A 72,089-nucleotide genomic window follows, 5' to 3' on the forward strand; every position below is an offset into this window, starting at 1 on the left:
CGACACCTCAGGTATGAGGTAGAGCGTAAGAAAATAATATAATAATACGTTATAAGAATTTAAATAGGGGATGTGAGCACTCCCACCCTAAAACAAAATTTTGAGATCTCTCTCTGGTCGAAACACAGTGAACTTCTCTCTCGAACCGAAATTTTTTTATCGGAAGCTCCCTCTCAAATAATTGTGGGTAAGTGACATCGTCTTTCTAAAAAATAGTCTATTTTTAATAAATAGTGATAGTTCCGTCTAGGATCTTTATTTTATCAATTTTGTGTGTAAGTGACCTAATTGTCTCGAAAAATAATCCATTCTTTTTAAAAATAAAATGAAATAATTATTTCTGCTTATTATCATGAATTTTAGGCGCGATAAATTTTATGCGCACGTGACCTCATTATCTTGAAAAATAACCTTTTTAATAAAAATTGTGATATTTTATCTATGTTAGAAATTTTGAATGCTGAAAATTAGAAAAATAAATTTATTTATTTTTCTTGTCTATTGTTAGAAATAAATATGATATTTCTGCTTTTAGTAAAATTGTGATATTTCTTTCTACTGTTTTGAATATTTAGACATTGTAAAATTCATGTGCAATTGACTGCCGTATTATTTAAAAATTGACATTTTTGCAATTGATTATAGTATTGTTGTAAAATGTTTATTTGTGAATTGATATTCCATAAATTGTGATAATTCCGTATTCTTGAATTTTTATAAGAGTTTTTCTATCCACATTAAATTGGCAATTATGCTAGAATGCCTTTACAAACTGCTACCTTTCTAAATTTGAGCCCAAAATATTTGATTGGCTATTTTTGAAATGTTATAGAGAGTGATTGTTATTAATGGTTTAAGTGAAATTCATATTAATGGTTTCATTGATATGTTGAGTACATGATATTGCTGCTTTCGAATGTTTAAAGAGATTTAGAAATAATTTAAGTATGCAAGTGGACTCATCCGGTTCGCCGGTGAGGTATAAGTGGACCTATCTGGGACGCCGGTAGGGTTTAAGTGGACTCATCCGGTACGCCGGTGAGGTATAAGTGGACCTGCAGGGATTAAGTGGACCTGTCTGGGACGCCGATAGGGATTAAGTGGACCCATCAGGACGCTGATGGGGTATATAGGTGACCTACTTGGGACGCCAGTAGGGTATTTTGTGAAATCCTTTGAATTATGTACTGCCGTTAAAAGTGTTATAAGCATTTCAATTACTCGGATTAGACTTAATTATGCATTTATTGAAAGTGAAACTATTGATGCATTTCTGTTAATAGATCTTATTTTGGAAAATATTGATATCTTTCAATCATGATTATTTTTAGGATTATGATGATCACTTACTGAGTAGCCAAACTCATCAAACTATGGTAAACATTTTTTCAGGATAACTGCGGATTCATTTTGAGTGATAGTCAAGATCAACCTTGGAAGATACTGTTGTTGTACTAGCTTTCTTTATTTATTCTGTAAGACCTCGCCACTGTAAATTTGTCCTATCAATAGATGTATATATGTTTTGTCTGTCACATCTCAGGAATAACAGTACTGTAAATTCTTGGGGTGTGACACAGAACCTCCAAGAAAATCCATTACTGCTTATAATCGAATTCCTCCTATAATAAATCCAATTAAAGATTTATTCCTCCTATAATAAATCGAATTCCTCAACTCTCGGACCAACTTTCTTTAATGGATTAATTTGGAGAAGATTACAGCATGTAAGAGTCTATCGAGTACATCTTTTTTATTTGGAATGGGGTATCTGATCCATTGTAAGACTTTATTGAGGGGTTTATAATTAATGACCAATCGTGGAACTCCTCGTTCTTGCTGAGCATTTTTATTGACATAGAAAGCAGAGCAGCTCCAAGGGGATGAACTAGGACGTATAAGTTTCTTTTGGAATAAATCTTGTATTTCATGATGATATGTTTGTAATAATTCTGTATTCATTTGGATAGGTCTAGCTTTTGTAGGTATTTTTGTTTCATTAAAATTTGGTTCATATGGTAGTTCAACAATATGTTGTTTTCTATGCCAAAAGGCGTTTGGTAATTCATTACATATTTTGCTTATAATAAAATTTTTGAGTTGTTGTAGCTTTTGTATCATATCATTAGTTTGGAGTTTTTCACTGATAATTTTATGTTTGATTTCAAGTTGTAATGATCCAATAAAATTTTCTTTTTGTTTTATATTTTGTTTGACAGTATTGATTTCATTAATTTTGGGTTTATCAAGAAATTCAAATTTTATAGGGGTACCATGAGTATTTGTTTCAATGCCTGTATGGGAAATAGTAACTGGATATAATAATATGAGGAAAGGTACGCCAAGGATTACAGCTTGGCTGAGTCCTTTAACCATGATAAATGGAGTAAGAAAATAATGTCCTTCAGTGCAAATTTTGGCATTAGATAACTTGTATTTTATGAATAGTCTACTACCATCGACAGTATTAAGGATTTGGGTAGTCATATCAAAATATTTTGTGGGGACTAATCCTTCATTGAGGCAATTCAGATCAGCACCTGAATCTACTAAGGCTAGAGATTGGAATTCATATTCATCATTTATGACAATGGTTATTAGCACAAACCATTTTTGTGTGATTACTCGGTTTAAAACATTTACTGAATGTCTGGTGGATGATTCGCATTTAGTTAGATAATCATTGGGATGATATGATTTTATGACATCTGTATCAGTATCTATTTCAGAGGTATTGTCATGGAGTTCAAGGATTTGAATTCTATTTTTTAATTGGGATAATTCTACCTTAACTATATTGACTTCGGCTTTGAGTTCAGCAATAGTAGGTTCTTTTTGGGTGGCTCCATGCTGACTGATATGTTTCATGATATTAGAAAAATTATAATTATCAGGAGGTTTAACTAATGGCATATGTTTTGTTTTTGTTTTCGCTAAATTGATAAACTTAGTAATTATTTCTCTTTTTTCATCCGGATCAGATATTTTTTCTATTAAATCTAAAATAAGATTGTCTTCTTTTGTTAATGTATGAATACCAGACGTTGTAGGACATTGGCATATTTCGTTTTCTGTATCAGAACTAATATCTGATCAATAGAAATCATCATTATGTATTGTTCCTATGGAAGAAGTATCACTACTTGAGGAAGTAGTGTCAGTATCAGAAACTAGCAGACGAATCATATAGTTGAATAATATCATAGATTTTATTTCTGATAGACTCATCTAATGTAATGGAGTCTAGTTTTTGTTTGACTTTGCATTGGCTTTTATAATGGCCGACTTTGCCACATTTATAACAAACGAGTAATTTCTTTTTATTCTGTTGGGATGATTTGGAAGCAAAACGTTTCGTAAATTTTCTATATTTTTTCTGTTTGGTTGGAAAAGACTTATATGTTTTTTCAGGTTTATTACGACGTTTTTTCTTTTTATATACTTTATGTATTTTATGTGGTTTTGTTTTATCTATATGAGTTTGATCCATATGATAGCCAAATTGTTGACAGAAATCTCCTAACTCTTTTTTACCACTTAAATTTTGTTTATCAAGTTGCTTTTTAAGTTTCAGGTCTGTACATAGGGCTAAGCCTTCAGCACAGATTTCTGAAGATAATTCTCCTAAAGTATATTGAGAGTAATTGATGACACCACTATTTTTATTTTTTAAACGTTCTTTAACCTTTTCAGCAAATAGATAAGGTAATCCTGCTACAAATTTTTCTTTCCAGTGGTCAAGATTACTATCTTCACGTATGAGTAAGCGAGAGAAAAATACGTTTTTATACCATTTATAGTGTGATAGTGTAGGACATCGTAGATTAGATAAAAGATCAGCAGTTCGTGCTGCAAGTATTGAAGTATTTCCTATAAAATGAAGGGCAATTGTATAGATTAAAGAATTAACAGCATCACTTTCAGAATATACCATATCCTGGTTGTGCTCAATTTTTGCTGTCCATTGCCGAGTATTAGTTAATATTTGTTGTTTTGTTTGTTCATTGAGATAAGAATCCCACCATCCTCTTAACCATCCGGTGAATCCTGAAACTATAGCTTTTGCTATTTCTTGATCATGACTACCAGCCATTTTACATGCCGAAGCATACATAGTCATATGTTTCATTGTATCTAATATTCGGTGATCAGAAATTCCATAAATATTCCAATCTATAATCGTTCGACCCGTATATGTAGAAGTATGACTAGTGAGGTCTTCTTCTAATTGTATATCAACTGGGGTTTGTTTTTTATAATATGGTCGGGCATTTATTGGTTGCCAATTTTTACTGTAATTAATTCTATTTATCGTATCTGAAGTAATTTGAATTTCAGAAAACGCTGTTTGCATATTTTTGATTGTGTTGACAATTGGTGGTTCCTTGGTTTCATTGGTTTGGAAAAGTATTTCTTCTTGTAGAGTCATATTATCATGTTCAGGGATTTTTGCTTTTCCTTTATCATTATCGGGTAAAACAATAGTTTGTTTGTGATCTTTTATTTCTAATTTGGATAATTTGGAGATTAATTGATCCATAAGTGTTTTATTATCATCACCTATATGAAATTTTTCTTTATTCAAATCAGGAGGAGGTTTGAAAAATAATTGTTTTTTCTCTTTATAAATGGGAGGATGTAATAAGTTTTCTATTCTATTAGTTTGTTGTCCAAGTGTATGGAGGCAGAGATTTGTATAATTATTTTATTCAATTATATGTGGAAGTAATTCTATACGAGCTATATTTGCATTATTGAGTTTATATGGTGTAGCTACTATTTCATATACAACCATTTGGGTTGAAGATGAAGAAGAGGATCCTATATTTTGTTCTGGAGTAGCAGGAGTTTTAGTAGCTGATACCATAGTAGCAACTCCTTGTATTTTCAAGCTTTGTTCAGGAGGATCTATGGCTTTAGTTGTATTTCCTTTAGTAGTATTAAATACAGTATATTGAGTTTCTAGTGTATTTATTTCAAAATCAGGAATAGGGATATTGTGTTGGCTTAATGTGTCTCTTAGCCAATCGAAAAAACATGTTCCTTTATTTCCCTTTTTTCTCCATTTGTTAAATCTTGAGTGGAACAATTCTACTAATCTAGGTTCAAATTCTTTTACATACCATTCTCTAATATTTTTATTTTCTGGAGATAAAAAATCTTTTATAATGTATTCTTTATCGAATGTTTCTTCAAGTTGTAATACTTGAATGAATTCTGCTTCAGCAGGTTCTTCTTGAGCTCTTTTGTATTGGGGAATAATGATATTATCAGGTGTCCGTAAGAGTTCATCAATTTGTGGTTTTACTGGTGTTGATGGGATCTTTATTATAGGAGGAATTCGATTATAAGCAGTAATGGATTTTCTTGGAGGTTCTGGATCTCGAAAAGAATGAGTACTTGAAGTACCTGAGATGGATGCATTATCCATAATTCTATTATTTGTGGTGAATTGTATTTCAATATTTCCGTCTGTATATTCAGTAATTTTGTCTGGAATATTTTGAGTGGGATTTTGTGATGGTTGGTTTTCATTATGGATAGACCATGTTTGAGGTAGAACAATATCTGACCATGATATTGTTTTTGGTACAATTGTATTTGATTTTTCCATATTGGTTTGAAAAAATATTGTTTGTCCTCTCGTATCTATTTGGAGTACATTTGGACATAATGTAGTCATTACTTTGTAATAGATTCGATAAACAATGGCTATATTTTGAGAACCTGTCATCATATTAAATCCTTGAGTTTTGAGATTTAAAGATAAAACATTCAAACTATTTGGATCTGTAAGAGATACCGAATAGTTTGGAAAACAGTTGAAATATATTGGTCCACTACATAAACTAGAGTCAACCATTCCTAGTAGTGAATCAGAAAATCTATTATGTCTTGTATCACATAAACAGACTAAGATAGAATTATTGAGTCCTAAACGAGTCAAAGGTTTTACAGCTATTTGAATTAATCCTATATGTAAATATTTACAGTTTTTTGCTTTATGGACTTGTAATATCTTTTGAGATAATAATTGAAAGTCTTCCTGATTATTTGTAACAGATAAAGTTTCTTCTACTATTTTAATAGCATATCCGATTTTTAGATCGAATGTGCCTTTCTTATAGACATCTGATATTAGAACTTTGGGTATGTTGCAATTTTGTATTTGGTTTTCAATATCATTGATAACAATTTCTTCTTTGTTTTTTATCCTTAGAGTTCTATTAGTTGTACGAGTTGTTTTATCCGTCAGATTCTTAGTAAATTTTTCCATTATTAGGTTGCGGTTGAGTGTTATCTGGACAGTCCTCCTTAACTACCTCTTACGTCTTCTAGACTTCAGCGGCTCTCCTGGCCTAAACGGTCAACTGACTGGGTGTCTTGAGCGTCTCTAACCTCAATTCTCGGACCAACTTTCTTTAATGGATTAATTTATTAAGTTTCTTAAGATAGAAGAACTAGTAGTAACTGTTAGATCTCTAAAACAGGGTTGGCTTTGATACCATTTTTGCCGCAAGATCTACCCTAAGTAGTTACCACTATTTATCTTAGAAGGATAGTATGAATGTAACGAAGATAGATTACAATCACACATTCTATAATAAAGAAGTCATATGGAAGTTACCTACTTTGTCTGTCGATGTACAGGTGACTGAATGCAGTAACTAAATTACTTTCTACAGAAAGAGAGAAGAAGAAGAAGAATAAGAAGAGAGAATATGAGAGAGCATAGAGAGCATATGAGGGCTTGAGAATTTCTGCTGCTACTGCTGCTGCGTCCTTGATGCAGTCTGCTTTTCTCAAATGGTCGAATGGGTATTTATAGAGGAACGACCTAGAAAAACTTGTGGCTGTGGATGATAGCGTAACGACGAAGGAACCTGGGGATAAGGTGAAGGGAAGCTTGTGGCTGAGGTTCGTTAGCGTATTCTCGAAGGAATCTGGGGATAAGGTTGTCTGATGAAGAAGGATACGTGGCAGGTGCAGGGAGTAGCCAGTCGTTGGGGACAATGATTGACATGATGGCGAATCTTTTATTTGTCGGAATAGTAGCAGTACGTGTGAGCAACGAAGAAGGAGATGATGTCACGTCAGTAGAAGCGTGACTATGATTTGACCCCAAATTAGTCACATCGATCAAATGGGCTAAAAGAGCATCTTTACTATTTGGAGGTGTCTTGTCATTGGTAAAGAGGGAATCTTTACTAATGCAATGTCTTTGTCACTTTATGAAGAAGGGAATCGTTACTATTGAGATGTCTTGTCAATATTGCGATGTCTTGTCACCATATGAAGAAGGGAATGTCTCTTATGATGGTGAGGTCATTTCAACGAAATAGCGGAGCTAATAGTGGAGCTTTTATCTAGATCATCTCGAGCTAGACTATCGGGCCGGCTGGACTGTCGGGCCATGTTAAGCATCGGGTCTTTGGCTGAAGTCGTCAAATAAGGGATTGCATGATTGGACAGTTTCTTCTGAAGTTGTTGGTGCAATAGTATCAGGAGCAAATATATGAAGAAGATTCTGCTCTATTTCTTCTAAGGTAGCATTAGGATGTGCTTGTTTCATTTTCTTCAGATAGGCCGAAAATGTGGGTAAACTGACAGTATTATATGCTGGTGGGTTGAAGACATTAGTTTGAGGCGGTATTCGTTTAAGGGGTAAGGAGGCAGGATTAGTACTGAAAATATCCCACCATTTGATTTTCAGGGTTTTGCCAAGTTTGGGAATATACTCATAATTATTAGTATTATTCTCAGAAATAGAGTATTCCCATTTTAGGATCCAGGGTATTTGATAGATAGCCATGAAGTAGAGATGGAAATCATCTTGGTCAGTACAAGTATTATATTCTGCAAATTTTGTCTGTAAGGCTTGAAAAGCTTCAGGTAAAATTTGGGTCTGTGATCCCCATAATAAGAACCAATGGCGGAACCAATTTGGGAATCTTTCGAGAATAGGGAGTGTTTGAATTGTAAATACCAAGAATACATATTATTTGGATTTTGGTAGGAGAATACCTTGTGCCATGCATCAATATACTCAGAATATTTATAATATTTATATTGAAATTCTGGATTCAATAACTTTTTTCCTTGAAGAGGATTGCATCCCCAATCATCATAAAAAAGTAATTTTTTGATTTGAAATTTAGAATAAGCATATAGTTTAGTTGTACCTTGATAAAAATGAACGAAACCGAACCGGTTTCCATAAGAATAGCTTCATACCATTCACGGGTTTTGACTCTGTATGATGGATTCAAATGGTTTACAAGATAAAGGGGAGCTATTTTATTTGGGTCAAGTTGTGCATGAGTATCAGAAATGGGTATATCTGATAAGAAGGCTGTGTCTATATAGACTGATTTAGCAGAGGTCGAGGTTTGTTTATTTGGGTATGTTGCCGGGGAAAACGCCGGACTTGGAGTTTGTATTGGACTTTGTGGAGGAGTATGCAGCAAGTATTCAGGTACATTTGAAGATCTGAGAGGTGACATAGGTGTCAGACTTAGAGAGGATTGGATGGGCATAAGAGGCCCATATCTGTTGCTTGGTACTAAGTCCATTGGCTGTTTTCCTTTGTTGGTATGTGAAGATGGAGGATTATTCATATTGATATTCTTATTATTAAGAAAGAGTTGCAAACCGTAGGATGAAACCGTATCGTCTTTAGGGTGTAATGGGTATGTGCGGCCCCCCTGCAAAAATTCACGGGTTAAAAAGTCAGATAAAGAATTAGTAGAACCGTGAAGATGCTCAATAGAGAAATCAAAAGCAGATAAAATGGCTTGCCATCGGGCAAATATTTGTTTGGATACAAGGTTTTGAACATCTTTTTGCAGAATGTCTTTAGCGGCTTTACAATCGGTGCGGATGAGAAAGTGTTGATTCAAAATATCAGTCTGGAATTTACAAACACAGTGAATAATGGCAAGTAATTCTTTTTTGACAGTAGAATAATTTTTTTGGGTTGGATTCCAGGCTTTGAAAGTAAACCGTATTAATTGTTTTTTAGAATTAATAGATTGTTTTAATATACCTTCTAGTCCCAATTCAGAAGCATCACATTCAATGATTTTAGAAGCTGTGGGATCAGACAAAGTTAAACATGGAAGTTCTTTGGCTTTAAATTTAATACGCTGGACAGCCAAAGTATGAACATTAGTCCAAGGTGGAGGATTCTTTTTTAATCGGTCATATAAAGGTTTAGCATCAAGAGCTAAATTTTGGTAAAAATCACTTATATAATTTATATATCCTAAAAATCGTTGTAATTCAGTTGTCTAATATTTTGTCAGGAAATTTATCAGCAAAGAGAATAGATCGATCAATTGGAATAATGGTCCCTTGATTTATATTATGTCCTAAAAATCGAATTTTTGTTTGAAAAAGATTCATCTTTTTAGCAGAAACTACTAATCCAGCATTTTTAACTGTATGGATGAAAGTATGAAGATGTTTAAAATGTTGTTCAAGAGATTCTGAGAATACGAGGACATCATCAATATAAACAATCATGAATTTATAAAAGGGATTAAAGATATCCTTCATTATTTTTTGGAATACAGATGGAGCATTCTTAAGACCAAAAGGCATAACATTCCATTCATATTGTCCAAAAGGGACATTAAAAGCTGTTATACCATTTTTGTCGCAAGATCTACCCTGAGCAGTTACCACTATTTATCTTAAATATGAAAAGATTGCAGAGTTATAAGTAATTAATTGTTGCAGAATAGTAACGTAATATAGAAACACAAATAGGATAATTAAAACAGGAAGCAAGGATATATCAAATATGATCTACGAAGTATGAGTATTGTCACTAATTTTAAATGTAAAAACAAATTAAAATTGCATAACTTACTCATTACATATACAGAGACTGGCAAACTTTTTCCACTCAGAAGGATAGTATGAAGGTAAGTAAGATAGATTACAATTACACATTCTATAATAAAGAAGTCATATGGAAGTTACCGACTTTGTCTGTCGATGTACAGGTGACTGAATGCAGTAACTAACCTACTGTCTACAGAGAGAGAAGAAGATTAAGAATAAGAAGAGAGAATATGAGAGAGCATAGAGAGCATATGAGGGCTTGAGAATTTCTGCTGCTGCTGCTGCTGCGTCCTTGATGCAGTCTGCCTTTCTCAAATGGTCGAATGGGTATTTATAGAGGAACGACCCAGAAAAACTTGTGGTTGTGGATGATAGCGTAACGACGAAGGAACCTGGGGATAAGGTGAAGGGAAGCTTGTGGCTGAGGTTCGTTAGCGTATTCTCGAAGGAATCTTGGGATAAGGTTGTCTGATGAAGAAGGATTCGTGGCAGGTGCAGGGAGTAGCCAGTCGTTGGGGACATTGATTGACGTGATGGCGAATCTTTTATTTGTCGAAATAGTAGCAGTACATGTGAGCAACGAAGAAGGAGATGATGCCACGTAAGTAGAAGCGTGACTATGATTTGACCCCAAATTAGTCACATCGATCAAATGGGCTAAAAGAGCATCTTTACTATTTGGAGGTGTCTTGTCATTGGTAAAGAGGGAATCTTTACTATTGCAATGTCTTTATCACTTTATGAAGAAGGGAATCGTTACTATTGAGATGTCTTGTCATTATTGCGATGTCTTGTCACCATATGAAGAAGGGAATCTTTATTTGTCTCTTATGATGGTGAGGTCATTTCAGCGAAATAGTGGAGCTAATAGTGAAGCTTTTATCTGGATCATCTCGGGCGGGACTATCGGGCCGGCTGGACTGTCGGGCCGTGTTAAGCATCGGGTCTTTGGCTGAAGTTGTCAAATAAGGGATTGCCTGATTGGACAGTTTCTTCTGAAGTTGTTGGTGCAATAGTATCAGGAGCAAATATATGAAGAAGATTCTGCTCTATTTCTTCTAATGTGCTTGTTTCATTTTCTTCAGATAGGCCGAAAATGTGGGTAAACTGACAGTATTATATGCTGGTGGGTTGAAGACATTAATTTGAGGCGGTATTCGTTTAAGGGGTAAGGAGGCAGGATTAGTACTGAAAATATCCCACCATTTGATTTTCAGGGTTTTGCCAAGTTTGGGAATATACTCATAATTATTAGTATTATTCTCAGAAATAGAGTATTCCTATTTTAGGATCCAGGGTATTTGGTAGATAGCCATGAAGTAGAGATGGAAATCATCTTGGTCAGTACAAGTATCATATTCTGTAAATTTTGTCTGTAAGGCTTGGAAAGCATCGGGTAAAATTTGGGTCTGTGATCCCCATAATAAGAACCAATGGCGGTACCAATTTGGGAATCTTTCGAGAATACGGAGTTTGAATTGTAAATACCAGGAATGCGTATTATTTGGATTTTGGTAGGAGAATACCTTGTGCCATGCATCAATATACTCAGAATATTTATAATATTTATATTGGAATTCTAGATTCAATAACTTTTTTCCTTGAAGAGGATTGCATCCCCAATCATCATAAGAAAGTAATTTTTTGATTTGAAATTTAGAATAAGCATATACTTTAGTTGTACCTTGATAAAAATGAACGATTGAAACCGAACCGGTTTCCATAAGAATAGCTTCATACCATTCACGGGTTTTGACTCCGTATGATGGATTCAAATGGTTTACAAGATAAAGGGGAGCTATTTTATTTGGGTCAAGTTGTGCACGAGTATCAAAAATGGGTATATCTGATAAGAAGGTTGTGTCTATATAGACTGATTTGGCAGAGGTCGAGGTTTGTTTATTTGGGTATGTTGCCGAAGAAAACGCCGGACTTGGAGTTTGTATTGGACTTTGTGGAGGAGTATGCAGCAAGTATTCAGGTACATTTGAAGATCTGAGAGGTGACAAATGTGTCAGACTTAGAGAGGATTGGATGGGCATAAGAGGCCCATATCTGTTGCTTGGTACTAAGTCCATTGGTTGTTTTCCTTTGTTGGTATGTGAAGATGGAAGATTATTCATATTGATATTCTTATTATTAAGAAAGAGTTACAAACCGTAGGATGAAAATCCGTAGGATGAAACCGTATCGTCTTTAGGGTGTAATGGGTATGTGCGGTCCCCCCTGTAAAAATTCACGGGTTAAAAAGTCAGGTAAAGAATTCGTAGAACCGTGAAGATGCTCAATAGAGAAATCAAAAGCAGATAAAATGGCTTGCCATCGGGCAAATATTTGTTTGGATACAAGGTTTTGAACATCTTTTTGCAGAATGTCATTAGCGGCTTTACAATCGGTGCGGATGAGAAAGTGTTGATTCAAAATATCAGTCTGGAATTTACAAACACAGTGATCAATGGCAAGTAATTCTTTTTTGACAGTAGAATAATTTTTTTGGGTTGGATTCCAGGCTTTGGAAGTAAACTGTATTAATTGTTCTTTAGAATTAATAGATTGTTTTAATATACCTCCTAGTCCCAATTCAGAAGCATCGCATTCAATGATTTTAGAAGCTGTGGGATCAGACAAAGTTAAACATGGAAGTTCTTTGGCTTTAAATTTAATGCGCTGGACAGCCAAAGTATGAACATTAGTCCAAGGTGGAGGATTCTTTTTTAATCGGTCATATAAAGGTTTAGCTTCAAGAGCTAAATTTTGGTAAAAATCACTTATATAATTTAGACATCCTAAAAATCGTTGTAATTCAGTTTTGTCTAATATTTTGTCAGGAAATTTATCAGCAAAGGGAATAGATCAATCAATTGGAATAATGGTCCCTATATTTATATTATGTCCTAAAAATCGAATTTTTGTTTGAAAAAGATTCAACTTTTTAGCAGAAACTACTAATCCAGCATTTTTAGCTGTATGGATAAAAGTATGAAGATGTTTAAAATGTTGTGCAAGAGATTCAGAGAATATGAGGACATCATCAATATAAACAATCATGAATTTATAAAAGGGATTAAAGATATCATTCATTATTTTTTGGAATTCAGATGGAGCATTCTTGAGACCAAAAGGCATAACATTCCATTCATATTGTCCAAAACGGACATTAAAAGCTGTTTTATATTTATCTTCTTCTTTTATCTGTATTTGCCAAAAATCAGATTTTAAATCGAATTTGGAGAAGAATACAGCATGTAAGAGTCTATCGAGTAAATCTTTTTTATTTGGAATGGGGTATCTGATCCATTGTAAGACTTTATTGAGGGGTTTATAATTAATGACCAATCGTTGAACTCCTCGTTCTTGCTCAGCATTTTTATTGACGTAGAAAGCAGAGCAGCTCCAAGGGGATGAACTAGGAAGTATAAGTTTCTTTTGGAGTAAATCTTTTATTTCGTGATGACATGTTTGTAATAATTCTGTATTCATTTGGATAGGTCTAGCTTTTGTTGGTATCTTTGTTTTACTAAAATTTGGTTCATATGGTAGTCCAACAATATGTTGTTGTCTATGCCAAAAGGCGTTTGGTAATTCATTACATATTTCGCTTACAATAAAATTTTTGAGTTGTTGTATTTTTTGTATCATATCATTAGTTTGGAGATTTTCCCTGATAATTTTTTGTTTGATTTCAAGTTGTAATGATCCTATAAAATTTTCTTTTTGTTTTATATTTTGTTTGACAGTATTGATTTCTTTAATTTTGGGTTTATCAAGAAATTCAAATTTTATAGGGGTAGCTTGAGTATTTGTTTCAATGCCTGTATGGGAAATAGTAACTGGATATAATAATGTGAGGAAAGGTACGCCAAGGATTACAGCTTGGCTGAGTCCTTTAACCATGATAAATGGAGTAGGAAAACAATGTCCTTCAGTGCAAATTTTGGCATTAGATAACTTGTATTTTATGAATAGTCTACTACCATCGGCAGTATTAAGGATTTGGGTGGTCTTATCAAAATATTTTGTGGGGATTAATCCTTCACTGAGGCAATTCAGATCAGCACCTGAATCTACCAAGGCTAGAGATTGGAATTCATATTCATCATTTATGACAATGGTTATTAGCACAAACCATTTTTGTGTGATTACTCGGTTTAAAACATTTACTGAATGTCTGGTGGATGATTCGCATTTAGTTAAATAATCATTGGGATGATATGATTTGAGTAAATGGTTAAATTCTATGACATCTGTATCAGTATCTATTTCAGAGGTATTGTCATGGAGTTCAAGGATTTGAATTCTATTTTTTAATTGGGATAATTCTACCTTAACTATATTGACTTCGGCTTTGAGTTCAGCAATAGTAGGTTCTTTTTGGGTGGCTTCATGCTGACTGATACGTTTCATGATATCAGAAAAATTATAATTATCAGGAGGTTTAACTAATGGCATATGTTTTGTTTTTGTTTTAGTTAAATTGATAAACTTAGTAATTATTTCTCTTTTTTCATCCGGATCAGATATTTTTTCGATTAAATCTAAAATAAGAAATTCTTTTTTTGTTAATGTATGAATACCAGAAGTTGTAGGACATTGGCATATTTCGTCTTCTGTATCAGAACTAATATATGACCATTAGAAATCATCATTATGTATTGTTCCTATGAAAGAAGTATCACTACTTGAGGAAGGAGTGTCAGTATCAGAATTAGCAGACGAATCATATAGTTGAATAATATCATAGATTTTATTTCTGATAGACTCATCTAATGTAATGGAGTCTAGTTTTTGTTTAACTTTGCATTAGCTTTTATAATGGCCGACTTTACCACATTTATAACAAACGGGTAATTTCTTTTTATTCTGTTGGGATGATTTGGAAGCAAAACGTTTCGTAAATTTTCTATATTTTTTCTGTTTGGTTGGAAAAGACTTATATGTTTTTTCAGGTTTATTACGATGGTTTTTCTTTTTATATACTTTATGTATTTTATGTGGTTTTGTTTTATCTATATGAGTTTGATCCATATGATAACCAAATTGTTGGCAGAAATCTCTTAACTTTTTTTTACCACTTAAATTTTTTTTATCAAGTTGCTTTCTAAGTTTCAGGTCTGTACATAGAGCTAAGCCTTCAGCACAGATTTCTGAAGATAATTCACCTAAATAATATTGAGAGTAATTGATGGCACCACTATTTTTATTTTTTAAACGTTCTTTAACCTTTTCAGCAAATAGATAAGGTAATCCTGCTACAAATTTTTCTTTCCAGTGGTCAAGATAACTATCTTCACGTATGAGTAAGCGAGAGAAAAATACGTCTTTATACCATTTATAGTGTGATAGTGTAGGACATCGTAGATTAGATAAAAGATCAGCAGTTCGTGCTGCAAGTATTGAAGTATTTCCTATAAAATGACGGGCAATTGTATAGATTAAGGAATTGACAGCATCACTTTCAGAATATACCATATCCTGGTTGTGCTCATTTTTTGCTGTCCATTGCCGAGTATTATTTAATATTTGTTGTTTTGTTTGTTCATTGAAATAGGAATCCCACCATCCTCTTAACCATCCGGTGAATCCTGAAACTATAGCTTTTGCTATTTCTCGATCATGACTACCAGCCATTTTACATGTCGAAGCATACATAGTCATATGTTTTATTGTATCTAATATTCGGTGATCAGAAATTCCATCAATATTCCAATCTATAATCGTTCGACCCGTATATGTAGAAGTATGACTAGTGAGATCTTCTTCTAATTGTATATCAACTGGGGTTGGTCTTTAATAATATGGTCGGGCATTTATTGGTTGCCAATTTTTACTGTAATTAATTCTATTTATCGTATCTGGAGTAATTTGAATTTCAGAAAACGCTGTTTGCATATTTTCTATTGTGTTGACAATTGGTGGTTCCTTGGTTTCATTGGTTTGGAAAAATATTTCTTCTTGTATAGTCATATTATCATGTTCAGGGATTTTTGCTTTTCCTTTATCATTATCGGGAAAAACAATAGTTTGTTTGGGATCTTTTATTTCTAATTTGGATAATTTGGAGATTAATTGATCCATAAGTGTTTTATTATCATCACCTATATGAAATTTTTCTTTATTCAAATCAGGAGGTTGGAAAAATAATTGTTTTTTCTCCTTATAAATGGGAGGATGTAATAAGTTTTCTATTCTATTAGTTTGTTGTCCAAGTGTTTGGAGGCAGAGATTTGTATAATTATTTTGTTCAATTATATGTGGAAGTAATTATATACGAGCTATATTTGCATTATTGAGTTTATATGGTGTAGCTACTATTTCATATACAACCATTTAGGTTGAAGATGAAGAAGAGGATCCTATATTTTGTTCTGGAGTAGCAGGAGTTTTAGTAGCTGATACCATAGTAGCAACTCCTTGTATTTTCAAGCTTTGTTCAGGAGGATGTAGGGCTTTAATTGTATTACCTTCAGTAGTATTAAATACGGTATATTGAGTTTCTAGTGTATTTATTTCAAAATCAGGAATAGGGATATTGTGTTGGCTTAATGTGTCTCTTAGCCAATCGAAAAAACATGTTCCTTTATTTCCCTTTTTTCTCCATTTGTTAAATCTTGAGTGGAACAATTCTACTAATCTAGGTTCAAATTCTTTTACATACCATTATCTAATATTTTTATTTTCTAGAGATAAAAAATCTTTTATAATGTATTCTTTATCGAATGTTTCTTCAAGTTTTAATACTTGAATGAATTCTGTTTCAGCAGGTTCTTCTTGAGCTCTTTTGTATTGGGGAATAATGATATTATCAGACGTTCGTAGGAGTTCATCAATTTGTGGTTTTACTGGTGTTGATGGGATATTTATTATAGGAGGAATTCGATTATAAGCAGTAATGGATTTTCTTGGAGGTTCTGGATCTCGAAAAGAATGAGTACTTGAAGTACCTGAGATGGATGCATTATCCATAATTCTATTATTTGTGGTGAATTGTATTTCAATATTTCCGTCTGTATATTCAATAATTTTGTCTGGAATATTTTGAGTGAGATTTTGTGATGGTTGGTTTTCATTATGGATAGACCATGTTTGAGGTAGAACAATATCTGACCATGATATTGTTTTTGGTACAATTGTATTTGATTTTTCCATATTGGTTTGAAAAAATATTGTTTGTCCTCTCGTATCTATTTGGAGTACATTTGGACATAATGTAGTCATTACTTTGTAATAGATTCGATAAACAATGGCTATATTTTGAGAACCTGTCATCATATTAAATCCTTGAGTTTTGAGATTTAAAGATAAAACATTTAAAATATTTGGATCTGTAAGAGATACTGAATAGTTTGGAAAACAGTTGAAATATATTGGTCCACTACATAAACTAGATTCAACCATTCCTAGTAGTGAATCAGAAAATCTATTATGTCTTGTATCACGTAAACAGACTAAGATAGAATTATTGAGTTCTAAACGAGTCAAAGGTTTTACAGCTATTTGAATTAATCCTATATGTAAATATTTATAGTTTTTTGCTTTATGGACTTGTAATATCTTTTGAGATAATAATTGAAAGTCTTCCTGATTATTTGTAATAGATAAAGTTTCTTCTACTGTTTTAATAGCATATCCGATTTTTAGATCGAATGTGCCTTTCTTATAGACATCTGATATTGGAACTTTGGGTATGTTCCAATTTTGTATTTGGTTTTCAATATCATTGATAACAATTTCTTTTTTTTTTGATCCTTAGAGTTCTATTAGTTGTACTTGTTGTTCTATCTTAAGAAACTTAATAAATTAATCCATTAAAGAAAGTTGGTCCGAGAATTGAGGTTAGAGACGCTTAGGACATCCAGTCAGTTGACCGTATAGGCCAGGAGAGCTGTTGAGGTCTAGAAGACGTAAGAGGTAGTCAAGGAGGACTGTCCAGATAACACTCAACCGCAACCTAATAATAGAAAATTTTATTAAGAACATATATATATATATATATATATATATATATATATATGGGAAAAGCTGGGGTTAACCTACTAGCTCATATGAACATATGAGCCCAATGGGCCAAATTGAATCTGGGCCGATCTGATGGTCACGGATGTCCATCTGTATTTGAATTTTAATTTTTTTTTAAAAATCTAAATCACTTGAAATTTTAGGTGTATGTTCTTCTAATTAAGGCCCACCTAATAAAAATATAAAAAAAACTTATTCATAAAACTAAATTGATCAAAATACCCCCTTGAAAAGTTTTAGGGATATTTTGGTCAATTTATTTCATATAAAATAATTTTTTGAAATTTTTCAAAGATTCAGCTATTTTTTATGAACACACGCCTAAAATTTCAAGTGATTTGGATTTGTAAGAAAAAAAATTAAAATTCAAATACTGACAGACATTTGTGACTGTCAGATCGGCCTAGATCTAATCTGGACCATTAGGCTCATATGAACTCATATGTGCTGGGGTTAGCCCACTAGCTCATATGAACATATGAGCCCAACGGCCCAGATTCAATCTTGGTCGAGCTAGTGGACTAACCCCAGCTTTTTCCTATATATATATATATATATATATATATATATATATATATATATATATATATATATATAAGGTCAGGTTGTGTCGACTCGATTTTAAATCAGAATTATCTAGACTTGGTCAAGTGACTTAAAAATAGACCCGACCCAACTCGGTACTAATAATTTGGACCCGAACTTACCCACCAAGTCCAGACACAAATGTGTGTCGGGTCAGCGACACCCTTTACTTATGCTCTAGTTTCAACGGAAGAAATGAATGGGCCGATATTGGAAATTACAAACATGGGCATAAGTAATTCACCATAAACCGATGTGCCTTGATTTCTAGTAATTGAAATTGTACACTATAAGATCATTTATCTTTGGAATAGGGAGGTCACAGCTATTCCTAGCCATTAAATATCATCTCACACGACTTAAAGTATGTCATAGAGTTTTAATTTTTTTTTTTTTTTTTATTTCATATCTAACAACAAAAAATGAGTGTGACCTCCCGATACAAAATATAAATGGTCTTATTGTATATATTTCCCTAGTAAATTTGGACCAAAAGCCTAGTATGGCATAATATGCTAGTACAACCAATTCTTCTATAAAATTTATTAATAGGTCCGTATAAATAATATAAGGAAGATTACAGGGTCCATCTTTGACCCATGATAAGGTGGTCTAGCCCCTAAAAAACACGGAGATTTTTTTCCCTTTTTTCCCTTTCATGGGGAATTATCCGCTCTATTTCAGATACACACTATATTATGGTGTATAAAAATTATTATGGCGTATAAAAATTTAGCCTTTATTTTAAGAAAAACCCTTTTGTTCCACGCCGTTGTGCAACGGACAACTAAAACTCTCTCATCTCCTCAACCATCTTTAGCCTCCTAAAAATGTTAGGAGAGGCAAAGGGCCACCCGGACTGGTCCGGCCAGCCCTAAAAAATTAGTACTTGGACTGCAAGCTAGGGCAGGGCAACCGTGTAGTCGGGCTGGGTCTGGCTATAGCTAGCCCGGCTCGGCCTGACCAGCCTAAGATTGGGTTTTGGCCATAACTTAAGACCAGCCTGACCGAGCCTATGGGGTCTAGGTCCACGATAGCACAGCCCCCCGGCTCCTTGCCAGCCCTATAAAATCCTATATCCTAAAACTTCTCTCATAACATAGTTAATTTGTAGGGTGGGGCCTCTCTTTCTCAACGAAGTTGATTTGCAAAACCTAGAGCAAAGGGCGTTTGATCATCTCTCTCAGTATAGAGCAAAGTTCACTTTTTCTCTCTCTCTATCTTAGTATACTAAGCCTTTTAGATCAACCAAATTAACCCAACTTCCACCCCTGTTGACACTTTTATCAAACGTCTCACATCTTCCAAATCCAGGCCCATCTTAAAGAACTATCTCGGCCAAGTTTAAACCGTTTTGGAGAAAATGTCCTAAAAGGTAAAAAAAATATTCTTGATTAAATGTCCCATACCGTTTTGCCCACGTCACTACTCTTGTATTTTCGTTTTGTAGCTTTTCCAAATGTCCCAAACCGTTTTGCACATCACTATTTTTGTATTTTCCTTTTTAAGCTTTTTTTAAATGTCTCAAATTGTAAAACAATTTCTTAAAATCTACTATTCTCAATTTTTTAAAGCTTATTTTAACTTTTTAAAGTTGTTTTAGGTTTAATTTCACTCTTAGTTTATTTTTTTATTTTTCAAAATTTTCTTTTTTTAAAATTTTTTTTTGAGGCCTTCTGGCTTGTGTAGGACTCACGGCATCACGGGAATTCTGCCAAGATAACTCATCTCAGCCAAGGGCCGAGGCGAGTCTTGGTTGAGGCAAGTCCTTGCACATTGAAGACGAGCATAAACAATTATGAGAGGTGAAGAAGATGCGATTAACACAGATATATTAAAATGGTTTATTGGTTAGCTTTGATGATTAATCTTTTAAAATGGGTCAAAGTAAGAGAGAGAGAGAGGAGAGAGAGAGGGGCTAAAAAATAAACAGCAATTCAACTTAAAAACCGCTATAGGGCTATGCGAGTTAATGACTTGTAAGATTTTCTGTTTAATAGAATGGATGGCCCGAAAGCCCACTACATCGTAACATTGTGCATCTATAATAGACTGGATCATTCCCCTTATCTTAATGGAAAATTTAGACCACCTTTGATTCACCTTGTGAACTATAGCCTAAGTAAAATGAAAGACAATAAAAATTTTCAAGTGGACGGTTTAGAGTGGGTATGCTTATTGAAGCATTTCTCAGCACCAAATCAATTTTTTTTTTTATGAAATCGACCTTGTGGGGATTAAGGATGATTAGGAAATTTTCACACGAAGGAAGATCCCCCTCGTAATGTTTTTGGAGGCTCACCATATGCTGTAGGTGGTTAGCTCAATCCACCCAGGGCAATTATAAAAAAATATCATAAAAATAGAATTATAAATCATCACTATTATCATATACTTTTTTTTAACTACTTAGGATTGACTACATGAATCTTAATCAGTCATTCTGCTGTATCAAGGGTCATATCTTTCAGTGAGATCATAAGTCCCTATATCTTTTCGCACTACTTCCAACTATATCCTTTTGAACCTACCACTTATCATTTTTTAACTTTCTACTTTAAAAAAAAAAAAAAAAGAATTATAAATATAATAAAAAATATGAACTGAAAAGAAAAATTGCTCTATGCAATGTTGATTTATATATTTGTTTAATTCTCAATATAATGCTTCCTTTAGGGCTATTGAGAAATAAAAAATTTCTATAACATGCTAATGAAACAACAATCGGGGAACGATAAAATATTTACTTTGTTGGGGTTCCAATCCAAAGGTCCCACAACATTTGACTCTTATCAGGTTGTGTTTTGTTTTTTGGTGAGTTAGTGACATTGTGGACTATCGAAAGAGTGACTCGAGCAGTACCAGGCTTTTGTACTCCTCTGAGATCATCCCATTATTCTCATCCACTTCAATGTTCAGCACCACACGGTAATGTCTTTTTTTTTTTTGAAATTAGTATCATATGGTATTGTCAACACCCAATGTCTGATTTTGTTCGCATTAACATCCATTCAATCTCACTACCCACCTTATCTACTAGTCCTCTTACCAACATAGATGAGATTCATTTGTATGCCCTATTTTGCTCCAAACTATTGGTACACATGGTCTAGTATATACGGCTCGACAATGTCATCAAATATTAGGGTCGTTGTGCACATCGCAGTTTGGAATGCCTGTTGTCTATTATCATAAATGATAGCATTAGGCTTAAAATAGAGATTTCATATTACCTGTCATATGATTTGAAATCCCACATACGACAGACAGTTAACAAATAACTACAAATACTTAAAAACAATCAAAATCAAATCAAATAATAAAATACTTAAAAACATTCGAATTTAGTCTAACTTAATTAGATTTGAGGCTATCGAATTCGAATTTAGTCTAACTTCATTAGATTTGAGGCTATCGAATTCCTGCCTTATGGGAGACATAAGGTTATATAGATTGCCATAATAATTATTTGCCGACTCCCATCTTTTTGCTCTAGACAAATGAAGAGGGATACTATATTGTATGGGCCTCATATGCATAATATGCTCATAGGACCAGCATTGCATTATATCAAATATGATAAGCTGTAATTATTTTTGAAAACTAGCTTGAACTATTATGCTTATGTAAGATATGAAAAAATATGATTTACCTGCATAAGAGTGGCTGAACCACTAAAATGTCTTCATTTAAAAGTATAAAAATTTTCGAGGGAACGATACCGATAAGCAAGGGTTGCAACACCTCAAGCATATATGTCAACTTGCTCAATATCCTCAAGAATTGCAAATACCTAGTTGGTACCGTTGCCTGCGATGCATCTAAGAAAATGGTGCCGCTGATGAAGAAGAGTAGGTAGGCATGGATGTACTAAAGAACGTCTAGAGGGCCAATATCAGGTGGCAATCTACGAAATTTAACCTTCAACCATGAGTGCTTGATGACCGCAAAGCTATCGTCAGTGGGGACTTCACCCAACTGGTTTTCTATAAACTCTCGGTAGTCACTACAGCCAGACCCAGGATCTCGTGAGCATCAAATAATGTAGGTGTCATCTCACCAATTTGAATATTGTAATGAAAAGAATTGGTATTAAAACGCTACCTCTCTACATTTGTTGCAACCAAGGGATGGTCTATTTGATATGGCTGGATAATAGATAAAACAACCAATCCAGATGTATTCACTAGTTGAACTTGCTCATTGATTAGATGTCAATCGCCCAATTGATGTGTTTTCTCATCAATTCTTATTTTTAATTTTTCCTTAAATACAACAAATAAACAACACATGGGTCACAATACAAACACATATATTGCCCGTATGATGTTTAAACAGGCTACAATTTACTAAAAAATAACGAACTAATGGACAGAAAAGATGAATATATTCATATACATGTCCGTCCCCTAGATAATAAGATGCATGTTGCTTATGCAGGTGTAATAAACTGGGTTCCCCGGGACCTCCCAGGTATCCCCTATCTGGATGGATATGATCCATGAACACTAGAACCCCATATGGTCACCATGTCAATCACAAGGTTACATATGCAAAACTTAATCATAAAGTGCAGTGCCTAAGTTACAGTCAATTATTATAAAAAATATAAATACCTAATCTTTAAATGTATAAGAAATCACAATAAAACAATAATTTATTGTAAGACTGAGTAAAAAATAACAGAAAATACATGAACACATAAACTTGGCCACTAATATTTCTCAAACCATCTAACCCCTTGAAAGCAGAAAAATAATTAGTAATATAACTGTTGAATTGAGGAAAACACGCATGAACATATAAACTTTACCATTGTAATTGAGGAAAGATTAACATTAGAAGAACAAAAAGTTAATAACACAAAGGTCAAAAGAAATTACTATAACAACACTAGAGAAAAAGACATTGTGGAAAGTCATCAAAGCAATAAAGGTAAATTACATGGATGTATAAACTTGACCAATAACATTTTTCAGTAATTATTCGTTCTAGAAAGAAAGATAATTAACTGATAGAAATTTATGACAAATTTGAAATTACTACAAAATTACTTTACAAAAAAAATGATTATCTTTAAAATTTCTACAACGAGGTTTGCCAATTGATCATTCCAACATTTCTTTCAGGCTAAACTCTCCAAAGAAATAGAAGGTCAGAAATATCTAAAGGAGAGCACATATACATGCACAACAAAATTAAAAAACTAGAGAATGAGGAAAGTGCAGAGATAATGAGAGAGGAACACCATTAGATTCACATGGACACATAAATAGAGCTCATTATAAGCAATTGAGAGAAAGAACATGATGATGTAAGGGGCTTCAAGTAAAGATATACGCATGCATAGCCTAAATAATTGCGGACCACCCAAACACTGTTGAGAGATAGAGAAATAGGGATGACAACAGCTATAAGGTACAACTAAACTGAGTAGGATAATACTGACTTCAGTTTCTCATGTGCAACCCTAAATCTATTAAATCTGTCAAATAAATCCTAAATCGATATTTTGTACTAACTATGAAACTCTAAATCAACATCTTATACATTCTAGAAATCTAAAATTGAACCTCAAATCAACATTTTCAAAAAAAAAAAAAAAAAAAAAGCATATCTTCACTATAGATCTGAAATCCGTCAAAATCCATCAAATAAAGTCCAAAAATTGGAGTAGACTTTCTTGTGAGGTAATGGGGCTTGGGTCGTGGTGGTAACACCCCACACCATAGTCACCACATTGTGGTTTCCATTCTCGTCGCTAACATCACCCCACTAATACCTTCAAAAAGCTAAGTCCTAATCTACTTGAAAAAATGGGCTAACTCTTAATCTATTTGAAAAATGGGTAGGGGCCTGTCTTCCCCACTGAATTACCTAAAAAAAGCTAACTCCTAATCTACTTGAGCAACAGGGTTTTTAGGAACGAAAAAGGATTTCAGTTTTTGAAAAACCGAATTAAGTTGTTTTGCGATTTTTCAAAAACCGAATTTAGTTGAAGCACTGTTTTGAAAAAAAGACAACGCGTAGTTTTTGTGTCTTGAAAAAGTGAAAATTTTAAAGATTTTGGTTTTTAAAAAACCGAAAATGGGTAGTTCCATCTTTTTTAAAAGAAAAAAGTTAGGAAGTTGAAAAAATAAGTATAGATGTAATAACAGAAACTTGGATGTTATCCCATAATAACAGTAAATATAGCTGATATTTACGTTATTTTTCTCAAAAAACACTTACAAATAAAATAGTTTGGAAACATGACATTATGATTGTGGCCATCTCAGCCATCCATTCAGAATGGATCGTTGGATAGGAAGAAGTATATAAGTTTTATGCAGTAAGGGACGCATAGAAAGCTGCCCTAATTAATGATTATAGAACACAAGATTTCATGTCTTATTTAAAAAGAAAAAGTGGATCAACATGAAATGAAACCTTTGTCTTATTGACAGCTCTTTTGCAATAAACACCTAACACAATTGCTATTAATGTATTAAGATGAGATGAAATTTATATGGGTGTGATTGTATATAGCTGAGGCTCTAAACAATCACAGTAGAGCCCACCTTCAATGTTCAAAAAAACAAATTCAGGCGCCCGCCTAGGTGCCCTCACCAAAATGAAACCCCCCACCCCAAACATAAAAAAATATGGGAGTTCTTAGGGCATGGTTTATAGCCTTGGAGTTTTAAGGCAATTTTAGAGCCCCAAACTCCTTGTGATAATTAAATAAATGAAAACATATTAGTACAACAATACAATACTACAATGAGTACGATCACATAACATATTTACAGATGAGACAATCATACAAGTCTCTGGCATCGACCATCCACTCGCATGTGTCATCGATATCAAAAGCTTCAATAGCCTCCCTTTGATTGTGCTCCAGCAGATGATAGCTCTCTTGCAATTTCTGATTATATTGAACAAAGACTAGGTCGTTCAGTCATTTTTGCTCTAGTCTATTCCTCTTGTTTGTATGCACCTAATAGAAAAAACTCACTTAGTTACTAACTTACTAAGTTCTAACTAGTCTACTACTAAGTATGTATGACATTAACTTAATAAGTAATATTATCATTTCAAAGGTGCTGAAGTTGTGCTCACATCCAGAAAAACTGCAAGTCAAATTTAGTATTTTCATGGCCATCTGCCTCAAATGAGGGTGCCCATCCACCATGCACCTATTTCATGTGAATGTAAAATTGTGAATGTAGTAATTTAGTAAATTAGCAATCTGGACATCTGGTTAATTGAAATTAAATACTCAAATTGTAAATCAAATTGAAGAAGTTCTAAACTTACCAAGGGAGGTCTTGGACATTTTCCTGATTGCCAACTCCTTACCTAGAGATTCAGTAGCGAGCCCATACAAATCGAAGTCCATCATTGCCTTATCCTGCATGTCAGGATCAAGGTTGAGCTTCATATTGTACTGGTTGAAATCATCCATGAACTCAGGCATGTTGTGTACTTCAGCATTGGTGTCAAAGAGAGTAGATTTAAGGTAGTATCCTGCTAAGTGTTGGGGCTTCTCAAGATGAGTGTTCCATTTGTCTTCAATAATCTTAAAAAATGGCTCATATCTCTTTTCATCCCCCAAACATCTCTTGATTTCTTCCTTCGCATCAAGCATAGCTTTATAGATGTGCCCCATAGCAGGTTTCTTCTCAGCGTCAACCACTTTGAGAACCTTTACTAAAGGTTGAAAGACTAACAAGGCATAATTGACATGGTTCCAAAATCTTGAGTCTGTGACGATGTCACAAACAACTCTTCCATCAGCTTTCTTGCACCACTTGGACTTTGTCCAATCCTCAGACACAAACATAGACCTCAATTTGCCATTCTGCTCATATAAAGATTACAAAGACAAGTATAAGGTGGAAAATCTAGTCACCCTAGGCCTCACCAAGTCTATGTCCTCAATAAACTATCTCATCATGGCTAAGACCTGACCAACATAGAATTCTGTAAGTTAAGCAAATAACCCTCAATAAATCAATGCATTAAAAATACTCAAAACTAAAATGTAGACTTGAGTGTGGCTGTACAAATAAATTGTGACTTTCTGTGCCTTTTCGATGGTTGTCCTGAACATCATCCTCATACCAAAGCATGAGGTATATGCAATGTACTGCACAAGGGGATCATAAAATATGTGGCTTCTTATCCATAAATAATCTAACGGCCACCATATTAGCAAAATACCTATCGGTCACAACTTGGACCACTTTATCTTTCTCTATCTCCTCTATACACTGGCCCACCAAATTAAAAATGAAATGTGCCTCATGGGACTTGTCTGAAGCATCAATAGACCTCTTGAACATTATCCCTAATGGACAATTCACCATCAAATTCATGATGCTTCTGCGCCTCTTATTACTCCAGCCATCGGTCATTATTGTGCAACCATATACACCCCACTCATCATTGTGGGTCTTCAAGTAGTTGTTCATAATCTTCACTTCTTTCTTGAGTACTGGCCCTTTAAGCTTATAAGCAGTTGGAGGCCTCAACCTTGGCCCAAACTAGCTCACTGCTTCCAACATAGCCTGGAAGTTATTCAAGTTAGCGGCATTAAAAGAAATGCCTGCTTGGAACATCCACCTCCCTAGATATTGGATGACCCTTTCTCTTTGGTCCTTCTTTATATGGATCTCTAAGCTTGTCTGACCCCTTTCTCGTGGTAATCCCTCAGGATCAGGGTGAGGCAAGAAAGCATCCATAGGCCCTCTTGTTCTTGGCCTACTAGAAGTACCAACCTCAATGTAGATGTCTTCTTCCTCTCTTTGATCTCCACTTATATTTATAACCCCTACAAGTTGATCTCGTGTTAATCTCACCTCATGTTTTTTGGCTCTCACCCCCTCCAAGTTCTCTAGCATCTCTCTCTTGACCTCAGCAAGCACTAGAGTGCATGATGCCACATCCCCTTTAATTCCGGCTAAATGCTTCTTCAATCTATTGATGCCAGCATTATAACAATTTTTACAAAACTTGCACTCGATCCTATTCTTGTCAAGAGGATTTGGACAAGCTCCATACTTCCAACCTGGATCAGTTTGCCAACTTGATGCATTAGAAGCCATTATCCTCAATGAATCAGTTTACCTACTTGATGCATTAGATGCTATTATCCTCAATGAATCAGTTTGCCTACTTGATGCATTAGAAGCCATCAAGTTTGCCTACTTGATGCATTAGAAGCCATTATGCCTAAGATACTAACTACTACTTAACCATAAGACTTAAATGAATAATTGAATATATAAGACATTTTAAGACTTTAGTTTTACTTTCACATAAGACTTAATCTATTAAGATATCACATAATCAGTTATTTATCAAATAAACTAAAATATAAAAAAATAGAATATCAAAATAAGACACATTGTATAAAAAAAGAATCAATTATTCATAAAAGAATACGATATATGCTCAATTTTATGGTCCAAGTGAGAAAAAATCAATAAATCACCAAACAAATCAATCTTTTAACTACAAACATGTAAATATACCGTAAAAGAAAAAAAAAAAAAAAAAACATAAAAGAAAAAACACATGATTCATAGCATAATATGTTATAGCAAAATAAAATCAAAACCCTCTTTCAAATATGATAATACCTTAAAAATATTAAAATTAAATCGATGTCAGTGCAAACCTTGTCTATTGGATCGCCAAAAGTTATCAAAATCAACTATTTGAAGCTCCAAATCCACCCAAGAACTATTGACTTCGTTTTGGGAAGATGTGCGAAAGACTCCAAGTATTTTAATGTAACTTAAGTTGTTGATGACACCTATAGTCCATCACATAAAAACTAAAATTAGTACGTTTCAACTTTTAATAAAACATCATGTTTTGAATGCCTATTTAAGAATAACCATTTAGGAGTAAATCAAGGGTTTCAATTCTCATTACTTAAAAATAAGGGTGGACTAGGTCAGCCCTAGCTAGGTCCTTATCACCATAGGCCCGGCCCTGACCCTAAAAGGGTTGGACCGTGCCAAAAAAAATGAAGAAAAAACAAGAGCAAAAGCAGGCCAGCCCTGGCCAGACCAAATTGGGTTGGCACTAGCCTTTGTTTGGCTATTGAGCCAGGCTTTGTTGCCCAGGCCCTTTTTAGGTCAAGCTGCCCAGCCCATTGCCAACCCTACTCCTGAAGCAATGACTTTTTTTTAGTGTGTGAATAGTAACTAGATATCTAAAATGGCAACTAAAAGGGTAATTCGACCACAACTATGTAAGTTAATCATGAACCCCATGTTTACAAAATTAGACATTTGATAATGGCATTTCACTTATCGTATATGTGGCTAAATTTAAAATCGAAAAAGATAAAGATAATAAGTATGCGAGAAATAAAGCAGACTAGTGTAGGTTACGTGTCCCTCCAACCCCGTCTTGCAAGATTCTTGTTAAAGGGATGGTGCTTTAGAGGGTGTTGGTGAGTGGCTCGAGTCAAGGAGAGGAAATAAGAGAGTTTGATGTACGAGGAAGCTACTTTTTGTGGCCTTGTTGAGGTTATTAGCTAGCTGGTAATGGTGAATCCTTCGAGCATTAGGGTTGTCTGCGGTTTGGAAATCTAGGTCGGTCATTCTTGGAAGTAGGGATTAGTATCTATCTATTTATTCCTCTTAGTGTTTACGGTTGTATTGTTGAAGCTTGTCTCCTTTTATATAAGGGATAAGTTTATAAAGAGCCGAGGCTCTAAACAATTAAATTAAAGCTTACCTCAAAAATTTTACTAGAAGAGGTTGTTTTGATGCCCAAATATCCTCAAATTGATCATCTCAATATCAAGATGCATGGACATGAGAAAAAATTTGGATTTTGAGTTTTGAAAATATTGTATTTCATAACGCATTTTTGGACCATCAATTTTCAAGATTTTTAAGTTTTCATAGATCTGTCAATCTACACCATTTTAACCTTTAAACTTTATAAATAAAGATAAAATATATTTTAAGGCTATAACAAAGATTTCCAATATTGAAACCACATTTCTTGACACTATTTGAGGGTAGGCTCTAATTTAATTGTTTAGAGCCTAGGTTCTATACAAACCGTGCCCTTTATTTAATGACAGTAATAGTTAACATTCAAAAATAAAATAAAAATAAAGAAGATATAAAATACATACTACAAAGGTACACAATTTACATAGTTCACCCCAAAAATACTCTATCCATGGCCACGGTAAGTGAAAATGAACTTATCCCAATGAAAATTGCAATTTTGAGTTATAAGAGAGATATATCTGCATAAGGACCCTCCATGACCACACTTTCTAGGGATGCCACCCTCTAATATTTTTTATATCATGCCACTAAACTCAGTGATATTTATTTTTGCATCCATCCCCAAAGTAAAGAAGCAACTGTTAGGACGAGAATACCCTCATGTATTTAAGATAGTTTCCCTCTTTCTTTCTCTAACAAATTGAAATTTGAAATTTGAAATTTTAAAAAGAAACTATCTCAAAATTTTTAGAGAGATAAACTATCTCAAATGTTGAATTTCTAGAGAAACAAATTATCTTGAAATTTTTAGAAAGATAAAATATCTCAAATTTCAAGTTTTAAAGTGAGAAGGTATCTCACTTTTTTTAGAGAAAGAAATTGATGGAGGGCAAAATTATTTTTATTTTAAATTTTTATTCAATTGTGAAGGATCTATATTATCATTTTAGAGTTTATTTCTAAGTTGTTTAGTTTTTTAGAGATTCTAGAGCTTTTGTTTTTTATTTAATTTATGAGTATTATTCATAATTACTGTTCACGAGTACTGCTCACATGGGTAAATTTGTCATCATAAATTTTAAGTTTAAATTATGATTATGGTTCAATGTATTATTTATTTTTAAAATTTCTGTACTTGAAATCTTAAATTATAATATATAAGAGGTGTGTGAGCTTTAACGGTGTCATTCCACATGATTTTTAGAAATTAAAAGAGAAATAAAAACTTAGGCTTTTGCATCACTCACTTGGATTTGGAGATGATACCCTTGATTTTTTTTAATTATGTTTGTGTTTGGTTTATTCCTTGTTGATTTTTACTGTTCTATCAAAATTTTTTGCATCAAATTGGTATCAGAATCTGCAATCTACATGAAAGGTACTATAGCAGTGTAAAGAAGTTGTTATTGTAGTGTATGGAAGTTACTGTAGTAGTATACGGATGGTACTGTAGCGTTGATTTTTGTACCCTAGATCAACAACAAAGCCTAGATCTTGCTAATTTCAACTGTTTTATTGATCACTTGCTTAGAGTTTGTGATTTCGATGATTCTCATGGTGACAAGAAGCGGCTATGCAAGGGGAGGTTTCATACCACTCTATGATCTCAGAAATGACATAATCGATGAACTTGAAAGGCAAATTCAATAGTTGTTGTAGTAATTCGCGAGCTTTAATAATGAGCAAGACAATGGTGATCTGTCAACCCAAAAGGATATCGAGTACAAGCTTTTTCAATTTTGTATACCGTGTGTGGAATCATGTATTGAGGATAACGATAGAAGACCTAGACTTGGAGAACATCACTTTATGGTTTTCGATTTGAAGGATGAGATTATTGATTTTGATACCGATAGCATCAGAAATCAACTAATTGTAGATTAAGATTCACCATCAATCTTTGATATACTCAGATGAACAACAAAATCTCTTATGACCTCTAATCTATGAGAAAGATCGAAATGATGATGAAGATATTTTGGGAGAGGGTGAAGAATCTAGAGAGAAGGCGGCAAGAGGACTGATCCAAATCATGGCTTTTGAAGATCTCATTAATAATGAAGAAGTAGAACTTTCAAGAAATTTAGGGTATTGAAATCAGGGTAATGTAATTGAAACGTGGTCAACTCATAAACCACAAATTGTGGCCTTGATTTCAGAAAGTAGAAATGGATGTCTAGAAAACCTCTAAAGACTAGAAAAAGTTGCACCGATTCCTCCATATACACACCGAGATCCATTTCTCTGGGAATTATTTTTAGCACGAACAATATTTGAACCAATTAAGAAAAAGAACGTTGAAATTTGTGATTTTGATGTTGAATTCATTTTAGCACACTTCTAAACCCGAAGACGAGTTTTCTCCAAATAAGGGAGAATGATGGATTAAGTTTAAGTTTGGATATATGGTATGTTTGGATACTATTATTATTAATTTTAAGTTTAAGTTAGGATATATGGTATGTTTGGATACTTTTTGTACTTTAAACATTAAATTATAATATATAAGAGGAGTATTAGGCTTTAAAGGGATTATTCCACATGATTTTTAGCAATTGAAAGAGAACGAAAAGCTTATGCTTTTGCAACTCTAGCTTAGGTGTAGAGAAGAGACATTAGGTTTATTTGTATCATGCGTATATGTAGCTTTGTTCCTTGCTGATTTTGCTATTCCCTTAAAGTTTCTGCATCATAAATTATATCAAAAAAATTAAATATATAAATTATTTCAAATTTCAAGTTTCTAGAAAGAAAGTCTCTAAAAATATTAAAATCCTTAAGAGAGCGAAGAGATGAGAATGAATATGGGTTTATACATAATGGGTGGGTATTTTCTTCTTAAAAACGCTAATTTCTTATTTGGGAATTAGAAACAATAATAAATAGTACTAAAGTTAGTGGTGGTGTGAATTAAAAGGTGCGGAGGGTAGGCATTGATTACAAGGCATGAATAGGGGTATCTATAATTTTTCCAAATAAATAAGAATACGGTTGGCCAAACCAAATCAAGAATGAATGCAAGTCGCCCACATAAACATAAAAATAATAATGGGAAAACCCAGCTGGAATTTTTATACAATTAATATAAAATGACGCTGCCCATAAAATCACTTAGCCCTCTTCTTGGAACCCTGACCTACTGGGATATATTTCTATGTGAACCCAACAACATGTAAGTTATATGTGACTCAACTTCTTAGCCGTTCGATTTGCATCGAACACCTACTATTGTTCATGCCAAACACTATCTATTTATTTATTTATTACAAAACACTTCGGATGAAATTTTGGGCATCCCTACATTTTTAGTGGTATTCTGATAATTTTTCATGATCAGAAATACTTTTATTATTTTTATCATGCGTGCCCCTGTCAAATTTACTCTTGCCCCAAATTTTGCTTCAAAATTATTTGTAGAATAAAAATAAAAAATAAATAGCTATGATCCCTTATCAAGATCTGATAGTTAACAGCTAGCTTGTCACGTTGCGACTCAAGCCACCTTAGCCATCTACTCATATCTGACGGCTGAGACCAAGATTCACATATGTGGGTGGGGTCACGTAGAAAGCTCCCTCTGACCTACTAGCCCCTTTTATATTAACTTAGAGATGAGAGAGGAAATAAATCTATTACTTAACCAAATATAAACTAATTTCTTATCTCATATACCCATGAGTTTTATTAAATATTTAGAAATTAAACCAAATCAAATCACGCAACTTTAAAATTAAAACCTATCTTCTAGCAAAAGAAGATAAATTTTCCACGAGATTATGCATTCATTTTGGACCAATCATATCCAAGGATCTTAGGAATTCTAGCCCATACAGATTAAAACACAATTACTTCAAAGAATTTTTTATTTTTTTGGAATTTATTAAAAACTCCAAAATCAGCACGTATTTTATAATTCAAAAACAAATTCTAAAAAAAAACCTTCTTTGATATTCCCCAAAAATTGCATTCCCCCAATTGCTAGTTGACAATGTAAGAAAAAGTGATTCAGGTCACACCCATATTTTATTTTGTCATGTACGCACATCAAAAATTTTACTACATTTTTTAAATTTTTTTTTTTTTTTTTAACTTACCTAATTTTTGGCAAACCCTATAGCCCCATCTTTTTGTTGTTAATTTTCTAAACCAAAACTAACTTATTACCAATTTGTTGTTAATTTTCTAAACCAAAACTAACTTATTCTCAATTTTCTACTATGCAAAATTGTTTCATGTGGGCTGGAGCGCATTTCTACATATGGGTCCGGAAAGTATAAAGCATCTATCTTAAATATGGATGCAAGTAGGTGTTCCATCTAAAAACAATGGAAACTAACAGTCCAAATATTTTCTTACTAGAATTATTACTTTTAATTTTTAAAATTTATTTATTTTTTCATATTCATGATCTCCAAGTTAGAGATTATATGTCCTTATAAATTAAGTCTTAAAATCCATCTCAAAAATAGATTTATTAAGAGGCCTGCATTTCTACATAGGCGAGCTCGGCAGCATAATTCCTATTGTTATTTCCTAACTTAGTAACTACAAACCTACATAAATGGGTACCACTTCGTATTCCACAGTAATGGTGTAGTTCAAAAGGTAACAAATGAAGTCCAGAGTATAACGTCTAAAATTATGATCCAATTAGATACCAAAGGCTAACAAATGGAATCCAGAGTATAACGTCTAAAATTATGATCCACTGAAATCAGAGACCTATCTCACAAGAATCAAACATAGATGGGCAAATTTAAAGCAGAGTGAATTTTAATGTAGGCGTCGAGTTTTTATTCAATTCATCGATCGATAAAAAATGGTGATTCGAAGTTTGGAGCCCGGTGACTACGGCCTACTAACAAACATAAAAAGCTCCGTTCATTTGAAAACACTGCAGTAAGTTTTACTTAATCTAGCATACACAATCACTCATCATATGATCAGACCACATTGGATAAGAGTGGATAAGAGCGAAGAAATGATTTACTTTCTATTGATAATCAATAAATGATACAAGTTTTCCTTAAATTCTTACTATGAATCGTTTAGATAGGATGCATAAATCGTTTACAACAGTTGGGACTCTAAAAAATATTCCAGTAAAAGAACATTTGGATAAAATGCATAATAAAGATCATAATTGGATCAAGTAATACAAAATCCACTTCACATGGATCATAATTGGATTCCAATTCACAGTCTGTGTCAACAATACAAATAGTTGAAGTTTGGCCTCATTTCTATAATGTTTATGTAATATTTCTTATTGTTGATGCCCAACATAATGCAATCCCAGTGGTCAAATACTAAAAGCTCCGCTCCGTAGAGTTGTCTCCAAGCTGTAAGAAACAAAGAAAAAAAAGATAAGAGATTTCGTCAGACAATGGAGTAAAATTAAACCACATATTTTAGCTCCCTTTTACTTCCTCCTTTAAAAAATGTCTCGCGTTTAAAAACAATTTAATGGCTCCAATACTTCTTTTGTGTCTCGTTTCACATTACGAGCAGATTTGACTGCATGTAACTTGCTAAACAATCAATTTGAAAGAATCAACAAGGATGTGTTTGAGAAGACTTATGTCACCCGACCCCTCTATGTATCATAAGGGCTTCTCAAGCAACTCTTGGATGATTAATATTCATAAACCGCTTGCCTCATACAAAAATAATGCATATCAAAAAAATAGTACATGCGAACCTTGTCCAATATATCTTGCCACCAAATGAAGAGTATATTGTTGCTAATGTCAGATGAGCTTCTAAGAATCACCTCTTTTAGAGACATGTTCATCAGGTAAAGATCTTTCTATTGGGGGTTTAGAATACCCCTAAAACCCTCTCCCCCCTGTTTATGAGGGGGGGGGGGAGGAATTACGTATTTTACCTTCACCCGAGGGTTTTTTCTGCCGCCCACAAGTTGTCACAGGGCGACCAAAAAATAGAGCCTAGGGGCCACCTAGACCACCTAGGCAGGCCCCCAAAAGCAAAAACGCCTAATGTACCCGCCCAGACAGCAAAAACTTTTTTCGCCTAGGCGGTCGGGTGGCCGAATTTTCGAACATTGCCCACCTTCAAATAGTATCGAGAAATGTGGTTTCAATACTGGAAATCTTTATGATAGCCTTCAAATAAATTTTCATCTCTAATTATAAAATTTAAAACTTCAAACATAGTGTAGATCTAGCAAATCTATGGAAACTTGAAAATCTTGAAAATTCACGATCCAAAAATGCATTACAAGACGCCCTATTTTCAAAACTTGAATCCATTTTCTTTAATGTTAATGCATCTTGATGTCAAGATGATCAATTTGAGGATATTTAGGCATTAAAATAACCTCTTCTAGTGAAATTTTTGATGTAGGCTCTTATTTGATAGTTTAGAACCTAGGCTCTATATAAACTTTTTCCAATTTATATTGCTTTTTTTTTTTGTTGTTGTCACCACAAATATTCTCCAACTATTTTTAGTACTACTACTAACTACCGCTGCTACTACTTTGTAAAGAACCATTATGAGAGATATAGAGAAACAAACATTCATTACTTGAACTCGTACTTCAATAAAAGAGAAACAAATATTCATGCCATGCTAAACCATAAACATAACCTAAAGCTTTTAAGAAATCATTGAGTAAATTAGCCATAGCTGCTGATAATAAAGTGGGGACAAAACCATAATAGATAGAGAGATTCACAAGCAGCCAAGATACCTTCACAAAGCCAACATAAATAATTTAGCACACCACTACCCATTAACCTATGAATTATCAAAAAGGAAAAAAGTAAGCATATTAAATGAGAAAAAGTGAAAGAATATAGAAATCGTGGGGGCTAAATTGAAGGATATGTGGGCCCTAACAATTTGATCGAGGGACAAGGTCATACGGTTTGTATACGGTACGGTTTGTAGCAAGGAAGCCCTTATCTTGTTGATAAGAAGAGAGTTAGAGTCTCTATTGGGAGAGGAGAGAGTTACACACCTGTTTTTATTTTTTCCGATACCTCCTATGCCAGATTGTAGACCCTGCTAAAACAAGTACACAATTAGTATATAAATACAACCTTATTAACATTCTATTTCTGTTTCATAAGTACAAAACATATATTAGTCTATAGGGATGATAACCTAGATCCAAATATACCGAAACAAGGGTTGAAACCAGCCTACCACCATTGACTCAATGGATGGATATTGTTGGCGAGAGAGGTAGACCACCACTTCAGGTCCTTTACGTCTTGGTCAGCCTCGCTATCCCTCCAACACCGTCCATCCATAAAACTTGATGGTGTTCAAGCTGGTCTCCACTGTTGTTGAGATAAAAAGGTCTACATATCATTGGTCTATCATTACAACATTTGGCAAAATGAACAATTACAACACACCTTTGTAACTATTTTACTACCATATGCAATGTGCTCCAACTGCAAGTAAATAAACAAATTAAGAAATAATATGTACAATAAAAACAAAATCAGAGCATAAATTTGAGGTTCAATAATAAGGTAAGACATGAATTAAGCAATAAACATAACCTTTCCTTCAAACCCGTCACCAACACACCATACCTAAGCAAATAAAACCAAAACAAAAAGCAACATTGACAATTCAAAGAAACACAAGCCAATTTTACACCCTAAGGGCCGGTTTGGTTCATACGAAAAAGTCTGCATATGTAAACCAATTTTCCTATTAAAACAATTTGCTATGAAAGAATTATTCATTCATGTCTTTTTCCATGTTCGGTTCACATGTTTGGAATTCCTAATTAACCAGTTTCTTATGTTCAGTAACCTATTTAATAAATTGTCTCCTGGAATCTGGATTAATACCTGTTTTTTTAATTCAATGCTGATAATTGGATATCAACGTCCATCCAATTAAGACGATTTCTTGAAAACAATCGATTTATGTTATGTTTAAAAAAAACGATAGTTTAGATCATAAGTTTGATTTACTTTATTAAATTATACAAGCACCATGCCTTGGTTAAATAATCAAAGAATATTTTGAGATCTCTCTCTCTCTTAAAGATTAATAAAGAAATATTTGAAGTACAAAATCTATTAAAAGTCTTCAATTCCGAAAGCATAACTACATCTTAAACATGCCATGTCCATATCCACCCTTAAAATCCATGAAAGATGTACAAGTTGAAAAAGTGCAATAAAAAAAAAAAAAAGAACGTGAAACCGGCACAACTACTACATCCTGAACACTATTTCGTTATGGTTCCCACATTGCATTAGCAATTTCATCGTGTGACTTTGAATTGATGTCATCCCTGTCCTGATAACATATGGTCGCTTGCAGCATTTGATCAGCATATTCTAATGCAATGTTTTCAAACCTTGACTCCTCATCAATGACCACCTCTTGTCATCCTGATATAGTTATGTACTATACATGTTGCAATGACAATGCTAGCTTGAGTTTGAAATGGATAGCGAATTTGCTTCTTTAATATTAGGAACAGCACCTTCTATAAACCAAATGTGCGCTCAACAACATTACACAGTGAACAGTGTAAAAAAATCAAAAAGTTAAACAGTCCATAAAAACAGTTAACAAAGGATAAACACTGTTAACAGTTCATACTCCATAACTAAAGTTCACAGTATATATGGACCATTAATAGTCCATATACATTGTTAACAGTCCACGCAGATTGTTAACAGTGTGTTAACCGTACATATACATCCATATACACTGTTACATTGTTAACAGTCCATGCACTATATATGGATTGTTAAGGGTCCATACAAATTGTTAACAGTGTGTATGGAACATTAAAAGTCCATCAACACAGGTAATAGTGTATAAAAACAGTTAACATTGGATAAGCACTGTTAACAGTTCATAACACAGTTAACAGTGAATATGGACTGCTGACGGTCCATATACACTGTTAACAGTCCACAAACACTGTTAACAGTCCACACACATTGTTAACAGTGTGTTTATGGTACATATACGCCCATATACAGTGTTAACAGTGTGTATGGACTGTTGACAATCCATATAGACAGTTTGATTGTTAACAGTTTATACACATTGTTAACTGTGAGTATGGAATGGACAGCCCAAACAGTACAATTCATTCTAATTGTTAAACAATGTGTATATACATTGTTAACTAGTCCATATACATTGTTAGCCGTAAGTGTTTCAAAAGCGCTGGGCAGCACCTAGGTGGTCGGGGGGGGGGGGGGTCCAGGCTGCCCAGCGCTTAGGCGGGCACCCAAACCCTGGGCAGCCCAATAGAAAAAAATTTTGTTTTGGGGTTTTCTCTCTCTAAAATAGCCTCGGGTTTTAGGTTTCAAATGAACCTAAAACCCATAATTTTGCCTTTTAGTATTAAAAAAATGACCCAAAAATACCCTCAAGGAGCCGCATTTCCGCCCCAGGGCAGGGCACAGGCCCTCGGCGGCGGCCCGGGCAGGCGCCCAGGCAGGTTCAGGCGGGCGCCTAGGCGGGTTCCCAAGGATATCCGCCTAGTTTGGCCGCCTAGGCCTAGGCGATGCCCCCAGGCCTTCTGGAGCGCCTAGGCAGCCACCCAGGCGTTGGGCGGTCCGCATTTAAAACAATGTTAGCAATGTATACAATCCATACACAGTGTTAACAATATATGTTGAGTGTATACACTTGAGAGTGAGGTTTACGAGTATTAACAGTCTATATACAGTGATACACTATTAACAGCATATATGGACTATACATACTTGAAAGTGAGGTTCATGGACTGTTAATAGTCCATATAAACTATTAACAGTGTAAATGCACAATATACAATGTTAATAGTGTATATGGAGGTACATATACATTGTTAATAGTGTATATGGACTAAAGGGAACAATTGCAAAAAACAAATAGAGTATATAGACTACAGAAAAGCATTGACGCATAAAAATCAAACCATCATTCAAATAAATGCAACAAATTATCATACATATAAAAAAAGACATTGATGCATAACAAATCAATCCATCATTCAAATAAATGCAATGACCAACAAGGCCTGTTTATGATAGAAATTCATCCACCCTTTCTGAAAACCCCCCTTCGTTGGTCTCCCAAGTTTAAAACATTCCAAAAAGTCATGTGATGCAATATTGAATCATTGAATTAGACAAAATCAAACAATATGTGTAGAAACTCAATATATTAGACCACAACAGAAGGCAAAGATTCTAACACAAGGAGATACATGTGAATGTTGGAATAGATAGTTTACTTAACTGAACAAAGAAGATATACAGTATTAGGAAAATTAAGTTATAAACTTGAGTAAAGAGGAGTATGATCAATGGTTTCAAATTCAGCCCACATTAGGTCATCAATTGCCTACTATTTGTATCAACGAACACATAGTAGATTGTAAAACTCTAGTTTTGTAATGTATAAAATTTAGCTCATACGGAGTATGAACCTCAACTCCAAATTCACAAGAAAATAACATACAAAAATAGAAGAGCAGAAAAGTTCAGGCAAACAAAAACGCCAGACCATATCTATGCGCATAAGAGAGGCAATAATTGGCTAAGCTTCGAGCTTTAGAATGCAATGCAAGATAGCTTGCTTACCGCCACTAAGTGGCTAAGCCTGTTGTAGTAGGAGAGTGTAGCAGCAGTTTGAGTCACGAAAGGCCTATACTAGACCATTCTATAATTTTCATTAGGCACCCCCCTGAAAAAAGTGAAAGGCTTCGACTCCTTTTTCATAGTCCGGTGACGGCAATATATAAAGGCAATCCTTCTTTTTCCGGTATGCCGCTCCACAAGCAAGGAGTGCCACGCACGAGCAGAGCGAAAACAAAGCAAGGGGAATTCCTATCTTCGCCCAATACATTCAACGACAACCAGTTGCTTTCTAGTAGAAAGGTTCCTTGTTCCTTTTCTTTTTGTTTTCTTGTTATAGCTTATTGCTTCACGGAGTCCCTAATCACTCACTATACTTCCTTGGAAGCCTCCTTCAAGTTCCTCGCGCCAAATGAGGAAGACTCGAAGGCAGCTGCTTCTGCTTTCTGAGCCCTGAGCCGTGAGTGAGGGAACCGAATGAGTAAGGCGAAGACGAATCCGAGCTACTACCCCTGATCCTCGAGGGAGGACACCCACCGAAAGACCAATTCCCTTGCTTTTGTTACCTAGTGAGTAACATCTCTCCTTTGCTTTCATTAAGGAGCATCCCTAATGACTCCTATAGGGAGGAAGTACACCGACCATCATAGAATCCTCGAGGGAGTACACCGATCGAGTAAGTAGAAGACCATAGATAGAAGACAACCAAACATCTATTTCTCTATCTTATTTAGAGAAGACTGACAAGACAACCAAACCACTATGTCTCTTATTTTAGAGAAGACAACTTTCTTGCTTGGAGCAATCCTTTCGTTCAGAGAGCACTGGGCATCCTGGGTCCTCTTTCTTATTCTATGTTCTCCTCCTCGCCTTGTCCGTCGTGCGTCGTCGATTTGACTCGCTCAGAGTCGCCGCATCCACGTCCTTTCGGCCAGTGAGACCATTTATTTTTGCCATAGGAAGGTCACAATCGCTTTTAGCTATCGGATGTAAAATCCAATAGACTAAAGTGTGACAAGAGAAATTCAAATCTAATGGTCAGCAATGATTGTGACCTCCCTACATCAAAACTAAATGATCTCATTGTATACATTTCTGATGAATAATCATGAAAAGAAATAAATTTAGGAACAAACAACAACACCAAATCATCCAATGCATTGCTGCATAGAGATGAGACAATCCCAACATAAAACTTGACCCAACTTGATTTAAACTAGATTTATAAAAGTGAATATTTCACTATTGCTTTGCTTGGCTGCAAAAACAACAGAAAATGACCCAATAATGCCAAAACTCCAATGATCTCTTATTCAATCTAAATGATTCTCTATTCATAGACAAATGAATAGATAGAGTTTGGTGTTACAAAGATTATGAAAATATTATGAAATCGAAAGCATACTACTGATTTTTCTGCTGCAGAAAAATAGCAGTAGCAGTGTAGAGATCACACAAATTACAGCCACGACTTTGTTAAATTCACTTGATGTTTTTGCTGCATAAGAAAGCCTAGATCCAGATATTAATTTTTCATGGATAATCTCATCCATTGAACAAATTTACGTAAGCCTATACCCGAAGTGAATATAAACACAAAAAAAGAAAAAAATCAGTTTTTGTTTGAAGGTGGAGAGAGGGAGAGTGGGTAAGGTTTGGAATTGGGCGGTGGGAAGGATGGAATGGTAGTGTTTGGAATGGCTTAAGAGAGAGTATGGAAGCGAGAATGAATGTGAGAGAGAGAGGAGAATGGCATAAGAAAAAAAGGCCAAATAATTTACCACACGACAATTTTACCCAGCACTTCACCCCAACCAAACATGAAAGTGTAGCTTTCACATAGAAAAAATCACTGCGTGCTTTTCTATGTATGAACTAAACAAGCCCTTAAGTAACTAAAAGATTGTTCCTGTTAAAAGGACTCTGCATTTTTTTCAGTTGCAAATGAAGAACCACTGTAGAACATAAAAGACACACTCTTCTTTCTCTATCTCTAAAAATTTTCTCTCTCTAGAAAACCTTTCATTCTCTCTTCTCAAAGCTCCACCTGAGAAATGAAAAGTCCGTCTAAATGATATGGGTCTCTCCAGCTTGTCCCAGGGTAAGCCCAGCCCTCTGTTATTGCCCAAACTCTCAGGACCCTCTTTCTTTTACAGTAAACATGATTACTGGATTTCAAGATTGTATTCACAATTGAGAAATTATGGTACAAATTCTTAAAGATGATTAATTTATGAGATAGTTTTCGTTAACCCTACGTCCTGATGCATAAGTTTACCACTAATCAGAGGGAAAGAACGAGAGACATAGAGAGAGAGAGAGAGAGAGATTTCAATTGCAATTGAGAAAAGAGGTCACATAATGATTCCTGGAAAATATTGCTATGGAAGAAAACATTGTGCATACAATCTACCATGATGCGTACATGATCAAGATTCAAAGAGAGACTCACCTTGGAACGATCATTTATACCTGCAACTCCCATGAAAATAGCTGTGTAAAACCAGAAATCAACCCAAAAAAATCTTTCATTGAACCCACGAGAATAACTCATGACCAAAAACTTACAAAATCAAACTAATAATTTCTTAAACTGAAAGATTCAGAGAACCCATTTGAAAGAAAAACCAGACCCAAAAGAGTAAGCATGGTCGAGCACAAGTTCTCTCTCTAAAATAGAACCTTCTGATTTCCAAACCCTCCATCTCCAACCCATGAAAACTGCTCCATATGCACCTTTTCATCATCATCGAGAACAGAACCAGCCATCCTCTGAGCTAAACCTGATAGATAGTCCTCTTCATCACTCTCAGGCTCGACAGGAGAGCTCAGGATAGAGTCAAGATCGACCCGATAGGGTCCATCACCATAGGGAAACTCGCGGGGAAGGAAATCTCTTGTTCTCTTACCAGAGAGCATCCTCGGCTACAAACTCTGAGGGCAACCAGCGTTGCCCACCGTACAAACCAGAAACAAACCGTCGAAAGAGAAAATGGAGAAGCGATTGAGCAGAAGAGGGTGAGAGAAACACAGGAGAGTGAAGAGGGAGAAGTACATGTAGAGAGCAAAAGGGTTTACTGGTCAAATGAGTAAAATAATCAGACGAGGGCAGATGAAGCGCTCATAAAGAGTGATAAAGTGAGAGAGGAGGCTAAAGGCAAACCTTTGTCAGACACCTCAGCTATCATATTTCACGTTCGGTCAAGATTAATCGGACCATTTTTTTTTATGGTGCGGTTTGTATAGTGCTTAAGCTCTAAACAATCAAATTACAGCCTACAGTCAAATAGTATCAAAAAATATGGTTTAGATATTGAAAATCTTTGTGATAGCCTTAAAATATATTTTCATCTTTATTTATAAAATTTAAAGCTTTAAAAATGGTGCAAATCGACAGATCAATAAAAACTTGAAAATCTTGAAAATTGACGGTTTAAAAATGCATTACAATATATACTATTTTCAAAACTTGAAATCCATTATTTTCTCATGTCCATGCACCTTGATGTCGAGATGATCAATTTAAGGATATCTGATCATCAAAACAACCTCTTCAAGTAAAATTTTTGGGGTAGGATTTAAGTTGATTGTTTAGAGCCTCAGCTCTATAAAACTTTTCCCCCCAATCTAAATTTTGGAAACTCAAATAATAATAATAATAATAATAAAATAATATAAAATATAATAATAATAATAAAATGATATATAATATATATATATATATATATATATATATATATATATATATATATATATATATATATATATATATATATATATATATAGTTTTGAATGCTAATTTATTACGATATGAATACATGATAGGGCCATTCTTTTACAAAACTTCTTATTTCCACTTTTTTTTTTTTTTTTTTACTTAAAAAAAATATTTAATTAAAATAATATGGTATAAGATGGCAAATACTTTGAGAGGCGTCAAGTGGAAGAGTATCCTCCCCCACTTTAAAGTATCATTCTCCCCACATGAGCAATCATCAAAGCTCATCAAGTTTTTTCATCTCTCTCTATGTAAGTCTTCTTTCTCTCTCATAACAATTATTTTTCTCTCGAATAATATTCTCATGAAACAATATTATTTTCATAATGTTAGTAGTATTATCTTATAACAATTATTTTTCTCTCTCATAATATTCTCATGAAGACAATATTATTCTCATAATGTTAGTATTACTATCTCATAACAATTATTTTCTCTCTCTCATAATATTCTCAATGAAGACAATATTATTCTCATAATGTTAATATTATTATCTCATAACAATTATTTTCTCTCTCTCATAATATTCTCAATGAAAATAACATTATTTTCGTAATGTTAGTATTATTATCTCATAACAATTATTTTCTCTCTCTCATAATATTCTCATGAAACAATATTATTTTCATAATGTTAGTATTATTATCTTATAACAATTATTTTTCTCTCTCATAATATTCTCATGAAACAATATTATTTTCATAATGTTAGTATTATTATCTTATAACAATTATTTTCTCTCTCATAATATTCTCATGAAGACAATATTATTCTCATAATGTTAGTATTACTATCTCATAACAATTACTTTCTCTCTCTCATAATATTCTCAATGAAGACAATATTATTCTCATAATGTTAATATTATTATCTCATAACAATTATTTTCTCTCTCTCATAATATTCTCAATGAAAATAATATTATTTTCATAATGTTAGTATTATTATCTCATAACAATCATTTTCTCTCTCTCATAATATTCTCAATGAAAATAATATTATTTTCGTAATGTTAGTATTATTATCTCATAACAATTATTTTCTCTCTCTCATAATATTCTTATGAAACAATATTATTTTCATAATGTTAGTATTATTATCTTATAACAATTATTTTTCTCTCTCATAATATTCTCATGAAGACAATATTATTCTCATAATGTTAGTATTATTATCTCATAACAATTATTTTCTATCTCTCATAATATTATCATAAAGACAATATTATTTTCATAATATTAGTATTATTATCTCATAACAATTATTTTTCTCTCTCATAATATTCTCAATGAAGATAATATTATTCTCATAATGTTAGTATTATTTTCTCATAACAATTATTTTTCTCTCTCTCATAATATTCTTATGAAGATAATATTCTTCTCATAATGTTAATGTTATTCTCATAATGATATTCTCATGATGATTCTCTCATAACAATTATTTTTTTCTCATTTCTCTCTCTCATTCTCATCTCTTTCATCTTTTCTTCTTTGTAAAATGTGCATGGTCCCTCTTCGCATATATACTCATCTGGTATATCTTCTCATACCTTTAGATAAACGTCATTAATCTCAGTCTTACTGTAGCGACAGTAGCAGCATACTCATCTCGTGATATATAAAAGTAAGTGTTCTCATTTTCCTGTAAAATAGTTATATAAAAATGGTATTTATGTATTTAATTGTAACATTTACGTCTATCAGTATAAATTTTAGATACTATAAATGTTATGTGCAAGTGGCCTTATCTTCCTATAAAATAGTTATTTTAAAAATTTGTATTTCCATATTTAATAAATTTGTGACATCAATCTTCCATTGTTAAGGATTTTAGATAATTGAAAATTCAGTATTTAACTCTAGATTTTCATAAGAATTCTTCTATTGCCAATTGACTGCGTATCATGTTAAATTTCAAGAATGTCTCTTATAACTGCGACCTTTTTTAAACTATAGCAAAAAATATTTGACTGGTTATTTAAGAAAATGTCAGTGAAAGTGATTGATATAAATTACTTTATGTGAATTCATATTAGTGATTTCAATGATATTTTGAAGGAAAAAGTGTATATAAGGTTGCAACCTTAAAATGCAAAACTACGGAAGCACCTCAAAAATCCATTGAAAAATATTATTTTAATGTTGAAAAACCCTCTAATTCAGAATCTCGACATTGAGATGTATGATTATGAAAGAAAAAAGGAGTTTGAGTCCCAAAAATAGTGCGTCTTATGACATATTATCTAAACCATCCATTTTAAAATTTTTCATATGTTTATAGATCTACTTGATTTTAATTATTTTCGATTTTAAAATTTTATAATTAGATATGAAAATAGAGTTTGAGATAATCCTAAGAATATTTTACATCAAAATTATGTGTTATGATCAAATTTGAAGGTGCGCCTTAATATTGTTTAAGGTTGCAACCTCATGGACACCACACCCTGTTTTGAATATATGATATTGTTGTTTCGTGATATTTAATGATAAAGAGTTTTAAAGATATTGTCAGTATACAAATGAACTTATTCGATATGCAGGTAGGAAATAAGTGGACTCATCCGGTATACCGGTGAGGTATAAGTGGATATATATATATATATATATGAGAAATGATCCTATAGGATCCTCTCCCACCCATGTGTGTAGAACCTCAAAGGATCACCATTAAAGTTGGCATGGATCTCTAGAAAAGTAAGTCACATACCAATTGTATGAGATCTGTGATATAAGCAGAGAAAGCAGTGCTTCCTACAAAGGGCAAGATACTGTTTCCAAATTTCTAGCAAAGCAGTCTTATAACAATCTTTTTCAGCAATCTGGATTTGCCAATATCCAGACTTTAGATCGAATTTTGAGAAAATACAAGCATTAACAAGTTTATCCAAAGATCTCTTTTATTCAGAATGAGATATCTTATCCATTTTAAGGCTTTATTAAGGGGCTTATAATTTATAACCAATCGAGGTGCACCCCGTTCTATTTCAGAGGCATTTTCAACATAAAATGCGAAACAACTCTAAGGAGAAGAGCTTTTCCTAATAAGTCTTTTTTGAAGTAACTCAGCAATCTCCTTTTTAGAGATTTCTAAAAGTCTAGGATTCATTTGAATAGGCCTAGCTTTAGTAGGAATTTTTTCTTCATGAAAATCAGCCTCATAAGGTAAATTAACAATATGTTTTTTGTCTATTCCAAAAAACATTTGGGAGTTCAGCACATATCTCTTTTTCAATATTATTTCTAAGGCTTTCTATTATCCTTTTTTATTTTCAGGAAACAAGAGCTTGGTTTCTATTGTTTTATATTTCATTTCTTCCTTGAGATAATATAAAAAATTTTCTTTATTAAAGATTTTTTCTTTTATGTCATTGATTTCTCAAATTTTGGGTTTTCAACGAAATTGAATTTTACATCATGACCTTCAATATTAGCTTAAATTCCAGTACTATCAATTTATATTGGATATAGCATATTTAAAAATGGAGTTTTTAGGATTACAGATTGGCTTAATCCTTTAACCATAATAAAAGGGAATTCAAAACAATTACCATTATTATAGACTGTAGCATCAGAAAGTTTATAAAAGTTAGGAAGCGTTACTAGGACTTTTATACATTGCTAAAAGTCGCTAGATTTTCAGAGAGGTGATGTTGTTTCTAGCAACGGTCCAATATACTTTAATATGCAAAAATTTGGAATGGTCCATTTCAGTAGCCTTAAGTGATCCCAATCTTTTAAAAGTCCTGACCTTAAACTTAAAAACCCAAGGATTTGACATGCATTCAGGATCTCAGAATATTACTTTAGTATATAGAATATGTTATAAAATCATGAATACTTTATGCCCCAATGTACTGCAAATGGATAATAAGGGACCGACAGTATTTTTTCAAACTAATATAGAGAAATCTAATATTGTCATACCCAGGTCTGTATCTTGGTCCCAAATCAGACTCCCTGAAAAATGGTCTCTGCACTGTGAAAATCAACAGTCTAGAACTCCTATAAACTGAGAACTAGAACAAATAATAGAATATCCTGATAGGGACGTTGAAATACAATGTAATTCGTCCAGACGAACTAGAATAAATATTTTTCATTGTCCTTCCAGAATTTCTCCTAGATGTTCTACTTCCTCTACTCCTCAGTTTGAACACGAGCGGAATTATAGGAGACTTATAGTTGAAGGCCTAACTTGAACAAATAGTTAAATCCAACAACCAGTTTATAGAATTTATGAACCTAGTTCTCCAGATAGAGAACCAACACCTTCAGACTTATTAAATGTGTAATTATATTGGACCATTACTAGAAATCCAATAATAATGTGTCTATTCTAGTAAGTGGAGTCTCTGAAAGCAGATTTTCAGGACCGTTACACTTTTAAATAGGGACTTTTAAAAGACTTTTGTAGACAAATCTGAGCAGTTTGTAATACCCTATCTATTCCAGTAATGGTTTCGAGTAATGGTCCAATATACTTTAATATAGCATATACTTGTAGAAATCTGATTAGTTAGAAATCTGCTTTAAGAGAAAATAGATTTCTACAAACGAAACGGACCATTCCAAATCTCTGCAATGGTCCAATATACTTTAATTGTTTTTCAAATTTTTTAGTAGCCTTAACTGATCTCAATCTTTTAAAAGTCTTTACCCAAAACTTAAAAACTCAAGGATTTGACATGGATTCAGGATCTCAGAATATTGCCTTAGTCAATAGAATATGTTATAAAATCATGAATACTTTATGCCCCAATGTACTGCAAATGGATACTAAGGGACCGACAGTATTTTTTCAAACTAATATAGAGAAATCTAATACTGTCATATCTAGGTCTGTATCTTGGTCCCAAATCAGACTCCCTGAAAAATGGTCTCTACACTGTGAAAATCAATAGTCTAGAACTCCTATAAACAGAGAACCAGAACAAATAATAGAATATCCTAATGGAGCGTTGAAATACAATTTAATTTGTCCAGACGAACTAGAATAAATATTTCTGATTGTCCTTCCAGAATTCCTCTTAGATGTTCTACTTCCTCTGCTCCTTAGTCTGAACACGAGAGGAATTATAGGAGACCTATAGTTGAAGGGCTAACTAGAACAAATAGTCAAGTCCAACAACCAGTTTATAGAATTTATGAACCTAGTTCTCTAAATAGAGAACCAACACATTCAGACTTAGATTTTAATATTCTTACTCTCCAAGCTGAAAAAAATTTTAAAATAAATAAAGAATGGATACAACAAGATTTTATGTCTGATGAGAATAAGAGAATTCGAGATTGGTATCTAACAGAATTTCCCCAAGAATTACTTGATGCCTTGCATAAAAAATTTAATAAATTTATATTAAAACATAAAAGAAATGTAAAATTCTTCGAATGGTTAAAATGTACCTTAACAGAGAAAAATATCAAATTCCCAGAATTTAGTCTTAACACGGTCGAAAGCCCATATCAGACTTTCCATACTACACAAGGGGAAGAACTAGAATCCATTCATCCCCCATAAACAAATATTCAAATAAAAGGAAAATCTGAAGGAAAATCAGAAACTAGGGCTTCACCGTATAAAATTGTCCCAAAAGAAAATGAACACCATACACGTAAGATAGTTGCTATTCCACACATAATTGAAGAAAATAATTACACCAATCTCTGTTTACAAACAATTGGAATACAAACAACTAGAATTGAGAACATGATTAATAAATCCCAGGAAAAGGCTGTGGATCATAAAAAATCTGAAGGACCTGAAAGAAAATAAGCTTTGTTGTTCAAACCCCCTACAACCATTAATAAAGAACAATTTAATATTCAGGGTATAAGGAAAAAGGATAATAATAAAGAGTTAGTTGATGACCTGGTTAAAAGATTAGCCAAGCTAAATATTAAAGAGAAAGGGGTAACTCCTAAAAATAGTTTTGACCAAGTAGCTATGGTTCTTCAGGAAGAACCTTTCTCTAATAATGATATAGATAAAATGGAACAAGCTTTCAAAATAGAAACTCTTGAAATTTTCTAACTGATCCCAATATTAGGATAAGTTAGAAATCTGATCAGTCTGTGATACTCTATCTATTCTAGTAATGGTTTGTAATCCTGTGAAGTGATTCTCTTTCATAAAACCACGCAATTCTAGTTGTCTTTTTATTTTTAGATCTGTGCACATATTTCTGCAGATAATTCTCCTAGAATGTATAAAAAGTATAGAATAATTCCATCATATTTATTTTTTAGCCTTGTCTTGACCTTCTCGATAAAAATATGAGGTAGACCGCCAATAAATTTTTCTTTCCAATGGTCTGACTTACTATCTTCTCTATAAAGAAGTCTAGAGAAAAACACATCTTTATACCACTTGTAATGGGATAAATGTTGGGCATATCAAATTAGAGAGTAGGTCTTCAAATCTTTTACAGATGAATAAATTAGACAGTTTATTAATCTATTATAGATTAATAAATTACAGATCTATTACAGATTTCTACAATATTATGCTTTCTATGCGTACAATCATACTAAGACAATAAACTTTAAACTGCTAGAAAAGAAATACTTACATACAACACTTGCAAAAACTAGAAAAAAGCTTCCACTCTTCTGGACAATAGCTGGGTAGATGATCCCAGTGACAATCACACATATATGGTTCGCACAGCACTCTAAAACACGCAAATAAAATATTAGAACTGACACTCAGATAAAATACTTGGACTCTCACTCTAGAATACTCCGCCTCCCTTCCTTCCTTCGATATCCTTTACTAAGGAACCCTTCGCCCTTTTATAAGCATATAGCGGACTTCAAATTATTATTTCAGATCCGTAACGCAAAAGCAAGTCTGAGGTGACTTAAAGATGTCGGTGGCAGATGCTGAGGTAATTAAAGATGTCGGTGGCAGATGTTGAGGTGACTAAAGATGTCGGTGGCATATGTTGTTGCTGAGGTGACTAAAGGTAATAGTTTATAAAATGATTATAAACAATAAACTTTCTAATGCTGCAGTCTGTAATAATGGTAACTGCTTTGAACTCCCTTTCATTATGGTTAAAGAATTAAGCCAATCTGTAATCCTAGGAACTCCATTTTTAAATATGCTATATCCAATAAAAATTAATAGTACTGGAATTGAAGCTATTATTGAAGGTCATGATGTAAAATTCAATTTCATTGAAAAACCCAAAATTCGAGAAATCAATAATATAAAAGAAAAATCTTTAATAAAGAAATTTTTTTATATTACCTCAAGGAAGAAATAAAATATAAAACAATAGAAACCAAACTCTTGCTTCCTGAAAATAAAAGGATAATAGAAAGCCTTAGAAATAATATTGAAAAAAAGATATGTGCTGAACTCCCAAATGCTTTTTGGAATAGACAAAAACATATTGTTAATTTCCTATGAGGCTGATTTTCATGAAGAAAAGATTCCTACTAAAGCTAGGCCTATTCAAATGAATCCCATACTTTTAAAAATCGAGATTGTTGAGTTACTTCAAAAAAGACTTATTAGGAAAAGTTCTTCTCCTTAGAGTTGTTCCGCATTTTATGTTGAGAAGGCCTCTGAAATAGAACGGGGTGCACCTCGATTGGTTATAAATTATAAGCCCCTTAATAAAGCCTTAAAATGGATAAGATATCCCATTCCTAATAAAAAAATGCTTGTATTTTCTCAAAATTCGATCTAAAGTCTGGATATTGGCAAATCCAGATTGCTGAAAAAGATCGTTATAAGACTGGTTTTAATGTCCCCTTTGGGCAATATGAGTGGAATGTTATGCCCTTTGGCCTAAAAAATGCCCCTTCAGAATTTCAAAATATTATGAATGACATTTTTAATCCCTATACTAAATTTATGATTGTATATATTGATGATGTCCTAGTTTTTTCTGAAAATCTAGAACAACATTTTAAACACCTAAATGTTTTTATTAAAGCCATTAGGATAACTGGCTTAGTAGTTTCTGCCAAAAAGATTAGCCTTTGCCAAACAAAAATTAGATTTTGGGACATAACATTTTCCAAGGAAGAATAATCCCCATAGATAGAGCTATTGATTTTGCTAATAAATTCCCTGATATAATTAAGGACAAAACTGAACTCCAAATATTTCTTGGTTGTCACAATTATATCACTGATTTCTATAAAGACTTGGCTATTGATGCTAAGCCATTATTCCAAAGGTTAAAAAAGAATCATCCTGAATGGACAAATATGCATACTTCAACCGTTTGCAAAATAAAAATAAAGGCTAAAGAATTACCCTGCCTTACACTATCCGATCCTACTGCTTTTAAAATCATTGAATGTGATGCTTCAGAAAAAGGATTGGGAGGAATTTTAAAACAGCAGATTTTAAATGAAGAACAGTTGGTTCGTTTTACTTCTAAAGCTTGCAATCCGACTCAACAAAATTATTCTACAGTTAAGAAGGAAATTCTAGCTATTGTCCACTGTGTGACAAACTTTCAGAGTGATCTCCTCAATAAAAAGTTCTTAATTCGTACCGACTGTAAAGCTGCAAAAGATATACTTCACAAAGATGTAAAAAATCTCGTCTCAAAACAGATTTTTGCTAGATGGCAAAGTATTATCTCCTCCTTTGAATTTGACATTGAACATATTAAAAGAAATACAAATTATCTTCCTGACTTTTTGACTCGAGAATTTTGCAGGGAGGGCATAAGGAGTCTATAAAAAAGGGGAACTATGGAGATAGTCCCTGTTTAAAGTAAAACCTTGGCATCATCATCATTACCAATAACCCCAAAACAATTGACTAGAAAACAAGCTCAAGAAATAACGTTTTCTCCTGAACCAATACCGATAGCTGTAAATACACCTGGAGAAAAGAGCAAATTTATAGGAACTTCTTTCATAACTATTATCATAATAGAAGATGACCACAAGAATAAAGATCCTTGTGAAATAGCTGCAATATATTTGAGAAATCATCTACATTCTAATAATGGAAAAAAGTATAGAGAATGGTATGAGACCATTTTTCTCGAATCAAGATCAATAACTCTGGTCCATTTTTATAAAAAGAATACTACTACGATTGCGTATTCTAAATTCCAAATACGCAAAATAATTTCATATAAAGAATGGGGTGTTGCCCATTGAAACCTAGGAGAATACAAGCTGAAGGTTTCGATGATAAATACTACCAATATTTCGAATATTAAAGCATGGCATGAGGTGTTTTCTTTTCAAAATGATATGAATTCTCATACATGGTTTCCACAAATAAAAAATACCAGTAATAGGGGAATTCCCAAACTGGTTCCAATTATGGGGCTCCGGAACGGATATACTACCACCTAATATACAAGCTTCTCAAAAAAAATTCATGGACTCTAATAATAACAGCCCCAAAATAGATCTCCATATGTACTTCATGGCCTTATATCAGATCCCTTGGATCATGAAATGGTCATACCATTTATCTGATGATTATACAAATAACTAGGAATACCTCCCGGAATTAGGAAGTGGGATGTTTATGAGAATGACTCTCTAAATCTTGATAAAATAAAAATGAAGAAAGTTCCATCTCCACCTCCCAATACAGATATAAATATGGCTGATTATCTAAATAAAATTCGTCAGCAATACCCTGAAGCAACCAAAGAAAAACTCAAGGAGAAGTTGCTGCAAATACTTGACGAGATGAAGAAGCCATGTCAACGTCAACTCAAAGCAAAGAATCTTATGAACAGGAAAATGAGGACATGGATTATGGAATCTCACAATAGGACAAACGCATAGCAAATGATGGATCGACTGCAGTCTACCTAGCACACGAGTCCTCAGAATAGTTTGCCCACAAAATAGTAACCTCCTTTTACCGTTTTCTTTTTATAAGAGTTCTAGACTATTGATTTTCACAGTGGAGACACCATTTTTCAGGGAGTCTGATTTGGGACTAAGATACAGACCTAGGTATGACAGTATTAGATTTCTCTATATTAGTTTGAAAAAATATTGTCTGTCTCTTAGTATCCATTTGCAGTACATTGGGGCATAAAGTATTCATGACTTTATAGCATATTCTATAGACTAAGGCAATATTCTGAGATCCTGAATCCATGTCAAATCCTTGGGTTTTTAAGTTTAGGGTAAGGACTTTTAAAAGATTGTGATCAGTTAAGGCTACTGAAAAATTTGGAAAACAATTAAAGTATATTGGACCATTACAGAGACTTGATTCTACTATTCCTAATAGAGAATCAGAAAACTAAATATGTCGTTCATCTCTTAAACAGAGTAGAACATAATTATTTAAACCTATTCTAGTAAGTGGTTTTATAACGACTTGAACAAGTCCTATATGCAAATATTTATAATCTTTATTCTTATGATCTTGTATCATGCGGTTAGAAAGGAGTTGGAAACTATTCTGCTGATTTGTGATAGAGATGCTTTGTTCTACAGTCTTAATAGAAAAACTAGTTTTGAATTCAAATGTCCCTTTTCTATAAACATCAGAAGCTGGGACTTTGGGGATATTCCAGTTTTGGATCTGTTTTTCTATATTATTTATAATTACTTATTCTCTATTTCTTACACGTAGTGTACTAGAAGAAGAGGCTGTCCAAGTGGATAGTGTTTTAAGGAAATTTTCCATTTCGAATAATATTTTGATCACTGAGTCAGTCGGAAACAGTCCTTGTACCTTTCACAGCACTTCTTGGCCTACTGGTAGTTCGGGTCACAACGACTTTAAGTGTCAATCTATTATCTTTGTGGGAAATTTTCTTAGTTTTACTAAGCTCTAGGACAGTTCTATTCTACAGTTCACCACTGTAAACGAAACTTGGCCCTGATACCAATTGTATAAAAGACATAGATATAGATCAAGTATATCTGTAATGGTTCAATCTGTCGCTATAAAACCACTTACTAGAATAGACCTATAAGACTTGTTCAAGTCACTATAAAACCACTCACTTTTTGATAAACTTGACAGGATTACATAAAAAATCACCCGAGAATTTAAAAAGTGATGCTTCCGATTTCTAGCAATGGTCCAATATACCATTACACTCCACTCTGTAACTGATATAAGACCACTTCCTACAAAAAACTGATTGTAGGAAGCATCTTTCCCTTTGTAGAAATCTGTTTGAGTTAAGGCTACTGAAAAATTTGGAAAACAATTAAAGTATATTGGACTATTGCAGAGACTTGATTATACTATTCCTAATAGAGAGTCAGAAAACTTATTAAGTCGTTCATCTCTTAAACAGAGTAGAACATAATTATTTAAACCTATTCTAGTAAGTGGTTTTATAGCGACTTGAACAAGTCTTATATGCTTATGATCTTGTATCATGCGATTAGAAAGGAGTTGGAAACTATTCTACTCATCTATGATAGAGATGCTTTGTTCTACAGTCTTAATAGAAAAACTAGTTTTAAATTCAAATGTCTCTTTTCTATAAACATCAGAAGCTGGGACTTTGGGGATATTCCAGTTTTAGATCTGTGTTTTTATATTATTTATAATTACTTCTTCTCTATTTCTTACACGTAGTGTACTAGAAGAAGAGGTTGTCCAACTGGATAGTGTTCTATGGAAATTTTCCATTTTTGAATAACATTTTGATCACTGAGTCAGTCGGAAACAGTCCCTGTACCTTTCACGACACTTCTTGGCCTACTGGTAGTTCGGGTCACAACGACTTTTAGTGTCAATCTATTATCTTTGTGGGAAATTTTCTTAGTTTTACTAAGCTCTAGGACAGTTCTATTCTACAGTTCACCACTGTAAACGAAACTTGGCCCTGATACCAATTGTATAAAAGACATAGATATAGATCAAGTATATCTGTAATGGTTCAATCTGTCGCTATAAAACCATTTACTAGAACAGACATATAGGACTTGTTCAAGTCATTATAAAAGCACTCACTTTTTGATAGACTTGACAGGATTACATAAAAAATCACTCGAGAATTTAAAAAGTGATGCTTCTTATTTCTAACAATGGTCCAATATACCATTACACTCCACTCTGTAACCGATATAAAACCACTTCCTACAAAAAACTGATTGTAGGAAGCATCTTTCCCTTTGTCGAAATCTGTTTCAGTTAAGGCTACTGAAAAATTTGGAAAACAATTAAAGTATATTAGACCATTGCAGAGACTTGATTCTACTATTCCTAATCGAGAATTAGAAAACTTATTATGTCGTTCATCTCTTAAACAGAGTAGAATATAATTATTTAAACCTATTCTAGTAAGTGGTTTGATAGCGACTTGAACAAGTCTTATATACAAATATTTATAATCTTTATTCTTATGATCTTGTATCATGCAGTTAGAAAGGAGTTGGAAACTATTCTGCTCATCTGTGATAGAGATGCTTTGTTCTACAGTCTTAATAGAAAAACTAGTTTTAAATTCAAATGTCCCTTTTCTATAAACATCAGAAGCTGGGACTTTGGGGATATTCTAGTTTTGGATCTGTTTTTCTATATGATTTATAATTACTTCTTCTTTATTTCTTACACGTAGTGTACTAGAAGAAGAGGTTGTCCAACTGGATAGTGTTCTAAGGAAATTTTCCATTTTTGAATAACATTTTGATCACTAAGTCAATCGGAAACAGTCCTTGTACCTTTCGCGACACTTCTTAGCCTACTGGTAGTTCGGGTCACGACGACTTTTAGTGTTAATCTATTATCTTTGTGGGATATTTTCTTAGTCTTACTAACATCTAGGACTATTCTTTTCTACAGTTCACCACTGTAAACGAAACCGGGCTCTGATACCAATTGTATAAAAGACACAGATATAGATAAAACATATAGACACACAAACACAGATATAATATTGTATACAGATATAGATCAAAATCAAAAGCGTACAGTCATACTAAGACAATAAACTTTAAATTGCTAGAAAAGAAATACTTACATACAACACTTGCAAAAACTAGAAAAAAGCTTCCACTCTTTTGGACAATAGCTGGGTAGATGATTCCAGTGACAATTACACATATATGGTTCGCACAGCACTCTAAAACACGCAAATAAAATACTTAGAACTGACACTCAGATAAAATACTTGGACTCTCACTCTAAAATACTCCGCCTCCCTTCCTTCCTTCGATATCCTTTACTAAGGAACCCTTCGCCTTTTTATAAGCGTATAGCAGACTTCAAATTATTATTTCAGGTCCGTAAAGTAAAACCAAGTCTGAGGTGACTTAAAGATGTAAGTGTCGGATACTAAGTTGACTAAAGATGTCGATGGCAGATGCTGAGGTGACTAAAGATGTCGGTGGTATTTATGTATTGGATTAAAGCTTCTCGCTTAGTTTCATGATCAGTTATTTTATCAATTAAGTCTATAATTAGATTTTCTTCCTTTGTAAGGGTATTACAAAAGCATGTAGTATCAGGATTATCATTAGCAGAATCGGAACGACTAAAGAAGAGGAGTCTATGAAAAAGGGGAACTATGGAGATAGTCCCTGCTCAAAGTAAAACCTTGGAATCATCATCATCACCAATAACCCCAAAACTATTGACCAGAAAACAAGCTCAAGAAATGACGCTTTCTTCTGAAATAATACCGATAGCCGTAAATACACTTGGAGAAAAGAGCAAATTTATAGAAACTTCTTTCATAACTATTATCATAATAGAAGATGACCACAAGAATAAAGATCCTTATGAAATAGCTGCAATATATTTGAGAAATCATCTACATCCAAAAAATGGAGAAAAGAATAGAAAATGGTATGAGATCATTCTTCTCGAATCAAGATCAATAACTCTGGTCCAGTTTTTATAAAAAGAATACTAATACGATTGCGTATTCTAAATTCCAAATATGTAAAATAATTTCATATAAAGAATGGGGTGTTGACCAACTGAATCCCTGGAGAATACAAGCTGAAGATTTTAACAATAAATACTACCAATATTTTGAATATATTAAAGCATGGCATGAGGTGTTTTCTTTTCCAAATGATATGAATTCTCATACATGGTTTCTACAAATAAAAATATCAGTAATAGGGGAATTCCCAAATAGTTCAAAAACTGGTTCCAATTATGGGGCTTCGGAACGGATATACTACCACCTAATATACAAGCTTCTAAAAGAAAATTCATGGACTATAATAATAACAACTCCAAAATAGATCTCCATATGTACTTCATGGTCTTATACCAGATCCCTTGGGTCATGAAATAACCATACAATTTTATCTGATGATTATATAAATAACTGGGTATACCTCTCGAAATTAGGAAAACAAATATATATAAAATGGTGGGATGTTTATGAAAATGACGATAAAATAAAAATGAAGAAAGTTCCATCTCCACCTCCCAATACAAATATAAATATGGCTAATTATCTAAATAAAATTCGTTAGCAATACCATGAAGCAACCAAAGAAGAACTCAAGAAGAAGTTGTTGCAAATACTTGACGAAGATGAAGAAGCCATGTCAACGTCAACTCAAACGAAGAATCTTATGAACAGGAAAATGAGTACATGGATTATGGAATCTCACAATAGGAAAAACGCATAGGAAAGGGCGGATCGACTGCAGTCTACCTAGCGCACGAGTCCTCAGAATAGTTTGTCGACAAAATAGTAACCTCCTTTTACTTTTTATACCTTTTCACTATTCATACATTTAGTCACCTCAGCAACAGCATATGCCACCGACATCTTTAGTCACCTCAGCATCTGCCACCGACATCTTTAGTCACCTCAGCATCTGCCGCCGACTTCTTTAAGTCACCTCAGACTTGCTTTTACTTTACAGACCCGAAATAATAATTTGAAGTCCGCTATATGCTTATAAAAGTGCAAAGGGTTCCTTAGTAAAGGATATCGAAGGAAGGAAGGGAGGTGGAGTATTCTAGAGTGAGAGTCCAAGTATTTTATCTGAGTGTCAGTTCTAAGTTTTTTATTTGAGTGTTTTAGAGTGTTGTGCGAACCATATATGTGTGATTGTCACTGGGATCATCTACCCAGCTATTGTCTAGAAGAGTAGATGCTTTTTTCTAGTTTGCAAGTGTTGTATGTAAGTATTTCTTTTCTAGCAGTTTAAAGTTTATTGTCTGAGTATGACTGTACGCATTTGATTTTGATCTATATATGTATACAATATTATATCTGTGTCTCTGCGTTTGATCTATATTTGTGTCTTTTATACAATTGGTATATCTCGTCTCAAAACCGATTTTATCTAGATGGCAAGGTATCCTCTCCTCCTTTGAATTTGAAATTGAACATATTAAAGGAATTACAAATTATCTTCTTGACTTTTTGACCCGAGAATTTTTGCAGGGAGGGTAAGAGGTGTCTATCAAAAAGGGGAACTATGGAGATAGTCCATGTTCAAAGTAAAACCTTGGCATCATCATTATCACCAACAACCCCAATATAGAAATCAACGATATAACTGAGACAACCAAGAAATCTTTGAAGTTCAGTTTTGTCCTTAATTATATTAGGGAATATATTAGCAAAATCAATAGCTCTATCTATGGGGATTATTCTTCCTTGAAAAATATTATGTCCCAAAAATTTATTTTTTGTTTGGCAAAGGCTAATCTTTTTGGCAAAAACTACTAAGCCAGCTATCCTAATTGCTTTAATTAAAACATTTAGGTGTTTAAAAAGTTGTTCTAGATTTTCAGAGAAAAGTAGGACATCATCAATATATACAATCATAAATTTAGATATAGATTTTTAAAAGTCGTAAAAAAGACTTTTAAAAAACAGACTTTTAAAAGATTGGGATCAATTAATACTCTTATATATACCATTACACTCCACTTTGTAGGAAGCACTGCTTTGCTTGATGCTAGATCTAAAGACCTACTCTCTAATTTGAGATGCCTAACATTATCCCATTACAAGTGGTATAAAGATGTGTTTTTCTCTAGACTTTTTTCTAGAGAAGATAGTAAGTTAGACCATTGGAAAAAAATTTTTATTGCCGGTCTACCTCATCTTTTTGCTGAGAAGGTCAAGACAAGGCTAAAAAATAAATATGGTGGAATTATTCCATACTCTTTATACACTCTAGAAGAATTATCTGCAGAAATATGTGCAGAAGGCCTTGCTCTTTGTACAGATCTGAAATTTAAAAGACAGCTAGAAAACAAAGGATGACTGGAAGAAAAGAATTAGGAGACTTCTGTGAACAATTTGGGTACAATACCCTACCCTCTTCCAAAGATCCTGGCAAGAAAAGATGAAAAAATAAAAATATATCAATAGGACAGGACCTAATAAAACCTCTATCAAAGATACATTTTTTCAAAAAATTTCCCCTAAAAATGCCTCTTTTAGAAATAGGAGAAAAAGGAGGATTCCAGTTTGTTATAACTGTGGCAAAGTAAGACATTATAAAAATAAGTGTAGAGTTAAGAAAAAGTTAAACTCCTTAGAACTAGATAATAATAGTAAAGAACAATTGTTTAATATATTGCAAATTGATGAGGAATATTTTGAAAGCTCTTCCAATTCTGATATGGAAATGCTAACAGGAGAAATTAGAAATGAAGAATTAATCTTTAGTAGTTCAGATTCTGATAATGATAATTCTGATACCACATGCTTTTGTAATACCCTTACTAAGGAAGAGAATCTAATTATAGACTTGATTGATAAAATAACTGATCCTGAAACTAAGCGAGCAGCTTTAATCTAATGCATAAATATAGCTAAGACAAATAATAAACCTTCTACTCCTCTCTTACGTACTAGAGAAGACTATAGTTTTGTTGATATCCTTAGAAGAGTAGAAAACAAAAAGGATTATAATAAAGAACCTTCTCTTTCTAAATTAAGACATGAGATAAATCTAATAAGTTTAAAAAATAGAGTACAGATTATAGAATTAATTTCTAACCCTTTAGAAGATAACCCTATAAATGAGCCTACTGATGATGAAAAAGAATTTAATGATTGTATGAAGCATCTTGCCCTCCTACAAAAAACTTTTATACAATTGATTTTGTAGCAATGGTATATGTAGTTGTCCTGTGAACCCATTTTACATACCATTCTGTAATGTTCCACTTTTACACAATAGCAATTCCCTTTGATACACTCCACTTTGTAATCAATGAGCGGAGTAGAAGGTTTATTATTTGTCTTAGCTATATTTATGTATTGGATTAAAGCTTCTCGCTTAGTTTCAGGATCAGTTATTTTATCAATTAAGTCTATAATTAGATTCTCTTCCTTAGTAAGGGTATCACAAAAGCATGTAGTATCAAGATTATCATTATCAGAATCTTAACTACTAAAGATTAATTCTTTATCTCTAATTTCTCCTGTTAGCATTTCCATATCAGAATCGGAAGAGCTTTCAGAAGATTCCTCATCAATTTGCAATATATTAAACAATTGTTCTTTAATATTATAATCTAATTCTAAGGAGTTTATCTTTTTCTTAACTCTACACTTATTTTTATAATGTCTTACTTTGCCACAGTTATAACAAACTGGAATCCTCCTTTTTCTCCTATTTCTAAAAGAGGCATTTTTAGGGGAAATTTTTTGAAAAAATGTATCTTTGATAGAGGTTTTATTAGGTCCTGTCCTATTGATATATTTTTTAGTTTTATACCTTTTCTTGCCAGGATCTTTGGAAGAGGGTAGGATATTGTACCCAAATTGTTCACAGAAGTCTTTAAAGAGAGAATCAGAACAAATAAAAGAATATCTTGATGGGGACGTTGAAATACAATTTAATTCGTCCAGACGAACTAGAATAAATATTTCTGATCGTCCTTCCAGAATTCCTCCTAGATGTTCTACTTCCTCTGCTCCTTAGTCAGTACACGAGCGAAATTATAGGAGACCTATAGTTGAAGGGCTAACTAGAACAAATGGTCAAGTCCAGCAACCAATTTTTAGAATTTATGAACCTAGTTCTCCAGATAGAGAACCAACACCTTCAGACATAGATTTTAATTATTTTACTCTCCAAGATGAATAAAAGTTTACAATAAATAAAGAATGGATACAAGAAGATTTCCTGTCTGATGAGAATAAGAGAATTCGAGATTGGTATCTAACAGAATTTCCCCAAGAATTACTTGATGCCTTTGCATAAAAGATTTAATAAATTTATATTAAAACATAAAAGAAATATAAAATTCTTCGAATGGTTAAAATGTACCTTAACAGAGAAAAATATCAAATTGCCAGAATTTAGTCTTAATACGGTCAAAAGCCCATATCAGACTTTCCATACTGCACAAGGGGAGGAACTAGAATCCATTCATCCCCCAGAAACAAATATTCAAATAATAACTGATCCTGAAACTAAGCAAGAAGCTTTAATCCAATACATAAATATAGCTAAGACAAATAATAAACCTTCTACTCCGCTCATACGTACTAGAGAAGACTATAGTTTTGTTGATATCCTTAGAAGAGTAAAAAACGAAAAGGATTATAATAAAGAACCTTCTCTTTCTGAATTAAGACATGAGATAAATGAGGTTCGTAATGAACTAATAAGTTTAAAAATAGAGTACAGATTATAGAATTAATTTCTAACCCTTTAGAAGATAACCCTATAAATGAGCCTACTGATGATGAAAAAGAATTTAATGATATTATAAAAAATTATAAAAATCTTCTGCCCCCCGAGAAAGAAAATACTCTTCCTAAGGTAATAAATGAACCAGAATCTGTTGATATGAATGCAATACAAGATTGTAATTATGTTAACTTTCTTGATAGAGTAATTACTCAAAAGTAGTTTACCATGATAAAAATAGTAGTTCAAAAGGAATATAGTTTTCAAACCACTGCTCTAATAGATTCAGGAGCAAATTTAAATTGTATAAATGAAGGGCTTGTCCCTACTAAATATTTTAGTAAGATGACACAAGTCTTAAATACATCAGATGGCAATAAAATGATTAATATTGAAACATTAATGTGTAATTTATTAATCTGCAATAAATCTTATCCTGAAAATATTGAACCATTATTGAAAATCTCGATTACAGGAACTTATTAATCTGTATTGGGATATCTTATCCTGAAAATCCCTATTACAGGATTGAGTGGTTTTATAGCGACAGACAACTACCATTATTACAGATTTCTACAAGTATATGCTATAGCATCAGAAAGTTTATACAAGATGCTCCTGAACCAATACCGATAGCCGTAAATACACCTGGAGAAAAGAGCAAATTTATAGAAACTTCTTTCATAACTATTATCATAATAGAAGATGACCAAAAGAATAAAGATCCCTGTGAAATAGCTGTAATATATTTGAGAAATCATCTATATCCTAATAATGGAGAAAAGAATAGAGAATGGTATGAGACCATTCTTCTCGAATCAGGATCAATAACAGTCCATTTTTATAAAAAGAATACTAATACGATTGCGTATTCTAAATTCCAAATACGCAAAATAATTTCATATAAAGAATGGGGTGTTGACCCACTAAAACCCAGGAGAATACAAGCTGAAGGATTCAATAATAAATACTACCAATATTTTGAATATATTAAAGCATGGCATGAGGTGTTTTCTTTTCAAAATGATATGAATTCTCATACATGGTTTCTACAAATAAAAATACCAGTAATAGGGGAATTCCCAAACTGCTTCAAAAACTGGTTCCAATTATGGGGCTCTGGAATAGATATACTACCACCTAATATACAAGCTTCTCAAAGAAAATTCATGGACTATAATAATAACATCCCCAAAATAGATCTCCATATGTACTTCATGGCCTTATACCAGATCCCTTGGATCATGAAATGGTCATACAATTTATTTGATGATTATACAAATAACTGGGAATACCTCCACGAATTAAGAAAACAAATATATATATATATATATAATGGTGGGATATTTATGAGAATGACTCTCTAAACCCTGATAAAAAAAAAATTAAGAAAGTTTCATCTCCACCTCCCAATACAGATACAAATATGGCTAATTATCTAAATAAAATTCGTCAGCAACCTGAAGCAACCAAAGAAGAACTCAAGAAGAAGTTGTTGCAAATACTTGACGAAGATGAATAAGCCATGTCAACGTCAACTTAAAACGAAGAATCTTATAAATAGGAAAATGAGGATATGGATTATGGAATCTCACAATAGAAAAAACGCATAGCAAAGGGCTGATCGACTGCAGTCTACCAAGCGCACGAGTCCTCAGAATAGTTTGCTGATAAAATAGCAACCTCTTTTTACTTTTTATACCTTTTCACTATTCATACCTTTAGTCACCTCAGCGACAGCATCTGCCACCGACATCTTTAGTCACCTCAGCATCTGCCACCGATATCTTTAAGTCACCTCAAACTTCCTTTTACTTTACGGACCTGAAATAATAATTTAAAGTCCGCCATACGCTTATAAAAGGGAGAAGGGTTCCTCAGTAAAGGATATCGAAGGAAGAAAGGGAGGCGGAGTATTCTAGAGCGAGAGTTCAAGTATTTTATCTGAGTGTCAGTTCTAAGTATTTTATTTGAGTGTTTTAGAGTGCTGTGCGAACCATATATGTGTGATTGTCACTGGGATCATCTACCCAGCTATTGTCTAGAAGAGTGGAAGCTTTTTTCTAGTTTGCAAGTGTTGTATGTAAGTATTTCTTTTCTAGCAGTTTAAATTTTATTGTCATACTATGACTGTGCGCATTTAATTTTGATCTATATCTGTATACAATATTATATCTGTGTCTATGTGTTTATGTGTTTGATCTATAGCTGTGTCTTTTATACAATTGAGTGGAAGGTTTTTTCTAGTTTTTGCAAGTGTTGTATGTAAGTATTTCTTTTGTAACAGTTTAAAGTTTATTGTCTTAGCATGACTGTACGCATTTGATTTCGATCTATAGCTGTATACAATATTATATCTGTGTCTATGTATTTGATATATATATGTGTCTTTTATACAATTGGTATCAGAGCCAAGTTTCGTTTACAGTGGTGAACTGTAGAATAGAACTGTCCTAGAGCTTAGTAAGACTAAGAAAATTTCCCACAAAGATAATAGATTGACACTAAAAGTCGTCGTGACCCGAACTACCAGTAGGCCAAGAAGTGCCGTGAAAGGTACAGGGACTGTTTTCGACTGACTCAGTGATCAAAATATTCTTCGAAATGGAAAATTTTCTTAGAACACTATCCAGTAGGACAACCTCTTCTTTTAGTACACTACGTGTAAGAAATAGAGAAGAAGTAATTATAAATAATATAGAAAAACAGATCCAAAACTGGAATATCCCCAAAGTCCCAGCTTCTGATGTTTATAGGAAAGGGACATTTGAATTCAAAACTAGTTTTTCTATTAAGACTGTAGAACAAAGCATCTCTATCACAGATGAGCATAATAGTTTCCAACTCCTTTCTAACCGCATGATATACGATCATAAGAATAAAGATTATAAATATTTTTATGTAAGACTTGTTAAAGTCGCTATAAAACGACTTGCTAGAATAGGTTTAAATAATTTTATTATACTTTGTTTAAGAGATGAACGACATAATAATTTTTCTGATTCTCTATTAGAAATAGTAGAATCAAGTCTCTGCAATGGTCCAATATACTTTAATTGTTTTACAAATTTTTCAGTAGCCTTAATTGATCCCAATCTTTTAAAAGCCCTTACTCTAAGCTTAAAAACCCAAGGATTTGACATGGATTCAAGATCTCAGAATATTGCCTTAGTCTATAGAATATGCTATAAAGTGATGAATACTTTATGCCCCAATGCACTGCAAATGGATACTATGGGATAGATATTTTTTCAAACTAATATAGAGAAATCTAATACTGTCATACCTAGGTCTTTATCTAGGTCCCAAATCAGACTCTTTGAAAAATAGTCTCTGCACTGTGAAAATCAACAGTCTTGAACTCCTATAAACAGAGAACCAAAACAAATAATAGAATATTCTGATAGGGACGTTGAAATACAATTTAATTCGTTCTGATGAACTAGAATAAATATTTTTCATTGTCCTTCCAGAATTCCTCCTAGATGTTCTACTTCCTCTGCTCCTCAGTCTGAACACGAGCGGAATTATAGGAGACCTATAGTTGAAGGGCTAACTAGAACAAATAGTCAAGTCCAGCAACCAGTTTATAGAATTTATGAACCTAGTTCTCCAGATAGAGAACCAACACTTTCAGACTTAGATTTAATATTCTTACTCTCCAAGCTGAAGAAAAGTTTAAAATAAATACAGAATGGATACAACAAGATTTCCTGTCTGATGAGAATAAGAGAATTCGAGATTGGTATCTAATAGAATTTCCCCAAGAATTACTTGATGCCTTGCATAAAAAATTTAATAAATTTATATTAAAACATAAAAGAAATGTAAAATTCTTTGAATGGTTAAAATGTACCTTAACAGAGAAAAATATCAAATTGCCAGAATTTAGTCTTACCACGGTTGAAAGCCCATATCAGACTTTCCATTCTACACAAGGGGAAGAACTAGAATCCATTCATCCCCCAGAACCAAATATTCAAATAAAAGGAAAATCTGAAGGAAAATCAGAAACTAAGGCTTCTCCTTATAAAATTGTCCCAAAAGAAAATGAACGCCATACACATAAGAAAGATGCTATTCCACACATAATTGAACAAAATAATTACACCAATCTCTGTCTACAAACAATTGGTAGACAAACAACTAGAATTGAGAACATGATTAATAAATCCCAGGAAAAGGTTGTGGATTAAAAAAAATATGAAGGACCTAAAAGAAAACAAGCTTTGTTGTTCAAACCCCCTCCAACCATTAATAAAGAATAGTTTAATCTTCAAGGTATAAGGAAAAAGGATAATAATAAAGAGTTAGTTGATGAGCTGATTAAAAGATTAGCCAAGCTAAATATTAAAGAGAAAGGGGTAACTCCTAAAAATAGTTCTGACCAAGGAGCTATGGTTCTTCAGGAAGAACCTTTCTCTAATAATGATATACATAAAATGGAACAAGCTTTCAAAATAGAAAGTCTTGAAATAAATAAAATAGATTAGGGGAAAAGATTTAGGCTTGTTTCTCAACCTAAAATGTATTATCCTAGTCCTACTTCTGTAGATCTCCAATTTGAGGAAGATTTAATTATAAGTTCTATATCCTATTTTGGAAGATCTATAGTAAATTAGAATATTGATGGAATGTCAGAAAATTAAATTCTTGATCTTATGAAACATATGATCATGTATGCAACTGCTTGCAAAATAAGCGAAAACCAAGATCAAGAAATAGCTAAAGCTATTATCTGTGGATTTACTGGATGGCTAAGTGGATGGTGGGACTTCCACATGGATGAAAATACAAAAAATGAAATTTTAGGTGCCACTAAGCAATGGGCAGTCAAAAATGAATTTGCCCACTCAGATAAAATACTTGGACTCTCACTCTAGAATACTCTACCTCCCTTCTTTCATTCGATATCCTTTACTGAGGAACCCTTCACCCTTTTATAAGAGTATGGCAGACTTCAAATTATTATTTCAGGTCCGTAAAGTAAAAGCAAGTCTGAGGTGACTTAAAGATGTCGATGGCAGATGCTGAGGTGACTAAAGATGTCGGTGGCAGATGTTGAGGTCACTAAAGATGTCGGTGGCAGATGTTGTTGCTGAGGTGACTAAAGGTATGAATAGTGAAATGGTATAAACAGTACATGGAGGTTACTATTTTGTCGACAAACTATTCTGAGGACTCGTGTGCTGGGTAGACTATAGTCGATCCATCCTTTACTATACGTTTTTCCTATTGTGACCATAATCCATGTCCTCATTTTCCTATTCATAAGATTCTTCGTTTCAAGTTGACGTTGACATGGTTTCTTGATCTTCGTCAAATATTTGCAGCAAGTTCTTCTTGAGTTCTTTTTTGGTTGCTTCAAGGTATTGCTGACGAATTTTATTTAGATAATCAACCATATTTATATATGTATTGGGAGGTGGAGATGGAACTTTTTTCATTTTTATGTTATCAGGATTTAGAGAGTCATTCTCATAAACATTCCACCATTTTATATATATATATTTTCCTAATTTCGGGAGGTATTCTCAGTTATTTGTATAATTATTAGATAAATGGTTTGACCATTTCATGATCCAAGGGATCGGGTATAAGGCCATGAAGTACATATGGAGATTTATTTTGGGCCTGTTATTATTATAGTCAATAAATTTTCTTTGAGAATCTTGTATATTGGGTGGTAGTCTATCCGTTCCAGAGCCCCATAATTAGAACCAGTTTAGAAATTCCCCTATTACTGGTATTTTTATTTGTAGAAACCATGTATGAGAATTCATATCATTTTGAAAAGAAAACACCTCATGCTATGCTTTAATATATTCGAAATATTGGTAGTATGTATTATTGAAACCTTCAGCTTGAATTCTTTTTGGGTTTCAGTGGGTCAACACCCCATTCTTTATGTGAAAACTTTTCTAGAGATCCGTGCCAACTTTAATAGTGATCATTTGGGATCCTATACACATGGGTTGCAGAGAGTCCAATAGGATCATTATTATATATATATATGTGGGAGATACTACAAAACGCCTATATACGAAAACGAACAGTGATTTCACCTACCCTTATCACCGTCCAACGTTTATTACACGGTCACGATTGTCCGGTAGTATTTTTTATTTATTTATTTTTCTACAAATCAAAATGACATGAAATTTGGATTGTGTATTCATAAAAAATAGATGAATATATGAAAAATATCAAAACAATATTTTACATGAAAATAATTGACCAAAATACCCCTAAAATATTTTGGGGGTATTTTGGTTAATATTTTTCTCAAATTATTCTTTTTATATTTTTATTAGGTGCACCTTACTATGATATACACACACTCCAAATTTCAGCTCATTTCGATTTGTAGAAAATAAAACAAAAATTAAAACACTACCAGACGAAAAATTGTGACCGTGCAATGAACTTTGGATGGTAATGAGGGTAAGTGAAATCACTATTCATTTTCACCTATAGGCGCTGGGAAGAGTTATATATATATATATATATATATATATATATATATATATATCTATGGGAAAAGATGGGATTAGCCCATTAGCTCATATGAACATGTGAGCCCAACGACCCAAAGTGAATCTGGGCTGATCTGACGATCACGGATGTCTAGTAGTGTTTAAATTTTAGATTTTTTTTATACAAATCCAAATCACTTGAAATTTTAGGCATGTCTTCATAAAAAAGAAGTGAATCTTTGAAAAATATCAAAAAAATATTTTATATGAAAAAAATTGACCAAAATAGCCCCAAAATATTTTGGGGGGTATTTTGGTCATTTTTTTATGGATAATTTTTTTTTATATTTGTATTAGGTGCTCCTTGATGAAAAGAACATACACCTAAAATTTCATATGATTTGAATTTGTAAAAAAATAAATAAAACTCAAGCACCACCAGACATCTGTGATCGTCAGATCGACTCAGATTCAATCTGGGCTATTGGGCTCATATGAGCTAGTGGGCTAATCTCATCTTTTCCATATATATATATATATATATATATATATATATATATATGATAAGTCGGTAGAGATTAAGTGGGCCCATTTAAGATGCTGGTGGGGTATATAAGTGACCTAGTTGGGACGTTAGTAGGATACTTTGTGAAATCTTTTGAATTATGTTAAACTGAGTATTTTTGTTAAAGGATTTATACATGCACTTCCTCATACTGTTTTAATATGCATTCAAATCTTCTAGATTATGTTATAATTGTGTGTTTCTAAATTTGAAACTATTCTCCATGTACGTTCTTTTGCATATTGTCTTAATATGCATTCTTTTATAAAATATTTACATTTTCCGACCATGATTTTTAAGGATTTTGATGGTCACTTACTGAGTAGCTAAACGCATCAAATTATTGTGAATTATTTTCATAATAATTACAGCCTTATTGTTCATATGTACAACAATAGTAGCTTGGAAGAAATTTGTGGTCATGATTAAATTTGCCTTTGAAACTTTTGCTCTATCAAAGTTGTACATATAGATACCTTCATGTTAATATGACTTGTCAGTAGACTTTGTACAAGTTTGAAAGTTTTTTAATGGAAAAATTAGTTTTGATGCAATGTATAGCTGAAATTTCGAATTTGTTCTATTTATATTTTAAGAATAGACTGTCACTCCTCAGGAATGTTAATGTTATAAAACTTGGGATGTGACAAAGAGACCATTTACCTTTTGGACAAGAGGTCACAACTATTCTTATGCATTAGATGCTAAATTGGATGCTTGGGGTGATTCATGGAGTCGAAAATATTTTTTGAACTCTTGTTAAAAATAAATAAATTGAGCTTTGTGTCAATGACAATTTTTTTTTTTTTGGCGCGGTTTGTATAGAGTCGAGGTTCTAAACAATTAAAGGAAAGCACACCTTCAAATAGTGTAAAAAAATATAGTTTTAATACTAGAAATCTTTGTGATAGCCTTAAAATATACTTTCATCTTTAATTATAAAATTTAAAGCTTCAGAATAGTACGGATTGGACAGAACTATGAAAACTTGAAAATCTTGAAAATTGACGGTCCAAAACTGCATTACAAGATGCACTATTTTTAAAACTTGAAATCCATGTTTTTCTCTTGTCCATGCATCTTGAGTTCGAGATGATCAATTTAAGGATATTTGGGCATCAAAACAACCTCTTCTGGTGAAACTTATGATGTGTGCCATAATTTGATGGTTTAGAGCCTTACACTTCTATAGACTTTCCTTTTGTTTGGGGAAAAGTAATCAATAACACTTTTACAACCACCCATTTTGAAATCTAAGAGACAAAAAAGATTGTGACCTCTTTATACAAAAGGTAAATGGTATACAAATAGATAATTTTTGTTATTTATTTATTATTAATGAAAATAGGAAGGAGACTTCTTTTCTACGATTTACCCAAAAAAGAAAGGGTGTGGTTTGCATATGGAGATAATTTTAACAATCAAAGTAAACTGCACCTTAGCGTTTGTCTTGAGATACAATTTTAGTGTCACCATTTTAGGGTGGTGCGAAAATCTATTTTTATTTCTTATATAAAATTTTAAACTCCAAAAGTGGTTCATATCAAGCAAATCTATAAAGGCATGAAAGTTTTAAAATAGACAGTCTAGAAAATATGTTGCAGGATACACTACTTCTAGGTCTTGAGAATTTATTTTTCCTCCATTTCAATATATGTCGATGTCGAAATGATCAATTAAATGTCATTCCAACATCAAAACAAACTTTTTTGACGGATTTTAGAGATGCATTTTAATTCAACATTTTAAGATGTCAACTTTATATAAACTCTTTCCCAAAAAAAAAAAAAAGGACAATGTTTCCATGAGTCTTAGAACTCATATACATATGCGTCCGACTATAAAAAAAAATTTTGAGATGGATTTTGGATCTAATCTATCTCAAACATGGAGGTCAGAATATATAAAGAAAATAAATTACTAGAAACCAAAAACAATATTTTTTGAAGAAAATCTATGGACCATTGATTTCTATTTTTTTCAAGAGGGACTACTAGCTAACATCCATCTTAAGATGGGTGTCCAATGTTTCGGGGTACGCAAATGTAGTTATCCCTCTTCCCCCGACACGTTAATAGCTTTTTCCAAAAAAAAATAAAAAAAATCCCAAGTACACAACCTTTATGAATTTTTTGAATGATTTATGTTTAGGAGGCCGCTAACCATATCCTTGCTAAAGAGCTTTCTCAAATAATCAAAGCAAAAGTTTTCAAGACAAAGGTGCTATAACCAATACTAATCATGCACGATGACTATATAGTGTGTTAAATCTCGTTATGCAATTTCAGAGGGTCAATTTTTTGTATTTGAAAACATTATAATGTTTATGTAATTTTAGCATCACACTTACTTAAATAACAGCATGCTAAAACATGCATAAAATACACAACATAAATATGTCTATTGAGACTTCATTCACCAAGTACAATACATGTTAGGAGGTACGAGTCGGTTCAAGCATAAGACTAAAAAAGAATAAGGGATAGACTCAAAAGGATATGATTGGAAGTAGTAAGAAAAGATATAGCCTCACTAAGGGTATGACTCTTAATAGAGCAGAATGACAGACTAGGATTCATATAGTGGATCCAAATAAATAGGAAAATTCGTTGATGATGATGATTAAGGTTTCAATGAAATATGACTTCTCACCTAGTATGTTTCATGATAAATTGATTTATTGTCCTAGGCTAGCAAATGTTGTCACACAGATGGGTGGTAAAAATTCCCCGAAGTAGCCCGTATCCCATCTATTCCATCATTGAATTGTGCGTGACTCTTGAGGTATGAGATAGAAAAAAGTTTATATAAGGTTGCAACTTTAAATTTTTGGACTAAAGTGCAATTAAAAAATCTGTTATAAAAGGTTATTTTGATGTTAGAAAACCCTCTATTTGATCATCTCGACATCGAGCTGTGTGAATATGAAAAGAATAAA

The 72,089-nt window shown here is 33.1% G+C and overlaps 2 protein-coding genes across 15 annotated transcripts; both read right to left on the bottom strand.

The window, feature by feature from the left end:
* Window positions 1-25,726: 25,726 nt before the first annotated feature.
* LOC148781734 (uncharacterized) lies at window positions 25,727-27,542 on the bottom strand. Its single transcript, XM_088870888.1, has 2 exons — window positions 26,991-27,542; window positions 25,727-26,296 (listed from the first exon to the last, which is right to left on the bottom strand). The coding sequence occupies exons 1-2, from the start codon at window positions 27,540-27,542 to the stop codon at window positions 25,727-25,729; spliced, it is 1,122 nt and encodes a 373-aa protein (XP_088727014.1).
* A 6,626-nt stretch (window positions 27,543-34,168) lies between these two features.
* On the bottom strand, window positions 34,169-42,971 carry LOC105420717 (uncharacterized). Of its 14 annotated transcripts, XR_016058247.1 has the most exons (6): window positions 42,461-42,903; window positions 42,231-42,271; window positions 36,587-36,625; window positions 36,372-36,508; window positions 36,184-36,227; window positions 34,169-34,540 (listed from the first exon to the last, which is right to left on the bottom strand). XR_016058247.1 is itself a non-coding variant. In XM_020667691.2 (4 exons), exons 1-4 carry the CDS (start codon window positions 42,695-42,697, stop codon window positions 34,501-34,503), a joined length of 360 nt encoding a protein of 119 aa, XP_020523350.1. In that variant the 5' UTR covers window positions 42,698-42,971; the 3' UTR covers window positions 34,169-34,500. The 14 variants fall into 14 exon arrangements, 3 of the variants coding, with proteins under 3 accessions (XP_020523350.1, XP_020523353.1, XP_020523351.1); XR_016058246.1 differs by lacking the exon at window positions 42,231-42,271 and having other exon boundaries at window positions 42,461-42,971; XR_016058248.1 differs by lacking the exon at window positions 36,372-36,508.
* Window positions 42,972-72,089: the final 29,118 nt, after the last annotated feature.

Source organism: Amborella trichopoda, chromosome 6, assembly GCF_054954075.1.
Source record: "Amborella trichopoda isolate Santa Cruz 75 chromosome 6, AtrichopodaSantaCruz75HAP2 v2.0, whole genome shotgun sequence".
Classification (NCBI taxonomy): domain Eukaryota; kingdom Viridiplantae; phylum Streptophyta; class Magnoliopsida; order Amborellales; family Amborellaceae; genus Amborella; species Amborella trichopoda.

Bases quoted from the DNA above. Each gene is read 5' to 3' on its own strand.
- LOC148781734 (XM_088870888.1), bottom strand. From the start codon at position 27,542: ATGGCTTCTAATGCATCAAGTTGGCAAACTGATCCAGGTTGGAAGTAT. The intron at 26,297-26,990 runs GTGAGCTAGTTT...TTATATGAGCAG, and splicing joins TCCAGGCTATGTTGGAAGCA to AATGGCAAATTGAGGTCTAT.
- LOC105420717 (XM_020667691.2), bottom strand. From the start codon at position 42,697: ATGCTCTCTGGTAAGAGAACAAGAGATTTCCTTCCCCGCGAGTTTCCC. The intron at 36,626-42,460 runs GTTCTATTTTAG...ATTTACTTGCAG, and splicing joins GAGGGTTTGGAAATCAGAAG to TTGGAGCACATTGCATATGG. The intron at 36,228-36,586 runs GTGTGTTGTAAT...TTGTTTTAGCAG, and splicing joins GTAGTAAAATAGTTACAAAG to GGTCTACAATCTGGCATAGG.